Below are 72,089 nucleotides of genomic sequence, written 5' to 3' on the forward strand. Positions count from 1 at the left end.
GCTCCTTGTACAGAATTTCACCAGGCAAAAGCCATTATCGTCATGCATAGGAAATCATCGAAATGTGTGATTTTATTTACGTGAAAAATAATCTAGAACAGCGGCAGTTGGTGGCGTGAATCACACATTAGCGCAGAGCATACAAAATCATTACAGCGTAACAACAATCGGCCCACGGAAGCATAAATAGAACGCAAGACTGTGTTTTGGTGCGCCTGCTGCTTTGGGTGTTCTCGTTTCAATGCTCACTCGGTCGTACCGTGTATATCCAATTCCAATAAAACTTGGGCCACCGCCGCCGCTGCCGTACCAGCAGCTATTAGATGATCATTACTTTTCCGGCGAAATTATCCTTGCACCATTTCACAACCCTCACGGATAGGCCACTAAACACGCACGGCTGGTGGTGGGAGGCTGTGGAACCCGTTTTGCGCTGATGTAAAGGAGCGTATCCAAATGCGATTATTATTTATTATGTTAATTGTTTTTATCACTCGACATCGTCGTTAGGTATCAACATTTTCCCGTCACCACGTGCTTTTCACACTCGTTGAGTCCTGTTGCTGGGTTTTGTTGTGCTTTCCGCGCACCGGCAGGCAGTTGGCCGAAAAGTGGCGAGGGAAAATTGTAATATCCGCCGATATAAATTGCAAACTCAATGAATGGTTTTTTTTTTCGCTCTACTCTCGGGTTGTTGCAGTGCGCCTATTCCGGAAAGAGGAAAGTTAGCGAACTGACCGGAGCGGATAAATTGGCACACTGATAGCAGGTACCGGTACTATTAGCTCATCTATGTACCAACATATGATTTCTTTTTGCCCGGTAGGGATGTCACCCGGCAATATGAGTGATGCAATATCAACAAAAGATTTGCTATTGCTTAATTTAAATTCAAGAGTTTGAAGAACTTTCAAGTTCTAGAAAATGAAGTTTCATATCTCTAGGATTTTATTCAATAAATTTAATTGAAAATTCTGAATTTTCCTTTATTTTCAAAAATTCTTAAATAAAAATATTGTATGTTCATAGTTCTTTTTTTTTGTGGGAGCTTTCAACTTTTAAAGACAACCCTATCTTGGTTTGCCTTCATTTCGGCTAAGCTCTCTAGATATAGATACCACCGCGAGAACAAATTCGCGAATCGAAGGACCGTTCGCTTTCGATAAAAATCCATGTGCCTCGATGTAGCAGCACTCCGCCAGCAGTGAAAGAGAGAATATCCTCATATGCGCGACTCATCCTCGCCGCCCAACACCAAATTCGCGCACTCAAAACGATGTGGCGCTTTCCGACTCCGGGTTTTCCGATATTATTGAGTGCCCAACCATAGCGTCGGAGCCAAACCGACGACCGTGCGTGCGTTTGCAGTCATTAAAAGAATCTGCTACACACATTTATGGAGAAATGATTTGTCGTCAGCACAGTAATTTAATGTGGTGAACCCGTTCGGCTCATTTGGACGGGCAACGCACATGTCTTCTGCTGCGTACCTCTTCCACCTTGGCTAGAGATTCCGGTTGAGTAAGTTTTTTAGGATTGGGTCACACACGAACGAAATGCCGCTATAATTGCCTTTTAGTGAATATTTATGGTTTTCATTAGAGCACCATCCACGCGTGGCATCATTTAAATCAATGTTATTAGAGACAGGACACAATAACATGCGAAGTGTGTGCAATTGAAAATACATTGCTTGGCGTTACAATACATATTGAAACACATAAGAAACAGTTGTGTCTTACACCGTATCATTGAAATGATACAGAATTTTTCACAGATATTCCCCCTCCCCACTGGAAATCACCTCACTCAAAGCGATCTAATCACTCTCTGACAAGGCCTAGCCATGCAACTGACGATTTTCTCACGGCTCACATGCAAATCAACAGTCCCCATGGTCTCGTCCTTTTCACGATCGTGCTCATGAAGTGTCGTGATTTATGTCGTCGTTAGTAATGAATAGCTTTCTTAGCAATCCTCCCGTAATCATGCATACATTCCAGCACACCAGCCACCACTGGCTGTCAAGAAATTTATCATTCCCAATCCTTGTTCCAGAAAGGCAACCAAGGTTCGATTGAGAGTGGGATTCGAAGTTTGAAGGATGCGACAGGCAAACCGGGCGCCGCCACTGCCACCGCCGCCGATGGAAATCCACTTGCAACGTGATATTTTTATGCCAGCCGTTTGTCGGGTGAGAGAAAATGCCGAAAGTCGTAAAAAAAACTTTCTCTCTTTTCCATGACCGCTGCAGGCGCCCCCACTGGCGTTATTGTTCCGATAAGCTATATTTGATGTTGCTAAGCCGAGTTCAGTGTATGAATGACAACTTTGAGGAAAAGGACAAATCTTGGGTAGAAATTGTTTACTTTCTAGGTCGGGATGATTTATGGGAAATGTTCATGCATGTATATTATACTGAGCTTGAAGTTGGTCTGTGGTTGCTATCGGAATGGATGGACTGCGTTCCTAAATTTAGTACAGTAGTGAAGTTTGGTTCAAATACTTGCAAATCATTGCTTGACATTTCCCAACCCCGTTGATTTATTTCATTTTTCTGATTAGCTTTCACTCATACGAAAAAAAACAACAACTATCAAAGCCCATTCACACGGCCGTTAATCATTTCCCGTTTCCCTTGTTTCCCACCCGACCGAAGCGAAATTGATCACGTCGTCCGAAATGACGTGATAAAGAGATTTGCAATTCCCAAAATAGTTCAGCAATAGCCATAACTCAAACGAAATATATGTTCACTATCAAACAATATCATTGTCTACCAGGCCGAGTGCCTCGTACACTACACCCATTTCGGAGGGCACCCTTTTTCCTCCGGTTTCCTCCGCACGGCGAAAATCCCTTTCCGTTAATTTATGGCAATAATTCTTCCATTTTCGTCATTCCTGCCATGATTTAATGCTCTTTGTCAATGCATCTCGTGTTCGGTATGAGTATCGAGTTCAAATAATCTCCAATCAATATGTGCGTATAAAATTTTGAAATCACATCAACAGTCGAGACGGGACGGGACGGTGGGTAGCCGGAGCCAAGAGAAGTGTGAAGGAAAAAAACAACGAAAAAGCTGCTAAATAAATCTCTTGATGAAGCCCGCCGCCGGCCGCCCTACTCCCCGACTGCTAGACTAGCACCGGTTCCGTTCCGTGCAAAAACGAGAGAACTTTTAAATAGAATTAATCGAAAGATATAAATTATAACATTTTCATAATTTATGACGATTTTGGCAAACAGAAAAGGAGAAACCAGCGCGGCGTCGATAGACTTCGATCACTTTGCTCGTTACGTATGTAGTTGGGTGTATCGCTTCACAGCTACCGACGATACACACTTTAAAAGTGGTAGGCAACTTGGGGTCACGAGGGTGCGTTTCCTAGCGCAGGTCCTCCTCTGTTGGAAAGAAAGGAAATGATTCACTTCCAAGCCCATTTTGGCTTTGAAGTCACTACTAATCGGGGATTTTAAGGTCCCATACCTTGAACAATATGTGAATTAATTTGAAGACTTTTGAAATACTTCGTATATTTGCCACTTTTTTTAACTTTTGATACTGTTAAACCTGATGAATTGAATGTGTTCCAAAAGATTTCTCCATTTTCGCTTAAGAAACACTTATCACCCCGTGGTAATAAGAACCAATCTCGGTATATAACATTTTTACGAAAAATAATTACGAAATTTAAAACTATTTTCGTTCAAATGTTATTTCTCGATAAATATAAGTGATAAGTGTTTCTTACGAAAAATTTTCCGAGAAATACGATGAAAACATCAAGTTAAAAATAAAATTACCTGCATTTGCCAAAAAATGCAAATTTAATATTAAAATATAAAAATAATAAAAATAAACTTCCGGTCAAAAACAAAATTTTTTCTGGATTCCTTGGTTTATTTCTTAAAAATTCACCTAGGGTATCGAACGTCTTCGTCAGTGGTTTTCTTCGGCCCCCTTTTGCATAAGATTGCTGCAGAAAAATTGCCGAAGAAAACCACTGACGAAGACGCTCGATACCCTATTACTATTTTTCGGGTGTCTTACGTTATAGACATTGTAAATTGTAAACAAAATTAATTACGAAATTTACAACTTTTTTCGTAGAAATGTCATATCTTGAGATTGGCTGATATTAACACGGGATGATAATAGTTGTGTCATACGTGAAATTTTCCAAGAAATACGATGAAATTATCAAGTTTAAAATAAAAATGGCTGCATTTGCCGAAAATGTAAATTTAGTTACAAAAATAATCTATCTGGCAAAACATCCGGTCACATGTTATATTTTTTTTTTGGATTCCTTGGTTCATTTTCTTTAAAAATCATCTATCAGTATTTTTCGGACATCCCACGTCTCTGAATTGTAAGAAAAAGAAAAAAAAAGATTTTTAACAATAAATGCGTGACTTTGCAATAACGAGGGGGTCCTGCAGAGCGGGAGTATACCAATCAACACCAAATTCGGGATTTTTCCATAGTGACAGTAGATGAATATTTCTCCCAGTTTTGAGCAAAATCTGTGATGGTCGTGTCCAAGTGGCATGCACACTTCGTATGGAATGACCCATATGTTATATAAAATACCGTTCAGCACAGATAAATCTTTAAACAAACATCAAACAAAAAACCTAAACTATAGGCATTCGAGTCGAGTCATTTGGGTGCTTACAAAAATCCCCTGCAAAACAGATGCAAACTGCTTAGGGTGATCGAAATAGTGTCCTTTAATTAGGAACTTCAATTGTTTTATGTTAAAGTTTGCGAAATTAGATTTGAAAATCTGAAAACAAGTGCACAGGTTGATATAGGGTAACGGACCCATACATCGCCACTTTATTCATGACTAACCAGTTAAACGTTATACATTTTCATGTGTTACTTCGACGATGTGCAGTATTTACTGTATACAGTTATACCTCGAGTATACAAACCCTCGATTATACGCACCCTAGATTTTACTTACTTTGATTTTACGCACATTTTACCTCGATTTTACGCACACTTTTTTCAAACACATTTTAAATTCGTAAGTTTTCTTCATAATATTGTGCGTAATGAAGGGTTATTTATATTAGATATGATTCTCTAATAAGGGGCCGTCCATATAGACTGGGAAATCTGCCGAAAACCGGGAGACAGTAACAACAAGACCTCTTTTGCGAAACAGCGAACTTTTTCAAGGTTGTATACGTGTCTAACGCGTAAAATATTTGACGTCGTACGCACACAATCTCTTTTGGAGTAATTTACTAAAACTTTTATATAAAACGTGTACTGTTACAAGATAGAGGAGCTATTTTCAATGCCTCCTTAGCATTAGTAGGGTAACCGCTCCTATATTCATCTCAGTACCTATATTCATCTCATCACGCCTTTTTGATCAATTTATCGTCAAATTTCACGATATTTTCAACGTAAAACTTTCAGCCACTTGAGAATTGAGAAGCAAATAGATTCAAACATTTGTAGAAATTTGACGGTAATTTGGACAAATGAGAGAAATAAGATGAATATAGATGCACCAAGCTGTTGAGATGAATAATGGAGCGATTACCCTATGTGGGTAAAAATAAATGTGTGAGTCACACATATACTCTCTCTCACACACACGCACACCCTCAAACACACACACATACACACACAAATACACATATACACACACATATTCATACACATATACATACACATATACGCGCACACATATACACACACATATACGCGCACACTTATACGCACATACATACACACATCCACACACATATACGCACATCCACACACACATATACGCACATACACACACTTACGCACACTTACACACATACACACACATACACACGTACACACGCAAACACACATACAAATATATACTCACATACACACACGCCTATTTTATTGTTTTAAGTAATTCTTTTCAAGCATTTCGCATATGCTCTGGGAGAGTTTCTCACGGCACATAAGAGAACGTCTACTATTTACGTAACGCTTCTTCGACCCCGCTTCTATGTCACTCTCTTTTTTGGATCCTTAATATAGTTCCTATGAGTTGTCAAGCTTTCCAACCCCCTATCGAACGTTACATACTAATTGGATGACCCCTACATGTTTTCTTGCACTTTTCCGATCACGGAAGTTAATTTTTGGCTATAAAAAAAATTAAAAATTTTGATTCGATTTTATGCACAATTCGATTTTACGCACATTTTAAAAACGAGAATGTGCGTAAAATCGAGGTATACCTGTAGTGCACAATAAACATTGTGTTGCACATTCGGGTTGCTTTACAGCCAAAATAACTTTTCTAGTCGAGTTAAATAGAAATTTCCTGATGGGTTTCCGTACCCTTAAATTCGACCCCGAAAATCCTAATTTCGTTCACCTAAGGATCCATTTTTCGCCCTCCTCGGAAATATGACGAAAACAACTGTTAAATGAAACAATTCAACTTATAAAAAGAAAATCAACTTAATTATGTAATGCAATGGATTGGTTAACCGTGAAATGCATTTATTTTATAAATTACCAGCTGATTACCCAGCCTTACTCGGGATTCCATGTTAACTCTTGTTGTTATGGTGGCTTAGAAGTTATTACGGTCTGGTTTTTTGATATTCTATGTTACTATTGAACCTATCATTTCAAACTGGATTGTAAGAAGATCATGTTGTCAAAAATGAGTCGATCTTTGGTTTATTTTTCTATAACAATCAATTTTATATCGAAAAATACCTACGTCAAGTTTTGTCTAGCTGTTCCGCAATGAATTTGAATCATATATTCAAATAAACCGCTATTTTTATATTAAAAGATTTTATAAGCTCTTATTTGTTTTTAAAACGCACCATCTCCAGCAACTTTTCGAGACGTATTTTGAACTCTCCGCTATCAAATCATTATTATTATTGCTACATCAAGAAGCGGGAGGTGAAAACAAACAATCGATCAAAGCGAATTTTTGAAGTGCTTCTCTAAAAATGTTTTTATGAAAGTTCAAAAATCGCTGGATATGCAACATCAGCCACAGATATTCCTAAAACATCCAAAAAGTAATCGATAACGGTGGTTAATTCACTGTGCTACAGCGATTTAGAACTTTTGAAGTGACCTAGTGTAGGTTGTAGGTCTTGTTGAGTATAACATTCGCTCATACTAGAAATTTTCCAAACACCCCCAAAATCTGAAGTTATGGTCAAAATACGGTTTTTTGAACCTCAGCGCATATAATATTTTTTAACTCAGTCATTTATCAACCGATTTTCAATATTTAAGCAGTTTTAGAAAGAAGACAAGAAGAGCTTTCAAAATATATGCAGGTTTTACTAATTCCAATAAAACATGTTGAGTTATTTGAGTTTAAATTTAATTTTTTAGACTTTTTCACGAAATTTTCCAATTTAATTTTAAATTTGCCGTCTATTTTTGTGAGAAACATACCACAAATATATTACAATTTAGAAAGTATATTCAATTCCGAATGAAATGAAAGTAGTTTTGTGAAAATCGGTTGATATTTGGCTAAGTTATATATTTTATAAGAAAACCAGAATTTCTGGCTTCTATCGCACAATTATTTCACGCGGCTGCAAATGATGAAAAAATGCAAGAACTTTTGATGTGACCTAGTGTGTGTTGTAGGTTAAGTCAAATATTACTTGCGCGTTTACTTGAAGTTTTTCAAATACCCCAAAAAATATTAGTTATGGTAAAACCCTTTTTTTTACCTTAGCGCACAGTTTTGGCCGAGATATGACTTGATGTTTTCCAACATATCAGTTGAAAAATAACCGTATTAAACATAAAAATGTGAGCTAAGGTAAAAAACACACATTTAACATAACTTATAATTTTCGGGGTATTTGAAAAACTTCAAGTAAACGCGCAAGTAACACTTGACTAAAGTTACAACCCACACTAAGTCACATCAAAAGTTCTTGCATTTTTTCATCATTTGTAGCCCCGTGAAATAATTGTGCGATAGAAGCCAAAAATTCTGGTTTTCTTATAAAATATATAACTTAGCCAAATATCAACCGATTTTCACAAAACTATTTTCATTTGATTCGAAATTGAATATATTTTTAAAATTGTAGTATATTTGTGGTATGTTTCTCACAAAAATAGACGGCAAATTTAAAATTAAATTGAAAATTTTCTTGAAAAAGTCTAACATATTCGATTTGAACTCAAATAACTCAACATGTTTTATTGGAATTAGTAATAACCTGTACTCATTTTATAAGCTCTATTTGTCCTTTTTCTAAAACGGCTCAAATATTGAAAATTGGTTGATAAATGACTGAGTTACAAAATATTATATGCGCTGAGGTTCAAAAAACCGTATTTTGACCATAACTTCAGATTTTGGGGGTGTTTGGAAAATTTCTAGTATGAGCGAATGTTACACTCAACAAGCCCTACAACCTACACTTGGTCACTTTAGAAGTTCTTGAATTTTTTTTTCATTTGTAGCACAGTGTTATGTATGAAGTGTACCGGAAAACGTCGATTTACTTTTCGTAAACTGGAAATCGCCGTGTCGGGCTTCAAAATGGCATCGGACACCGATTCTAAGTTTCTGAGCATGATTTTTTTTCTAGATGGTTATCCCTTTCTTTCTTTTCAATGCTATGACCATCAGCTCTGTGAAAAACACACGTATGCCTAGTTTGATGGAAATCAATACAAGCATTCAAAAGTTATGTTGAAATATACATGCATACAAATCTTGATTTTTATATAAAAAGACCATATCAAGCTTGTGTCGGAAACGTTGTTATTCATACACAGGTCGAAAATTGGGCACACATCATATTCCCAAAACAGTGCATAGAGATTCGCCCAGGGCGAAATATGGAACCGAAGCAAGTAATGTGACCCATTTTTCGCCTCTTAATAATTATGAAAAATCTTCAGAAAAATCGATATTTTTGTTATAACTAACATGGAATCATTAAAATCACATTCAGAAAATTTCAAATGCCAATAAAAAATGCAATATGCTCATAGTTTGAAGTACAATTCTGCTTAGAAACATTTAACACTCGTTTCTGCAAACCAAAAGAAAATCAGTCTAACTAGCAGACGCTCTATTGATAGCTCGTTAAGCAGTAAAATATTATAACCATGAATCACGTACCAGCGTTAAAGATATCGTGAGATTTCAAGCTTGAGAGTAGCGAATATAAATTATTTGTCTTTGAACATTCAAAAGCATTAATATCGTGAGTATCCATAGGAGGGCGAAATATGATGCCCGGACGAAATATGGTTCCTCTACCCTACTTGTGTTTGTACTTCACTTTACACATTTCGAGTATTTATACTCAAAATGCAAGAGGCTGCATAAGCTGCTTGAAATAAGTTCCCTACTCTGTGAGCTGTTTTTGAAATTGCTTAATTGCATTTCTGGTCGGTCATCGTCTGCTTGCTGTTTATGTTTGGAATTTGATTAAATATTGTTTTGGAGTACTACATTCTCCCCCTTTAATAAGAATAGGGAGAAAAATGTAATAGAACGGAATTATTACGATGTATTGTCTTCATCCAGTCGCTTTTTTATATTTAATAACTATGAAATTTTCTGTTTTCGTACAGATATTTATTGTTAGTTCTAGTCATTTCTATACTGTGAAGCGGTAACTTCAGTAATAATTCCCCTTCAACTATTTTCTTTAAATGATTGCTAACCCTAAAGAGATGCGCTGTTCAGTTGGTTTGAAAAATTCGGAATAAATATCCTTGTATTGTTGCATTTGAGAATAGCTAAGTGCGGATATCGACACGAGAGGCATAACTTCCACAAGGTCGGTTTGGCCTCTAGGTTTCGTGGATGACTTTGACTACAAAGCACATAACTTTGCGAGGGATGAGGAGACCTACATCCGACTGAAAGGATAAATGTTTCGAAAACGAAATACATGCGAGCGAGAGGCTCTAAGAAGCTCAACATCAGCCCTTCAACTCCAGTCTTCGTAGATGACGATGAGCTTGAGGTGGTCGACGAGTTTGTGTCCACTGGTGATCGCCGACCACCAAGAGTTTCTGTTGTACAAAGCCCTGATAAGACTGGTAGTCCTCTATGGTATAGACCTGGGAAGGAGATACGAATACTACACTCAAAACAGAGAACACAGACATGCGTCGTTTTTTGATAGCGTGTAGCAATCTTCTTGCTATAACGCATGCATGACTCAAACGAAGTTTTTAGTAACATCAGAAATACTGAATGTGCAAATTTGTCTGTAAAACACAAATTTTTCGAGTCTGCGTTTTTTCAATTTGCCGTTGTATAAAAGTTTCTTCAGAGTTTTGGGTTTTGTTTTTTATATATATATTTGCGCAGACTTTCTGAAAATGTGTACGAGTGCGTAACAGGGCAGGGTTTTCAGGGTTTCATGCAGTTTCAAAAATTTTACAATCCTACATCTCACTATTTTGTGAAACGAGAATTAACATTCGGCCGTGATGAATTGTGTTCGAAATAGTAACCAAAGCCTTAAATCCAGAAAAAAAACGCAAGTTTAAGATTCGAGGTTCGCTAACATGATGATTACTTGAAGCTTATGAAATTTATTTCCTCACGTAAAAATAAACCAAAAATAACCACAACGCTTCTCAGGGAGGACTTGAACGCTCTTGGAGTTTTCGAATTGAAGATGCCGCGGACTATTTATAGTAGAGTACAGAGAGACGACGAAGAACCTCACTGCACATTCCATTTTTTTTTTATTTCAAGGAAATCTTTTCTGGCCTTTCGAGACACTTTTCATTTTCTTTATTTCCGTTTCTGTCTTTTGGAAAAGATGAATTTTGGCCTTTGCGCCATCCAAAAATTACCTGCGGATTTTTTTCACATATTTAATACATATTTTTTTCAGCTGGGCTAAATTCGCTGCTTGCCCAGGGTTCATCTGTTATAATCTTTTTTGAAATTTTTGAATCTAACGTATTCGCTGTATTAACTCATCACTGTGACCAGAAACTTTTAATCTTTTGTAATATCGCCCGGGTGTTTTCTGTATCCCGCACTTCTATATTTAGCAATACCACTATTTAAGCAAGTGACATGATTATTATAATTCGTGCTTGTGTGTTTGTTTTTTTCTTCATCCTTCTTTTTTACGCTTACTACTGGCCAGGTTTTGCAGAATTCAACGTAAAGGAAGGGTTAGTGGAGAGCTTGAGAACAAACCCATGCTCGAGTCCGTTGACATCGAATGGCCAGAATTCATCTGAGATTCGAACCCACGACTGACTACCCGCTTGTCAAAGCGGTCCTTGCAACCTTACGGCTACGGAGCCCCCGAATCTAACGTAAGTTTTTCTCGAATACTCCTCTCCCACTTCATTGGCTTTCGTAAAAATTTACATCCTTTCCCTTCCCCTAACCTCTGCAGTAATTGGTGAATGACCACTATTATAATTTAAAAATGCAAGAAGTCTGAACGAATGAAAGCTAGGGAATATGAACAAAAGCAAAGAAGAAAACAATGAGAGACAACGAAGAGCACAAAGATATCACAAAAGTGATATTGAAAAAAGACACAATTAACAAACATATAAATAGCCAAAACACCGACAATACAAATAGATGACAAGAAAACAGTAAAAAATGGAAAGTATGACAACATTTTTTTAGGAACACGAAAGTAACTTAGTTTAAATATATATTAAAATGTTAAATTTTCATTTCGAAACAAGTAAAAAAAAGGAGAGACAATAACGTTTGCGTTAAAAAAATGGGCAAAAATTGCCGATTTTTTATAGATTTACCCTTATACGCACTGACGCAACAACGCATGCAGCATTAGTCATATTAACCCATAAGTCAGCAAGAAAAATTGACAGCTCTCTTAGTCGAACTCTAACCGTGATGGCGAAAACACTGAAGCTTCTCCGTTCAGAAGTGTGCGCGTTTAAAGGATGGTACCCCGTCACGTCGGAAAAGGGCATCGTACGGCAGCTCGACAGGTCGGACTCAATTAACCGTAATATCAAAAAAAAAATTTCATTCCGGATAACCGAGTTTTCCGGATAATCGAATCAAAGAAAAATTATTCTAACTTGCAATTAACGAAAATAAAATAAATATTTCCTCTTGTTATTTTACTTGTATGAAGCAGGGGCGTAACCAGAAATTATTTCTGAGGCGAAAAGAGGTAAAATTTTGTGAAGCAAAAAAAATTAATTGGGCATTGATTATTTTCACTTATTTCGTACATGTTCCCAACATGCCGGAAGTTATATAAATGGTAACAAATATGACAAAAGAGATGGTACAGGTGAAATTTCGGAATGAAAACTGAAAACGAACACCAAAAAAGGAAATTCCAGATAATCGAGTCTAAAATTCCGGTTAATCGAGATTTCGGATAATCGACCTGTATTGGACAACAATCGAAGCTTTGAAAAAAAGCCCGGTTCCGGACGGTCAACGACCCTCAGCGACAAGAAGTGAGGAAGACCGAAGGTAGAGTGGCTACATCCCTGCGTGCGCTTGGCCGGGAGATCGATGTAACCGACCAAACAGTGAAAAAGTACATGGCGAACATGGACATACATGTCAGGAAGCAGCAGTCCCGTCCACTTGTCTCGGAGTTGCATGCAATGACGCAGCGGCAGCGGCTCACTCTGGATGGCAACGACTGGCAGGGTGCTTCGTATTTTATTTCCTTCACAAAAGGAGTGAGCTCCGAGGTTAAGTTCATTTCACACACCAAGTTTCCCAAAAAGGTGCTGATGTGACTGACAATCAGCGAGAAGGAGATGTCAAAGCCGCTCTTCTTTCGCTTCTAACTGGCCGTCAACGGGGAAATTTATAGTACGCAATGCCTGCCGAAAGATGCATCGTTCATCAAGAAACAATATACGAGCGAAGTTACGGTGTCCTGGCCGGATCTGGCGTCAGTCCACTACTCGAAGTGATCGTTTGAGGAAACGGAGCTCCCAGCGTTCCCCTGCTGCCTCCCATCGAGAATTTTTGGTCAAACCTGAAGTGGAGTAAGCTTATATTACCCTTCATGGAAAATTTATCTAACTCAATTATCTGTCTGAATAATTTATTTTGTCACTATCCTAAAAAATTCATTTTCATTAATGCAAATGTTATAGGAAACAAACAGATATTCGCATTTATACTTAAGGATGTGATAAAACAACCTTCACAAAACAGACAGAATCCAGGCAACAAAAGAAGTAAAAAAATAAAGAAGCGATAAAACGAGGAGGAAACATAATAGCGAGGAAACAACCAGGAAATAGAAAGTAAACGTGTCAAAAATAATAAATTAGTGATATATGGGGGAAAAAAGGAAGAACTAGCATAAACAAAACCAATAAAACAGAAAGGGAGACATCAATGAAGAAAGGAGTAAATTGATAACGGCGAAAGTTAAATGTGAGTAACAAAAAAAAAAAAAAACAAGAAAAATGAGTTAAAGGGAAGAAAACAGAATGACTGCGAGTAATCATCGTGAGAATAACGATGAACTAGTATCAATATAATAAAAGGGATGAAAATAAGGTACAACTATGAATAAATTGTGGAAAACATAAGAAAAACAGTTAGAAATTAGGTAAAACCATCAACAATGCAAGTTACTTGAGCAGAGAAAGAAGAACTAAACAAAAAATAAAATTTCAGTGTACAACAAAATTTAACAAAGATAAAACAGTGAAACAAAAGAAGAGACAGGCATAAGAATGAAACAGTGAACATAAAAAATAATCGTAACGCTGATGGTAAAAAGGGTGAAAAAAAAAAACAGAAATTGCACGACATAGGAAAATAGCACGAAACAGGTAGAAAACATGAGCAAAGAGTAAGAAATAAGATTACATCAAAGATTTTGCAATGAAATAAAAGGAGGTACAAAAATAACAAACACACCATGAATTTATAGCATACGGCGAAAGTGAAGAATAACCAAAACACCTATAACATCAAACGGTGACAGAAAAACAGTGAAAATTTCTTTTTTTAGCACACCAAAAGTTTCGGAACAAGAAATAACCTTAGTTTAAATAAATATCATAGAGCAAGACTAAAGCAACAGAATGAAAAGAGTAAATGAAAGAAACTAATGACAAACAAGGAGCAAATGTATACAGTCAGAAATGACAGAAAGTTTATAAAAATTACGTAAAGTCAGAGAGCCAGGATGAGGAAAAAACACATATGAATGGCATCAAAAATAAAAAAACAACCGAATGAAAATAGAAAAATAAAACGTAAGGAAACAAACTGAAAATTGATACAAACCAATAAAAATTTGAAGAAATGAATACGGAGATAAAACAAATGCACAACAAAAGTAAAAATAAACAACTAATTTTCAAATAATGGGAAACGAACAAAATTACGTAAAATTTGGAATAAAACATGAAAATATAAGAAAAACATATGAACGAAGAAAAAATCTTAGTTTAAACAAATGGGTCAGAATTCGTGAAACGGATCACTAAAAATCGCGATGTCTAATTTTTTCAAATAAGTATTAAAAACTTCAATAGTTTCACTCGGGAAGGTGATTTTCCAAATTTTATTGAATTTGAATAAGTTTTCAAGTTGTTATTGTCATCTGATATTAATGTCAAAATTGTTTTTAAATAGACATAACTTTAAAAATAATGCATCGAATTTGATGAGATTTTCACAGCAGATGAGAATGATGAGTAGGCATCGAATAAACGAAAATAAAAACAGACAAAAAACAGCACGAAAACGGAGGAAAACTGAAAAAAAAAAGGTTCAAACCTCGGAAAATCGAGAGGGAAAGAACAGAAAACAAAGACCGTGCAGAGCCATGTATGAAGAAAATGTTGTAATGCTAGAGAAATCATTGAAAAACAGAAAGAAATGATGATTATTATGATTTAAAATATTAGTAATTGATTCATTATGCATGCATATAGTAATATTTATCTTAGCTGCCAATGTTGTTTGTTTTAATGATACCTAAACTAGATTTAGCATTCTTCGTTCTTCAACTGATGATACCCTTGTGACTCTAGTTTTAAGCAATTTTATCATTTACAGTGCGTCCTTTTTGTAGAGTTTGAATTTCAAGCACGTTTGACGTGTTTTTTTTTAAATTCCTTATTAACATCAATTAGAGCTGTTTTATCTTTCAATACAGTGATAACAGTGGTGACCAACGGTTTGTCCCTAGAGCTTAAACTGGAAAAGAATGAATAATTATAGCTTTTTAACCATTCCTGTGAATTCTGGTGCTTCTAGAACAGATAACTTTTTCAAAAACTTAAATGAGTTTTCTCGTAAACATAACGTTGAAGTGGCGAACTCGACGAACAATTACTATGCGACACTCTTACGCACTTCTACATACACTAAAGGCTCCAATATTCACAGAAATTGGTGAAAAGCTATAATCCTCCTGGGGCAACTATTTTAAGTTTTAGGACCGCATTTTTTTCTTTTGTAGATCAGTGTAATTTATAAAACATTTTTCCCATTAAAAATCTGTTTATGATTCTTTTAATTTCTGAGTTCATGATACAATTTTTTTTCACGGTGTATTTTTTATGAAAAGACACAACTATTGTCTACGAACCGTTCTGGATTTAAAAATATTTGTAATATGCAATACCATTTTATGTGAAGCAGTACCAAAAGGTTAGTTGGGATCAAATAAAATAATAATAAAACACAAAAGCCCATAGAAACATCTTTGCAAGCTCAAAAATGGTCATATAACCCGGTTGCGCATTTTTTGAATATACAAAATTAGAACTGAAATTGTGACTGTTCTTGCAAAAATCGTGTGCTAGGGATACATTTCGAAGCACAGAAATAAAAATAGATTAAGCACGACACCAGAAAATATGGCAAATTTTAATCAATGTCAAACCATCTAAGTCCTGCACCCATGAAGCACACGGCAGTTGGGCATCCGTCAATCTGCAGCAATCCGGGCGTCAATGATTTATATGACAACATTAACATCCCGTAAAAGCGATTTGATAGATGACTGTCAATAAAATGCATACGATTCATCAGCGTGCTGCACATGTGCTGCTGTGTTTGCAACGTTCCTCAAACATAAAGCGCCGCATTTCTGCCCTAGCCTGTACCTACTAAGTTGTATACATAGCGTGGAACAATGCTTATGCTTCTCGCTGCAGCATCACCGGCTGGCCCTGGCTGGCAAATGCGCATTGACGAGAACGGAACGGCAACATACAATAGTAATAGCCGAAGCTAACACACACAATGTGCCATTTATTGCCGGTATTATTATTTATTGCAATTAGGACTGTCAGTGCAAACTTTCGGATGGTTTATTGTAACCGTAAGGCTAAACCTGGCAAGGAAGTAGGATTAAATGCATTATCGGCTGTGGCCTGTAGAAGTCACGAGCATTCGGTATGCTGAGTGAATGGTTGTTGAGGCGTCGTCCGCTGTATCAATCAAGCACATGCGATTCTATCGGAACATGTGGTTGTTCTTTCCTAGGTCAGGGTATCTCCATTGGGAGATTTTCAGCCATACAAACCGTAATTTTCAAAAGATTTTACAGTTGCCGGGAACACACAACTATATGAAATTCAGAATATAAGACCCACCCTAGCTACACGAGTTAACTTGATGAAGTTGCCGAATAGATGTGTGATTGATAAATGACGAGATTTTTCGTCTCGTCCACACAACGGAGGGTGAAAGCAACCGGAACCGTGTAATTTTATTATTCACCAATTTTTGACACGTTTTCGATAGATCAACTTTTGCAACGCTCTAGCCGACCTTCCGGCCTTCGCAGGCAAGCAAAGTGCAATTTTTCACCGTCACCAGGAACAAAGAGAGGATTGATTTCGTCGTCATTTTTCTTCAATTACCGTCGCACGTCAACCGGGGGCATAAGCCAGCTGAAGTCGAGTACCTATACACCTAAAATGCTGCTGCTGGAAGCTCGGGCACTCCTTTGGTAAAACTTTTCGATCATAAATAATGTCATGCTGAAACAACATCACCCAGAGAGTTGACTGTGGTTGCTGCTGCTGCTGTTGATTTCCCCGTTCCACCGTCATCGGTCTGATCGGAAGGCAAATCGGCTTTATTGAACGATGGCATATCGTGTAAATCAACGACCGTGGAAAGATTCGCGAAGAAGAAAAGCGGGAAATGCCAAGATTCGTGTAATGCGCCGCCCGTGAGGATTTGTTACAGAGTGCTTCGTCGTCATCCCAGGCCGTGAGTTGTACGTTCGTACGAATAATCGTCAGGAAATGGTATCAATACATGTTTTCGTGTTTATTCGCCATCAATATCGATGTAAATGGATTTTCCTGTGCATACATACATGTGTGCGGTGTAAAGCGAGGTTCGTACTTTCAGCGAATTTGACGGCACCGTATAATACCAGCAACAGTTGTCGTTCGTTGGCAACTGGCCTGCCAGCCCGACTTGACGACGATCATTAATCATGATTTTGTCACAAACGCATCAGATTTGATTGCCGCATTAGGCACACCAGTAAATCGTGAATATAATAGCGTATAAATTGCCATTAAAGGTGCCCCATTCGATCGGCAAACAGATGGTTTTATGGTCTTGATTTATGACATGCTTCGCCGTGGTGTGTCCTCGTGCGGAAACGGCACTCGGAAGGGACAAGCCGAGTGTGGGTGCAAGCGGGTGCTCGGGCCAGGTGTTCTTTGTTTACCTGGACTGCACTCTTACCAATTGCCGAAGTTACTTATTTCCATAGTTACCGTTTTGGGTTCTTCAACGGTAATTGGTAGCCTAAAATGCGTTTGCACAGTTTGGGAAATGAAAACAGTAAAAATACCCGCATGCATTTATATGTATTTTCTATTTATATTATTCGCTCATTTATTTTTAAGATAATTGAAATTCTGTTGGTCTAACCTCGGATACAGTAATTTTTGAAAAACAAACACGATAAACTCCATACCTACAAATTTACTCCTGAGGACAAAATATCCGAGCAGAGATGCCAGAGCTATTTCGTGTATTTCTACGGATTTAAGCAGAGGGGATTCACTGCTGTCAAATTTCATATATGTGTGCGTTATCGCAGATCAACTCTGGTCCATGACGTTTGTTGGTCCATGATGTTTGTAACTATGAACAATAATGGGGGAAAAATCACTACACAACACATTCATGAAAGTTTTTCGCGGTTTCTCGAGTTTTGATAAAAAAACGTTCCAATTCTAAAGTATTTCACATCGATCAATTTCATGACCAAAAAGAACAAAAACCAAAACAAACGCCATGTTGCCGAATATGTTGGTTACACGATGTTTGACAGATAGATCCCCCTGGATTTAACCGTTTACTGTCTGCAAGTCTGAGTCCGAGGGAAATATCGCTCTGATTACGTCGCGAGGAATTTATCGGGTGCCTAAATCAAGGAGTCTGCATCGCTGTTCAAAGTTTGGTAATTAAAAGGGTTCGTGCTACCCAAGAAGTAAAACAAACGCAACGACTAACTCGATGAATTGCAGGTGAAAGTTAGTGGACTTACCCTACCAGAGAATATTATTGCTTCGCATTCGTCGACATTGTGGGCGATTGTCCACACACTATGCTGCAAACATTAACAACTGCCCTTGTAGGACTGCGGCTTGTGACGGCACTACCAGATTTAACGTACATACATGAAACCGTCACCTCGTTCTCGCCAAATGATGCCAGCTAGATTCCCACTAAAAATGTCCTCAATTTTCGAAAAATCGACTTCGAGGCACTGCATTCGTACTTGTACAACTCTGTTTGGACCACAATATACTGATCTCAAATGATGTTGTGCCTATTTGTAGGTGCGCTTTCTCACCTGCATTAAGTACAGCTGAATTACGAAGGCGTAATACCTACTAACCCACAAATCAGCGGTGACTTCGGAGATATCGCACACCAGAATCGAAGAGTGCTTTTCGTTATTCTTGCGATGTTTACCAAAAATTCAACTTGTACAAATCGTACGTGTTGAGAGTTCAATCAAATTTGCGGCGTAATCCTACTTCCTTATGGAATTTTGTCAATTCAAAAAGTAAAAACTCAACCATTCCACCAATTACATTTCTTGACGAAGTTTTCAAAAGCGGTGATAAAAGTAATATCCGTGGAATCACAAACCTCTCGGTTGCATCGATATTGTTTGAAATTATTGTCAATCGAAGCCTTTTCGATGAAATGGAGTGTCATATTTCTACAGATCAATATGGTTTTATGCCTGGACGTTCGGTTACCACGAATTCGTTCACGCATACTTGATTCACTCGATTAGAAGCGAAATACCAATTGGATGTGGTTTATATGGTTTTGACGCATTCGACAAAATGGATCATCGTCTAATATTGCGCAGAATCAACCTACTTAGTGCCTCCAACAGCTTAGTTCATATCTGTGTGTCCGATCACTTCGTGTGAAGTAGGGAGCTTGTATATTAACTCCGTTTATCAACTTGAGCGGTGTACCTCAAGGAAGCAACATGGGGCCGTTGCTTCAATATTTTGCTCGGTGATGGATACAAACTCATCTACACCGATGATCTAAAATTATATTTCGTCGTGAAGTGCATAGAAGATTGTCACCGTTTACAGCAGTTACTGGATATATTTGTAGCAAACTGAATATCAGTATTCCCACATCTATGGAGTCGTGCTCAACAGGGTTGAAGCAATGAATGACTTGGTTGTGATGCTGGATAAAAACCTCCTTTGTCAGCTATCGATCCATCGTTATTACTAAAGCTAATCGTCAGTTGAGTCAGTCAGGTTCATATCCAAAATAGTAAAAGATTTCCATGACCCGTATTGTTTAAAACTTTATATTGCTCGTTACCAATCTTAGAGAATGTCTCACTAGTTTGGCTTTCACGAATCGAAAGAGTTAAAAAACGATTTGGCCGAATTACTTTATGAAACTTGCCATGGCGTGACCCACAGAACTTTACCTTCATACGGAGATCGATGCAAGCTCGTCAATCATGACATCCTAGCTCAACGACAGAAAACTTTGCAGGCAACATTTGACGAAAAGCTTCTGAAAAATGTCCGTTACAGTTGTAGTCTCAAGTAGAGTAACTAGATTTGTTGGATTTACTATACAAAGTTGACGTTAATAATTAGGATTTCGGCTTAGCAGTCATTCATCTCAGAATTTGGAACGAAGTTATTGTCATTCGTCTCAACGTTTCAGCACTTATTGGTGCCTTCATCAGGGGAAACTGTTCAAAGGAATAATTTATTAATAACTTTGCATTTTACAAAACTTTGTCCCTCGACTTACAATGATAATTATCGGACTACGTCAGGTGGTTGCATCTAAAGGTCACTAGTCACTAATTTTAAGTCTTTTATCATCATTAGACAATCTAAACAAATTGAAACAACATGAAAAAACTAGCCTAAACATCGAAATACACATTAATGCTTACGTTTATAAGTTTGGTGGTGGGAGGAATTTACAACGTTAATGATGTAATAATGTATTTTTATTAAGACTTTATGTTAGATGGATAAAATAAAGTAAGTGTTTTTGTACTTGTCTGAACTGGAATTACATATACAAAGAGCACCCGCACATTGTGAACATATGACTAGGTGACTTCACGTATTCAAACTTGTGCAGGTATTCCCTGAAGCATTGTGACCTAACAGAATCTGTGTCAGGTGTAAGATAACTTCCCCATAACGCCTCTCGATTCATCCAGCTATCACCGGAATAAGCCGATATGTCCATCTACCTTCGGTTAAATTGTTCCATTCCCGCTGCCACCTGGCTCTTCATACCTGAGTATGGACGTTGGCACACTACCAAGTAGCTTACGTTTGCTGCCATATACCGCCAAACTATTTGACATCATGCGTGATTCCCAAACGTGACATTGTCATCAACCATCACCCCAAGAGCACTAAGCGATACCTCCTGTCTCGATTTAAGGTTGTTAACTACGATAACCGCTGTATTATGGTTCGTTAACTCCAATTTTCTGGAGTGCATCCAATCCTCAGCTATACGTGTGGGTAACGCGGCTTTCAACTCGACCGCGTTGATTGACTCGCCGTAGACTTCTAAAGTTAAATCGTCTGCAAAGCCCACAATCACCGCTTCCAGGGGGACCCAGGGTGGAACTTTGCGGTACACCTGCGGTGATTGGGATGCATTTCTAATCCTCATGTGTGTTTTGAACTAGCACTCGTTTCTGGATGTAATTTTCTAGAACATATACCGTGGCATCGACACTTCAATACTCCGAAACGCATGGGCTATAGAGTCCTAACTGACGCTGTTGATCGCTTTTCTTACGTCTAGACGATTGCGTGACGATTGCGCAATTGCGGAAGTCCCTCCTTTTACGCTGTAGTTGCGGAGAGAATGCATCTACCGTGGATATACCTTTACAAAAGCTGGATTGGTTGTTTGACGGACCGGTTTCACTCTCGAAGAATCATGCATGTCTGTTGAGGGCTACCCTCTCAAGCACCGTGCCCGCTGTGTTTAGCAGTTGGTTTTTATGACGATGGGTCACCTGTTGATTTCCCGGCCTTCGGCAGCAATGCCAGTCTCTGTCGTTTCCACTTCTTCGGAAGAGGCAGTCGTCTAGGCATTTTTGCATGACCACCCTAAATGATCCGGGGGCTACCTTTTTGGCCGTTTTAATGACCAGGGTCGGGATTCCGTTTGGTCCCGGTGCCTTGCTTACCTTCAGGGAGTTTACTGTCTCAATGAGTTCATCATCCGTTACAGCCTCCCCTACCTCTGCGCAGCTGCCGTCACTCACAGTTTATAGTAGTTCTCAATGGTCGAAGGCCGTAGGCGTGGGTAAAGTCCCTCAATGATCCGATCCAGTGGTTGCTCTGCCGGAACTGACGAAATTCTAGTATTGGCCATTACAATCATTCCATTTCTAGGCAGACAAGACCTAGGCGTCTTGGCGTTGCGCTTTCGCGATAGTGTAGCAATAGTGTAGGTTGTCTAAACCGGCGGCTGCGTTGTTCTTTCGCTTCCCGACGTCACAAAAACCTTTTGCTCACTGTATCGTCATTATGATGTCAATCGAAGTACTTTTTCCAACTTTCGACCACAATGCTGGCATTCGTTAGTAGGTTTCCATCCACGCCGTTGCAAAGGTCGGCTTGCGGCGCTGGTTAACCATCTCAAAGAGTTTTCACGTGACTGCTGATCGAGCACCTCATGTTCACGATCTTCTTGATGGCTTGATCTTTCGTCTGAGAATCGTGATCATGTTATTCCGTACCCGTTTGTACTTGGCTTTGTTCTCCCGCGTTGACTCGCTCAGGTCATCTAATTCACCGTCATATCAGTCGTTACTGCTGATTGGTGCCTGCAATGCTTGTGTCGCCGTTGCGGTGTCCTTGATACCTATGCGAATCCCATTTCAGCGGTCCTCGAGCGAGATGCGATGCTCCAAGCTCTCCGCCGCACAGTGGGACGAAATCAAAAATAATAGGACATTGATGTTTGTGACGAAACGCATGATTTTAGCGTTTCGATGTCTTCTAGAAAGTTTCTCTGTTTTATGAGTACTTTATTTGGATGGTAAAATTTTTCGTTTAAGGGGGGTGTCATTAAAATTAACAAAATTAACTTTTTTATTTCTTGTTGAACTTGGTAACTTTCTTCCAACACATTGTAGAACTAGCTATTTCGAGCAAGTTTGTAGAGGATTGGAAAATTCTATCTATTAACCTAAAAAATTTATAAGGTATAAAAGTTAAGCACTCCCTTAAAATGTGCTTTTGCGTGATAACGCTTTTATCTTAATTTTGTCATGTTATGTTATAAAATATGTACAGCCCTTTTTGTTGCAGGTTGTATCATTACTTCACATGTCACAAGCATACCAAGATAAACGAAGTCGTCAATTACTTCAAATCGTTCCCCATCTATCTCCACCTCAGCACCAACACCACGGGGACTTCCTCGCTCTCTGCCAGCTACCATGTACTTCGTTTTGCAGAGTCAATGACAAGTCCCGATCCCGCTGCTTCCCCCTTAAAAGGTACGAGGCCTCCTCCACGGCCTTACGGTTGATACTGATGATATTGATGTCGTCCGCAAAACCAAGAAAGCAGGTGAGATTTCGTGATGATCGTCGTTTGTTCTTCGTACTGCACCTTCAAGGGCGATGTTGAATAGTAAGCCAGAGAATGCATTCCCCTGCTTCAGTTCATCCAACGTTACGAACGTGGCTGATGTCTCGCCAGCTATCCGCACGTATGATTTCGATGCCTCCAGCGTCATACGACTTAGATTAATTAGTTTCGTAGGGAAACCGTGTTCCAGCATGATCTGCCACAGCTCGTTTTTTTTACTGAGTCATATGCTGCCTCGAAATCCACAAACAGATGGTGAGTCGGTAAGTTGTACTCCCGGAACTTATCGAAAATCTGTCGCAGGGTGAAGATTTGATCCGTCGTGGAACGCCCCTGTCGAAAACCAACCGGGTATTCGCCATCAAAGGATTCCGTTAACGTTCTCAATCTTAAGAACAGCATACGGGAGAGCACTTTACAAGCGGAGTTGAGCAACGTTATGCCTCGATAGTTGCCACAATCCAATCTATGGCCCTTCTTATAGATAGGGCATATGAGGCCTTCCAACCAGTCGTTCGGCATTTATTCATCCACCCAGATCGTTAGTATTATCTGGTGGATCGCATACTACAGCCGCTTGTTACCCGCTTTTAGAAGTTCGGCCGGGATACCGTCCTTCCAGCGGCCTTGCCATTTTACACTAATCGCCTTTTTCACCTCCTTTTGTGTTGGTGGCTTGGGACGCTTGTGACATGTGACAACGATATGAACCGTGAAGTGAAACGACGAGTTGCAGCTGCGAACAGGGCCGTCTACGGACTACGTAACCAGATATGGTCCCGTAGTTTGCAAACTCACACAAAACTAGCGCTGATACTCCCGGTGGCCCTTTACGGACATGAAGCATAGACGCTTAAGGAAGCTGATCGACGAGTGCTCGGAGTTTTTGAGCGTAAAGTTCTGCGATCGATACTTGGTGGTAAACTGGAAGATGGAGTGTGGCGCAGACGCATGAATCACAAGTTGTACCAGGTATACAAACATGCTGATACAGTGAAGGTAGTACAGCGGGGCGGGCTTCAGTGGGTTGGACATGTAACCAGAATGCCTGACGAGAGAGTCGCTTGAACTATCTTCAGTAGAGAACCAGGAAGAAGCCGTCGACTCCGTGGTAGGCCTCGCACGCGGTGGAAGAAGATGCACGATTCGCTGGTGTACGAGGAGACTGGAGAATGGCTGTCCAAGAAAGAAGAAACTGGACATCTCTAATTAGTTCGGCCCTAGACCGGTGAACGGTCCGTTAGCCAATAACGTGAAGTGAGTGTACCATTACTTCCTAGGCCTACAACTTCCAGCAATCAAATGCAAGGCATTACTGATCACCCGCCACGTTCGAGAAATTGACGTCATGCCTTTCTATAAATCCCTCTTGTTTCCAGAATATGCTGGTCCTATGAATTCTCCCTTCAATTTTCCCTGCCTTAAATTAGTCTATCAAGAGTTTTCTCAACTACCCCTTCAAATTCGTCAATCATTGACATCGAAATATCTCAACCAACCCTATGTGGACAAAACGGAGATTCCAAGGGTAGAAAGAAACAATACTGGTGTTGAATGGAAACTATGCTGGCGCAACATAAACATGAAGGCGCTCGGCAACTTCCACCGAAGCAGTCTCTATATGATCATCAACGAAAAAACGGACCACCGCAACCTGATGAGAAGGATTGGACGCACTGACGACCCTAGGTGCTTACATTGTACCGTGACAACCGAAACGCTGGAACATAAGTTCAGTGAATGTATTCGTGTCGCAGCAGCATGGAGAACACTGCAAAGCGAAATTGCGGTCATTTTACAAGGCTGGAGACGAATTGGGTTCGAAGCCCTGTTGAGACCCGAACTGCGAAGAATTGAAAAATCAAAAAAAGTTAAAATATTAAAAATGTTTAGTATCTATATCAATTACATTAACGAGATTAATGGAGCGATAGATATAAATGAGTTGAAATTTCACATGACGAATGAAGTGTAGCTAATTATGGATTGTAAATAATTTTAACAACTTCACAAGAATAAACCGAACTATTATAAAAAACAAAAAAATTACTTCACGATAGCCTGTTTTTGCTTCGAATCCAATTTTTCTCCACCTGTTGAACTATGTACATATTTCACAACTTTTCTATTTCACACTAGCGAATCTGACTTAAGCGAGACGTCAAAAAACTCTGATTTTTTCAAAGTTACACATATCAACACTTCGCTTGAATTTCCGAGCACCTGTCAAATCACCAAACGTTATGGCTTTCTCATTTACGGGCATCGATTGTCCGATTCAAAAAAAAAAGAATAACAAATAATCAAATTCCAAAAAATGAATTTCCGAAAAATTACTTCGATTGCAGTACGATATATACACACAGTTGGAGGGAATAAGTATCCGAATAAAATGAACCTGAAAGAAGCTGCCAGCATTTGTCTTTTTCTCTCTTGAAAATTGTGTCATAAAATTGCAAAAACAGAGATAACTCCTCCAAATTAAGAGATAACGATACATTTTCTTCTAAAAAAATGTGACAATTAATCTTTGTTTGAAGTTTGTAGAACATTTGAACAATGGCAAAATTAAGATAAGAGCGTTATCACACAAAAACATATTTTAAGGGGGTGCTTTACTTTTAAACCTTATAATTTTGTCAGGTTGAGAGATAGAATTTTTACAATCCTCTACAAACTTGATCGAAATAGCTAGTTCTAGAATGTGTTGGAAAAAAGATACCAAGTTAATCAAGAAATAAAAGTTATTTTTTTTATTTTGGTGTACACCCCCCTTAAACAAATACTACAAGGTATGCAGCCCTTGGGTTTGTATGAAATGGTGACGTAGGACTAAATTTATATACTATATGGTGCGTTAAACTGTTCATAGGCAACACTACCGTTTATATTTGATGGTCGTTATTGTAAAACTAACGATGCATGAATACACGAAAATTTTACTCTAGTAGTAGTTGCGAAAATTCTCATAACTCTTATCTTCAAGCATCTATAGTTCTGAAAAGAACCGATTCCATAATCTTAAGTTAGAAATTCGTGCTACTGAACGCTGATGATTGCACCATCGGTAGCTTCGAATATTTTGCTTGACCGCGCATAATAAAGTTTGCTCTCCGCTGTGCCCTCCAGTAGCTGTGCCAGCAAAATATCCTGCAGCGTTCGATGGTAACTGTTGCTGCCGTATGCAAAATAATGGTAACATGTTCCGCAGTGTCTGGAAGTTGACTCGTATGCAGCTCTCGTTTCCTAATGTCGCGTACCACTAACAGCTATACTCCACTCGCTATTGTGTGACTAACTAGACTGAAGCTGAATTTTCTACACGCAGTCTTTTGTATCGAGTTCAGCGTAGATTTTTGAATTAGGGCGTGGCCACGCAGCTTAGAGAAAGAGAAACAAAACAAAACACCTTCGATACTACTGAGTGATTTTCATAAGCACCAGAAGAAAGTTTTTGCTTTCCCGATGCGAAAATTACTCTGGTTCTTAGGTTAACTAAGTTTCGTTACTAATATTTGACTGATAACGGTGTTCGAGTGGGCACAAAGAATCAATTAAACCGGAAAATCACTCAATTTAGCAGTTAAATTTCTTGAAAAGAGGGTTATGTCGTGTTGTGATAAACTATTCATAGGCAACACTACCGTTTATCTTTGGTGCGCCCTTGTCGTTATTGTAAAAATGATTATTGAGAAATAGATGAACATTTCACACTAGTAGTAGTTGTGAAAATTCTAATAATTCTTATTTGTAAGTATTTATCGTTCTGAAAAGAACTGATTCCAAAATTTTTAGCTCGAAATGTGTGCTACAGAACGCTGATGATCGCACCACCACCGGTAGCATTGAATATTTTGTTGGTCGCGCATAAAATTTGCTCTCCGCTGTTCCCCGCAAAATATCATGCAGCGTACGATGGTGCCTGTTGCTGCCGTATGCAAAATAAAGGTAACATGCTCCGCAGTGTCTGGAAGTTGACTCGTATGCAGCTCTCGTTTCTCAATGTCGCGTACCTCTAACAGCTATACTCCACTCGCTATTGTGTGACAAACTAGACTGAAGCTGAATTTTCTACACGCAGTCTTTTGTGTCGAGTTCAGCGTTGGTTTTTGCCATGAGGGCGTGGCCACGCAGTTTCGAGAAAGACAAACGGAACAAAACACTTGGTTGAGTCAAAATATGTAGGCAGTGGAATTTAGCCAAGCGGGAAGCAAGCCAATAGCGATGGAAATGTTTCACTTTTTTTCACCATTAAGCAGTAAAGAAACAATGTTAAACATTATACCAAACAATTTTAACAAATATTATCTATCGACCGACATATAAATGACTAAAATGCATCAAGTCGTTCGCTTGCTATAATCGTTTGAAATCTGACGCAACATTTGCCAGTTTCATTTTCAATTTCACAAAATGTAATCTAGTATAGAAAACAACGACGTAGTCCTACGTCAAAAAAAAAAAATAAAACTGAGAAACTGAGAAACTGAGCCGCAAGGATCAGCTATTTCGTGCGTGATACACGACCGACTGTTTCGGGCGCAAGCATACCGCAACTACGTAGTGGTCCGAGTCGACATCCGAGGAAACTTCCTCGGCGGCCACAAATCCTCTGCAGCTTCTTTCCTTTCCGGCAAAGCTCTTGAAGCATAACGATGTCGAAGTGGCAGGGTTCTAGCTGATCCAACAGGATTCGGTCGCCACTTGGGATGTTCAGTTAATATCAGTTCCATGTACCGAGCTCCGAATCGTTGTCTTTATTTCGTCGCCTAGGTCGTTACCGATTATTCTATTATTGTACTGCTTAAATTTTTGGCATGCTTTCTTACTAGGACTTCGGATCAGACACTGTTTGAGTCACCTCTGACATGGGGAACAGACGCTCAGTCAAGCTGTCCGATTCACCGATTCACCGAACTTATCTTGGTTACTCGTATCCCAGTCGGAATCACGTGAAGGTGGGAATAGGATTTAATGGATCTTATGCTCTGAATCACACTGGGGTCTCTTTTATGCCAACTAATGTGGGATGTACAGCTAGTACGCACTGCCCAGCCAATTACTAATATGCTGGCAATATGACGGCAGTCAGCAAATCAATCAAGTTGAAGCTGTGAGTGGATTGTCGGTGGGCTGAAAATGAGGAACGCATCAGCAGTTTAATGATTGTAAATAGATTCATACACACCGTAGATAGCAGTCGGGACTTCAATTGAATAATTTGTTACTAACTAATTTTGGACCTTGATCATTTTGACCGATTAGTTAAGAGTGATCATAGTATAGTACTCATTTCTCATGACCAAATTGTCTCTACAAACACCCTACCCCTACCTTTTGTACATCTCTGTAACACTTTTCCACGCATAAAATTTCTTGAGACGTGGAACCATATACCACTAGCTTGGTTGATCCATAAACTCTTCTCAAACCGACTGCAAACGGGAAACCGTGTTAACATGAGGTAATTAAAAGCGAACACTTGTGTAATTCCGTTTGAGCTCAGAGCTGTGCACATGCACATACGAAAGCTGCTGCTGCTGCTGCCGCCGAAAATATGCTCATCCCGGTAACAATAGTGACTTCATCCATCTTCCAAACAAGCGGCTCACAGGATTTTCTTCATTTGCGAGCTTCTTGTCGTTTCGATTCACTTTTCCCGGTGCCGGTGCGAAAGAAAGTTGCCACTCGTTTTGTAACGAGTCATTTCCACTCGACGGCACAACATTTGAAACAATAGGCTGACATAATTTACAGAAGGATAACAGCCACAGACGGGAACAAAAAGAAGCCAAGCCGACAAGAAAGTTAAAATTATTACAAACTTCCCGTCGAAAAAAGGACATTCATCAAACGCAGCTACCTCAGTCCTGTCAGGCGAGCTTCTCGGGCCGTTTCATCTTCTTACTCGCAACTCCCTGGTGAGTGAGTGTGTGTGTGCGGCAGCCTGAGCCGCTTCCTGCCGCTTTTCGCCGGGGTAAACTGTCAGCTCTTGCATTTGCAGTCTATTCAAAAATAATTTTTAATTTACCAACCGTATCAAAAGCAGTTAAATTTGAATTATTACCAGCGGCGAAAAAGAAAAGGACTCTGCGAAGACTACGCGCGTTCGCCTGGTGCTCACTTCTGTAACTATGCGTAGCGACATAAATTTTAATGTGTCGTTTATGTTTATTTGTGAAATTTTTCTATCTCCGATGGCAGTGCCCGTACCCACCGACCACTCTTGTTGTACGTGCCAATCGTTGTTGAAAGTAATTTGTGCGACGGTGAGTTTCAATGTTCCATTAAATGAGTGTCGATTACAATAAAGTACGCGCTGATTTTATGTGTGTGTGTACCTATATCAAATGGCAACTTAATTTAGACGTAAATATTATTGGTCGAAAACGTAATCAATTGATCGATGCAATGCGAAACGGGGATTCTGAAATTCGCGTAGCCAGTGTCAACTCACCTGAAGAGCTGAAAGCACCATCTCTGTTTCCAATCAAAGACCATGGAATGATGAATTTTGATTTTTTTTTTCAATTAAGCTGTAAATCTAGATCGACGTTCCAAAAGAGGTAGTTTTTTTTCTTTCTTTCAAAGGTTTTTTAATTGTAAAACTATAAAACCAAGAATCTTCTAGTCTCCTAAGAATCCAATCGTGAAAACATTCCTGATCAATGGATGCTAACCGTGAATTTGTTGGCCAACGAGCCTATAAAGCGATTTTAGTATATTATTCATCCTGTAGCAAACAAAGCAATTAATTTGTACAGAATGAACAGAGATTCAAAATCACAATACAAAGATGAACAGCTTGCCAACCGCAATCATTCCTGTGGAAGATTTTTCATCCCTGATGCCGTGGCCGAACTTGTAGAAAAACCTCGACTAATTCAGCGCCTCCAAGTGCACCGGTGAAGCTTCCTGTTCGCTGGTTCATAATTTATACTGTCAGCTTTGCGCTGCTACAAAATTTAGAAAAAGACCATTAGTTTGTGAGTCGCTGGAACAGTATTCCTTGATTTACCACGAACATAAAAATGATTTATTTCTGACATTAAAATAATGTACACACACATATATACACACGGAGTACGCTTGTAACACACAGTGAAATGGTACACATTTTGTGAGCGGCCAGTACCATGCCAACTTTGCTTGTATCCTTCCTTCAGTGCATCCCTGGGTGCGGCGGTGCTGCAAGAGTGCCGCAACCTTCCCGCGTTGTTCACACATCAAGGCAGAAAAGGACTTGTTTCAACGTTGCGACAGGCAGGGTTCAATTTAGCAGTGCTCCGTTGTTCCTTGTTTCTTTGAACTTCTTAGCACTACCAGAAATTCATCCCTTCTGGCTAAGTAAATTCAGATGGTGACTCACGGTGAGTGGTGCAGTTCTCGATCGTCAACCCGAGCAGCATCTCCCCCCAAATGTTCACAGCCGGCTAAAAGAAAACCGCGACGGCTGAACCAAGAAGGGCTGGAAAATTATTATTTCATAAAAATCATAAAACATATAAAAACATTTTACAATAAATTTCCTTTCTTTCCCTTTCGGCAATCCAAGCTCCAGCACGAAACCCACCCCGTGTCTGAATATCAGGACAATCCTACGGTGGAAATTAGTTCCCCCTTGATGCACAAGGAGAGACAAATAAATAAAGCACATTACGGCGTCAAAAGGAACATTATCTGCCAGAAAAGGGGTGACACACGCACCATCACAAGTCAGCTTGCCACAACAAAGCACTGGCACACTGGTTAATGCGGTACCTACGGACGGAGCGAGAAAGAGAGCTATCCCTTTTTGTCAATCATTCAAATTTATCTCCTCGGAGCCACGCACACCGCGAACGATTAAACCTGCCAGAGTTATGCATTATTAATCTGAAATTATGTTTATTGCCGTCAGTTGTGGTTGAACATGCGAAGGGCTTCAACCCGGTAAAATGTCGTTCGACTGAAGAGGCTCACAATGCTGGCGGATATTTGGAGAGCGTTTGGTCAGTCTAAAATTCTTCAACAAGAACAATTCTTTCCCTGTACTGAAGCATTTGTGATTCAAGTGGCAGATTCTCCGTCATAATTTATTGCACTCCATCGTAACCTTTCTTAACAACTTTTCCAAGTTCTTCCAAATGATTCGATCAATCGTTCGCAGTTAAACATAAAATGCTAATTACACTTATTTTTTACATGTTTGTCAATATATTCTATGGTGTCTGAACAGAATTTATCTTTTTATGTAAACCGGTGAAATAAAACTAGAAAATTTGCAGTAAATTTATATTCTCGAAGACCTAATATTCCACATTCGACCGGCTGACATTTCGCAGTTGCCCCTCCCTGATGGACCTGAGCTAGTAAAGTTGCACAAAAAATCACGTATAGAATGGCTATTTGGGTTTAATTTATCATCATCAGTGTACAAGAATTCAGTAGCTTACGGTCGGTTAGGTAGAGGATGAAAAAAAAATGTGACAATCGTTGTTATTGGAGCACGAGTTGACTTCTGCATCTCCAACGACTGTGACGGTTAGGAAGGCACTTTGTCACCGTGGTAGTGACGGATTCTTTATTCTTTTACCCTTCCTTCTATGCTTACTACTGGTCTTCTTTAACGAGCCTTGTTGGTTACTCCTGAAAAGTATCGGCAATTATAATCCTCTGGAAAGATATTTATTGAACGCTTTGACTTTTTTAGAATTCTGTAAAAGGTTTAAAATGCGGATAGGGGATGGGGTACCCTGAAAATAAAAGTATGCCTCAAAATCTCTTTGACATTGACCGGTCTTTTTTTCTGTGTGGATTCATCACTGCAACCATAGATTAGATCTATTGTGATATTGCCCAGGTGTTTTCTGTACTCCGCACTTCATATTATTGGCAGTATCACTATTGAAGTAAGTGATACGCTTATCATATATACGTGCTTGTGTGTAAGTTTACCTTTCCGTTCTAAGCTTATTGCTCTGTCTATCCTAACAATATCGCCTAGTTACAATTCCCTGAACTTTCATACGTTACTCACACCAGTTGTATTATAATAGGGACTTATTTTTGTTAGAAGTAGAGTCAACAGGAGAACTGTAGAATTCAGATTGCAGGAAGGGTACGTGGTGGGGAGCCTGAGAATAAACCCATGCTTAAGTCCTTTGACAATCGATTGACCTGATTCTACTAAGATTCGAACCCACGACCACCCGCTTACCAAAGCGGACTCTGTAACCTTATAGCGACATCAGCGGTATTACTGCCTACGAAACAAAATTTCAAAATAATCGTTATTTTTCTGGACGAAGGAATCTTAACCAGTGGCACGTCTGTTTGTCAATGATTTTATCGTTGAATAATTTCCTAAAAAAATATCACAGGCTTCGTATCTTTGTTGAATAACTGCCAAAAGTGCTTTTATTCGTCCACTTTTAAGCACAAAATTTTCAGGAAAATGGTAATCAAACAGGTAAAGAACCACATTTGGTGAGAATAGTTGCAACGAATAATTAATCAGGATGATGAAATTTTGGCAATTTTGATACCATATTGGTGATTGTGATATTTCATAAAAACTCTAGGCGCGTGTTTTGTTGTCAACTGGAACAGTGAAGAACGAAGTCGACACTACATTTTCTGTGATATTAGGTACAACTTTTCTGAGGTTTTTGCTCATTTTTATGTCACACGCAACCAACAAAAAGAACCATCGACAAATTTTAGGTGCTAAGAACGCCAACAAACTAATTATCCAAGGGAGCCTCCTCATCAGTGCAGGTGGTTTTGAATTAAAAAAAAAGCAAAGCCTTGGTGCTACATTCCGATTCGGAACCTGACCTTCTGTTTACTAAACACAGACTTCGCAGCCAACCGTTAAGTGTACAGGACAATTGCGGGGCTAGCGCTACGATCCTATTAACACTAACAGTCTCTCCCGAGTCAAGACTCGAACATACGACGACTGCAGCTGGGGAGGTTTTGAATTAAACAATGAAAAAATCATATTCGTAATGTCGTATGTAATCATGCACTTTCATTAACATCTGTCTAAAATAATTACTAAAAAAACTTATTTTTGTTACTTTTCGCAGCGAAAGCATTAGAAAAAGCAAAAATATTAAAAATTTTCAATGACTGTGAAGAGTTGTATTTCTGTGTCACCTCCTGAAGCGCTAATTCCCGTTGACGTTTTGCGTCTACCAATCCTAGCACATCTGCATTGTACGGCTCTCATATGCTTCAGTGAACCTCTTAATAATCAACTTCTCGATTTCGCAAGCGCCAACTTTGAAGGCCTTGCATAAGCTCCTTTGTATTTCGATACATCACTGTGCCTCCATACCACAAGTAACAAATTGATACAGTAAGTCAGTTGTTCATCTGTCTATCTGTCAAACTGGGTTCGTAGAGTCAGGAGAATTCATTAACCGGTCAGGTGTTCCGCATGGCAGCAATTTGAGGCCACTACTATTCACTTTTTTTTCAACGATGCGTCGTCTGTTTAGCACTGTCAAAAGATTGCAAATTATTGTATGCCAACGACTTAAGAATGCATTGTCTTATCAAAACTTCTACAAAGTGTAATTGACAGATTTTACAACATGATGGTTATCAGTGTATTGCAAAAAACATCCTATTTAATGGGACTACAGTAACTGTTCGCTAACTGGGTGCTGTTCAACTGGACTGCTTTTTAACTGGGCGTTCGCTAACTGGGCTATAGCCCAGTTAAGAAGCAGCTGAACGTCACAAATCAGCGTTTGACATAACGCTGTCAAAACGAAATAGGGGCACATGAATAATGAAATGAGATTGATTTTTTCAGTTCAATGGATTTTGGTTGTCATCACACATGCGATCCACCAGATATCCATCTACTCGTTTCCAGGTCCAATAAATATTTTGTGGAAAGAAAATGTTTTCAAGCAACGGTTAGTGCAAATAAAGCACACGTAAAACTAAAGACAATTTATTATTCCTCATTTTCTGTTCATCAATCATAATTTTTAGTATATTTGTTATGAAACATTTTCTAATTTTCGCTGAGGGAGTTTTGCCTAGCGCCATTATATCAAAATCCCCCTCGGTATTTGACGACAATTGAAATGTCAGCCCAGTTAGCGAGCGACATTCGATAACTGGGCTGGGCCATCAAGAAGGTTTATTTGGACGTTTTAAAGCGAAAACTACTTGCGTCTGCATAAAAGCTACAGTTGTGGCGCAGATATACTTTCCAACAAGATGGAGATGCGAAGCCCATCTCAAAGCTGGTTCAATGAAAAACATATCGAGGTTATGGAGTGGCCAGCAGAGTCTCCCAAACTTCCTCCCGTCGAACATGTTTGGTCAATTTTGAAAATTAAGGACAGGTCGTTCAGAGGATCAAACATTGATTCAAATTACGGTTGTCCAACGTATTAAAATCAAAAACAACAAGAAAGATACGTCTAAACATCCAACGGTTGTCAACTGAAAGAGTGGCTGCTTGCATAGAGTTGATACATATCCAAAGTACGATCAGCACCACAGCGGGAGATGTGTTGAGTATAATTGCGGCAACCACGCCTAATGAGTGGTTTGACGATGAGTGGCAGCAAGTGACGGATGAGATGAACAGCGTCAGAGGTCATACGTTGGCTACGCATGTGACACATCAGAGCAGAGGGAAATATCGAGCAGTTAGAGCCGCTGAAAAGAAACTCCAACGCCGAGAGAAACGTCAGTATTGGAAGCGAGCCGAGCTTTTCAAAGTCGCGAGTGAACAGCTGTATCGTGCCATTAGTCGGATCGTACTAAAAGTGTGGGCTGATGAAGAAGTGTCCTCGGACTGGTTGGCTCGATTTACAAAAAAGGCCACCGCCTAGACTGCAATAACTATCGAGGCATAACTCTTGTCGAAACCGTGATCAAATTTCTCTTTCGCATCTTGTTCCACCCACTGTGGCCGGTGCAGGAAACCTTCGTTGGTGAATACCATTGTAGTTTTCGAGGGGGACGCTCCAGTACGGAGCAAATGTTTAGCTCTTGACAAACCATCGATAAATTCTGAGAATTCAACTTGTAGGCTGTTCATCGACTTCAGGGCAGCGTACGTCTCAGTTACGAGAAATATAATTTGTATGCCTGAAGGGCATTGGGTAAACGTGCCACTGCGACAGGAATGTTTGTCTTTTGTGGCCGACCCCGATTGCTTTACATAGATTACATTTTGTATTTTGCTCGAATTCATTGATGGAGTTGAGCTAGTTGGTCGTAAGTCTGTGTTTCAATTCAGAACCACATGTTTGGTAAAACCTGTGACTGTTTTAAAAATTGGTTTTCCATACTTTGTATAGAGTTGAAAGGTAACTTCCGAAGAAGTTGAACCTCGACGAAGCAAGAGCCCCGCAAAAGCCAAGCAAATGCGCTGAGCTCTCAGGTTCAGCGTCGCAAAAGCGGTAGGGGAAGGGGTGATAAAATGGACACAAAAAGCCATTTCCCGATTTCCTCCACAGTTCAACACTACAACTATGGCATTTTAACTGAGCCACTAACGGTTGATACAAAAAATAAGAAGAAGTACTCAAATATAGTATATTTTGTAGTTTTCATGAGCATTTTCGAAAGCAGTTTTTTGGGGGTAAAATGGACACGTGTGGATAAAATAAACATAGGGAGGTGGTAATATGAACACCTTGGGCGTGAACCTTTACAGATAGTAAAGTGTTGTTTCATAGCACGTGACACACTTATGCATTCACCAACAGTTCAATTTTCACCGTTTGCGGTAGAATTAATAACAATATATGACCTTATCCGCAACAAACTGGGAAATGCCGGAAGCTTTTTTTACGGACAGTCCGCATTCAACGGTACGTTTAGCCGTGGTCATCTGTTTATCGGTCCGAGTTTACCTTTGCGTTTTACTGATATAGACACGAAGCATCTAGATTTTTCAATGGAAATTATTACAATTTTTTCCCCATCACCATGGGCTATCCATTTTACCCGCACATACATATTATTGAAAATGCCTAAAAATATCGAGAAAATCATTTAAACAATTACTAACCTTTGATGTTTTTTCTGGTTAGTAGTCTGAGCACAGACATTTGCAGAAAAATCGTTATAAAATACTGTTTTACACTAGAAAAACCTAAATTAATCCACCTAGCGGTGAGACTCAGCCTTTCTCCTTTGAACTTATAATTTGTTAAAATAGATTTACTCCAACACTTAAAAAACACACCTTGATTATTTCTGCTGGATTTGTTATTCATTCTAAACAAAAAATTTTTGGTAGCCAACAGCACAGCCATACCGAACATTTAAAATTTAACATATCATCGGCTTCGTGCAACACTGGCATAACTCAAAATTTTGAATTTTTGAGTTTGTGATGGCAAACGATGCCAAATACTGTTAAGTTTCATCACACGAAATCCCATTTCGAAAATCACAAAAATTCCAGAGTTATGAGTAAAAGTGCTTGCTGCACAAATCGAAATTTCTCCATAAAGTTATTAAAATAAGGTTTTAACTTGGACAACGTGAGCACGTAATCTGTGCATAACAGACCCAAAGGAGTTAAATAAGGATTGGTAATCTTACACTTCAAAGTTTTCTTGAAAACCCAAAAATAAATTTTTGACGCAAATTTTCAAACGCGTTTTTGTCGAAACTATGTTTTTTGAGTTTTATTTATTTATTTATTTACAAAAATTACCAACAGGCAGATATTACCCTAATGGTCACTAATACATTAATACATTGTACTACGAAGCAATGGAACAAATTTAGATCGAAGGACACGAGCAGTTAGGTGAAAATCGAACACTTCTGAAACACGGTTAAAAGCTCTTTGAAGACCAATAGTGGCACTGTTTGCGCTGTAGTTGGTGCGGCGAAACGGAATATGCAGTAATGATGACCTACGTAATGCTCTTGTGGGTGCGCTTATATTGATCTGACGAAGGATATTCGGACAGTCAATTCTACCTGTTAGAGTATCGGATACTACCATGGCGCGTGCTGTTTCTCGGCGTAGTTGAAGCGTGTCGATATGAAGAAGCTGACAGCGATCCTCGTATCGAGTATTCCGTAAAGGCTGCCTCCATGGAAGCAATCGGAGCGCAAAGCGAGTGAATCGACGCTGGATGCTTTCGATTCGGTGAATAGAGTTGTTATAGTAAGGAACCCAGACTGGACAGTAGTATTCCAGACAGGACCGAACCAATGAATTGTACAGGGATACCAGGCAGTGGATGTTTCTGAAGTTGCGTGTCAATCGAATAATCAGTCCCAACTGCCTGGAGGCTTTCGCGATGATAAATGAGAATAATTCCGAGATCTTTCACATGGTCGACACGCTGTAATTGAACACCATTCAGATTGTACTCGAAGTGCAGAGGATTATTCTTCCTAATAAAAGAAATCAATAGGCATTTGCTAGGATTAAGTACCATGCGATTTAGTTCACACCAGTGTGAAAATTCATTCAACTGTTGTTGCAGGAATAGAGCGTCGCTGTTGCTTTTAATTTTGAAGAACATTTTCAGATCATCCGCAAATGCTAGACAGGGACATTTTAATGTCTGAATTATATCGTTGAAGTAGAGTAGGAACATCAGCGGGCCCAAATGGCTGCCTTGTGCAATCCCTGAAGTTGCAGAGAAAGATTCAGATATCTCATCACCAATTTTTACGCTTATCGTCCGTCCCGAAAGATATGACTCCAGCCAACTCAATAGATTGCAAGAGAGCCCATACCGATCCAGTTTCGCAATGGCGATATGATGATTAATTTTGTCAAACGCAGCGGATAAATCGGTGTATATCGCGTCGGTTTGAGCTCGCTCAACGAAGCTATCGATGACATATCCCGTAAAACAGATTAAGTTCGTCGCACAGGAACGTTTGGGAAGGAATCCATGTTGCTCCTCCGCGATGACGTTCTGGCAATGAGAGTATATTGGTCCCATGACCACTAACTCGAACAATTTGGATGTAGCACACAATGCAGATATACCTCTGTAGTTGTCTATGTTGCTCCGATCGCCTTTCTTATGAACCGGAAACAAAAACGCCTGTTTCCAAGCACAGGGGAATCTTCCTAAGGCTATAGATAGGCGAAAGAGATGCGTAAGAGGAGTTAACAGTCCGGAAATGCATTTCTTTAGTAATGTGGCGGGAATCCCGTCAGGGCCAGGTGAGTTTGAATGCTTCAACTTAGTGACAGCGGCAGAAATGGCGCGATCGTCAATATTGATCGAGGCGATGGAGCTAGAAACAGCGACTTTGTTGGCGGCTGCGAATATCTGACTAGTGGTAAGAGATTCATCGCAAAAAACACTCGAGAATTTGCAGCAAACAGTCTGCAAATATCAGCCGGATTATCTGCTTTTTCGGTAGCCAATTCCATCACTGACGGCAGTCCCACTTCTTTCCGCTGTACGTTAACGAAGTTCCAGAATTGTTTTGGATCGATTTTCAATTTATTTTCGATTTTCCGTCTGTAATCGGCGTAGCATCGTCTCCTAAAGATCTTGTAATAAACCATATTTTATAACAAAAAAAAAAATCATGGTTAACTGACTGGTAATGATTCCGCAGAGAAAGCGACCCATTTGCAGAATATTTTTTTAAGGTGGCATTTTTTTTTTTTTAAATAGGGGGGTGGGGGGTTTGTAATGATTTATTTATGTACTAAAATATCTATTCAGAATTAGTATTGTGTGTTCTGCCACAAATGGTGACATTTCAACACTATTATATATATATATATATATATATATATATATATATATATATATATATATATATATATATATATATATATATATATATATATATATATATATATATATATATATATATATATATATATATATATATATATATTTGTATGCTTTTTAGTATTATTTAATGTTATTAGCTTTCGCAGTTAAGATAATGTAATTGTAGGAAAATTATTAAACCTACTTGTCATGAAAAAAAAGGAATAAAACGAGACTTAAAATAAACTTAAAACTATCTTACCGACTATAAAGTGAGCTAATCGTTGCAATTGAGGATTGCAACGATTTTTGTCGGAATTTGTTGATAATTTGGCTTGACATATTTTCTAATGTTTCTACATTAGTGAGCCTATGTAGCTCGTTCGTGCTAAACCAGGGAGGACGCTTCAAAATCATTTTCAAAAGTTTATTCTGAATCCTTTGAAGTGTCTTCTTCCTGGTTGCACAACAACTTGTCCAGATGGGAACTGCATATAACATTGCTGGCCTAAATATTTGTTTGTTAATTAACAGTTTATTCTTGAGACAAAGTCTAGAATTCCTGTTGATAAGAGGATATAAACATTTGATATACTTATTGCACTTTGACTGGATATTTTCAATGCGCTCCTTGAAAGTAAGATTCTTATCATAAATTAGCCCTAAGTATTTAACTTGATCAGACCAGTTTAAGACCACACCGTTCATCTTAATAACGTGGTTATGGGTGGGTTTGAGAAATGAAACTCTTGGCTTATGAGGAAAAATAATTAACTGTGTTTTAGAAGCATTAGGGGAAATCTTCCATTTTGTAAGTATGAAGAAAATATATCTAAACTTTTTTGTAGCCGACTGCATATAACACGAAGGCTTTTTCCTTTTGCGAAAATGCTTGTATCGTCACAAAACAGAGATTTCTCACAACCTGGTGGTAATTCAGGAAGATCAGAAGTAAAAACGTTATATAAGATTAGGCCCAAGATACTCCCCTGAGGCACACCAGCTCTAACAGGCAATCTATTAGATTTACCATTTAGATAGTTAACCTGGAGAGTGCGGTCAGTTAAATAACTTTGTATCATTTTTGTGAGGTAAAGCGGAAAACTGAAATTTGACATTTAAGCTATTAAACCTTTATGCCAAACACTGTCGAATGCCTTTTCTATATCTAGAAGAGCAGCTCCAGTCGAATAGCCTTCAGATTCATTAGTTCGAATCATATTTGTTACTCTAAGTAACTGATGATTAGTGGAATGCCCATGGCGAAAACCAAACTGCTCATTTGCAAAAATTGAGTTTTCATTAATATGTGTTATCATTCTATTAAGAATTATTCTTTCAAAAAGTTTGCTAATAGAGGAAAGTAAACTAATTGGTCGATAACTTGATGCTTCAGCTGGATTCTTTTCGGGTTTTAAAATTGGAGTGACTTTGGCATTTTTCCATTTCGTAGGAAAATGTGCTAGTGCAAAACATCTGTTAAAAATTTTTACCAAGAAATTTAAAGAGTTTTCGGTAAGTCTTTTGATGAGGATATAGAAAATCCCATCATCTCCTGGTGCTTTCATGTTTTTGAATTTTTTGAGAAGAGTTCGCACCTCATTCAAGTTTGTTTCCAATACCTCTTCAGAAAGAAATTCTTGGGTGGTGATCTGATCATACTTTTGGTTTACTTCATTTTCAATAGGACTTACTACGTTCAAATTGGAGTTATGAACACTCTCAAACTGCTGAGCAAGTTTTTGAGATTGTTGTTCATTCGTTAGAAAAATGCAATCACCATCTTTAAGGACTGGAATGGGCTTCGAAGGTTTCTTAAGAACCTTCGTAAGCTTCCAGAAAGGTTTTGAATAAGGTTTTAGTTGTTCAACTTCTCTCATGAAATTCTCATTTCGCAAGAGAGTGAATCTATGTTTAATTTCCTTTTGTAATTCTTGAAAAATAATTTTCAAAGCAGGATCACGAGATCTTTGGTATTGACGTCTCCGTATGTTCTTCAAACGTATAAGAAGTTGAAGTTCACTGTCAATAATTGGTGCATTAAATTTCACTCGAGCCTTAGGAACTGATAAATTCCGGGCATTGAGTATTAAGCTGCTAAAATTTTCTAATGCTCTGTCAATGTCAGCACTATTTTGTAAAATAATATCATCATTCAAATTCTCCTCGATCGTAGAACAATATCTATCCCAATTAGTCTTGTGATAATTTAACACAGATCTAGTGGGATTTAAAATAGTTTCATGAGAAATAGAAAATGTTATGGGAAGATGATCAGAATCAAAGTCAGCATGAGTTAATAAATCACTGCTTGAATGACTTTGATTTGTTAGTACCAAATCAATTGTAGATGGATTCCTAATAGAAGAATAACATGTAGGACCATTTGGAAATAAAACTGAGTAAAATCTAGCCGAGCAATCATTAAACAATATTTTTCCATTGGCATTGCTTTGAGCATTATTCCAAGATCGATGTTTCGCATTGAAATCACCGATGATTAAAAATTTAGATTCATTTCTTGTGAGTTTTTGCAAATCTCCCTTGAAATAATTTTTTCGCTCACCAGTGCATTGATAAGGCAAATACACTGCGGCTATAAATAAAATGCCAATACTTGTATAAATTTCAATTCCCAAACTCTCGATAACTTTGGTTTCAAGATGGGGTAAAACACGATGTTTTATTCGACGATGGATAACTATTGCAACTCCACCTCCGGCAACATCAATTCTATCAAACCTATGAACTATATAATTTGGGTTCTTTTTTAGTTTAATATTTGGCTTTAAAAGCGTTTCAGTCACAACTGCAATATGCACATCGTGGACTGTTAAAAAATTGAAAAATTCATCTTCTTTCGCTTTTAAAGAGCGAGCATTCCAATTTAGAAAATTTACAGCATTATTTAAAATCATTGCTGAATTTCAATTTCATAACAATATTAGTTGTAAATTTTATACCTTCTTGAACAGCCTCGTACATCGAGTTACAGTTCAACAAAACGGACATTAGCTGCAGCATGGATTGTTGTAGGTATTCAATCTTTTCTGGAGTTGGACTACCTAAATCAATACTGGCTGACTTTTCAGCACCAAACACGAATGGTTTGTTACTGTTTGAATTTGAAATATTACCTGAAAGGACATTGGCACATGAACAGCCTGGTGTTGCCTGAACAGGATTATTTTTCTGAAATTTGTTATCTGAATTTAAATTATTACCTACAGACACACCTGCTAATGGAAGTGCTGGTGATGCCTGAACAGTACTGAAAGTCTTTTGATTACCCACATTGACAATAGGTTTGTTTAGTATTCCTACGTTGTCTGGAAGCAATAATTTTTGACTTTACAGGACAATTAAGGAAATTTACACATTTGAAACTATTAGTGATCTCTTTCACGGGGCAGATATCTTTCGTGTGACAAGTGTCACCACAAATCATACATTTTGTAGCCATATGGCAGTTTCGAGTTCCATGACCATAGGCTTGACAATTCCGACATTGCGTAAGATTATGGATTCCTCCATGTCTCTTGAAATTTTCCCACTTTATTCGCACGTTGAATAAAACACGTGCCTTTTCTAAACATTTTAAATTATGTACTTTGGTACGATCAAAATGTACTAAGCAATTTTCCTGGTGTATTCCAGTTTGAAAAATTTGGCATTTGCCTTTCGTTTCATCAAAATTACTTGGTTGGGGGCAAAACCAAGTGATTCTGACAAACAATCTTTGATTTCATCAATAGTTTGATCATTTGAGAGACCTTTCAACACAGCCTTAAACGGTCTCTCGTTTTTGGCATCGAAAGAATAAAATTTATACATCTTTTCAGTCATTTCAGTGTAAAAGATGTTTATGGCCATCAAGAGATTCGGCCAAAATACGAATTTCGCCTTGGCGGCCAATTTGAAAATGAACTTTCACATTCGATAGAAATGATGAAAGTTCTGATCGAATTGCTTTAAAGTTTGCTACAAATACCACAATAGGTGGAACTTTAACCTTCTTCATAACGGCTTTATGCTCAGTATGAGAAGTTTGGAATTCTAGATCCCCAACAAAAGAAAGAATATCATACCTGTTAGTCGAAATTTCAGTGTCACTTGGAGGAGATGCCTCACGTTTCCTTGATGCCGCATCAAAGCGAGCTTTTTTATTTTTTCCAGGCATAACTGGACAATTTCACTACACTTTCACTTCACTATAGAATTTAAGTAGAAATATCTCAAACCAAATTTATTCACTAAACACTCGTTAACGTTAAAAACAAATTTATTACTTTGCCTTTCAACATGTAGTCTTTTAAAAAGATTGCCTGTTGAAAGCGAAAAACAAAATTTTAATATCTCTCGGTAGTCTAAGACTTTGCCTCGAGCTGTTGGTAAAATGCGACCGTACTGTAGGACAGTTCAAGTCGATCTCGATGATAAACGATTTTAAGGTGGCATTTTTAAACCGTTTTAAGCGTCGCAATTCCGAAGACTGCCAGCAAGTATCAGCCAAATATTCCTAAAATTCGTTTGATATGCATTGGTGGCATGGCAGTCTGAGTTATTGATCATCAAAAAATAAGATTAGTTGTAGTTGCACGGTGGACAAATTTATTTGCCACCTCCTAGCATAATTTTGACAGTTTTTTGTGCAGTTTTAGCCGATTATGATGAATCGCAGCCAACACATGAGCGATCAATGAAAGCAAAGATTGCTTTAATCTGATTTTATGTCAGTAATTAAGTCTGATAACACATCTAGGCAATCCATTGCAAATTGATCCTGTCAAATCATTTTCAACTTCATTCCTACAGTTGGAAAGTTTCTCAATTTGTTTAGTTTCCCTCCATTTGATTATATCAATATTAGACAGTTTTATTAAACCCGTACTTAGGCGTCATCCATCATCGCGCGCTCCATAAGCTCTTGCTAAACTGGCGGCTCCAAACATGCCCCTGTTTTTCCACGAGTCGAAGTGTCGAGAAGTGTTCTCCTCCTGGCCATTGTTTTGATGGCGTGGCTAATTTTGTTTACTGGCACCACATCGTGATGCATCTCCCAAGACGCCAGTCCTTCGTTTCGAAAAGCAATGTTTAGTGTAAACAATTGGTTTCACGACGACGACGACGACGACGCTGCGTGATGGCTAACAATTGCTGCTGGACGCGATTGCAATCCGAATGAGTTATGGGATTATTCGGTGGGTGGATGATTTCGAACAGCTGGATTTGTTTACACTGCGCTGAAGTATTGTTGAAAGGTGGGTTGAGGATGCTGTGGGACCCGGTTGCACGGCGTATGAATTTTGTAGCTAGCAACAATTCCGAGTAAACACGACCAATATAATTTTAATAAAATCAGCAACACCTTATCAAAAATCCGGACTTCAAACACAGAAGCTGCTTAGCATCAGTAGCATCCAGTTCCACACGCTTATCATCACCCGTCGGGAATATCAAAGCAGAAAAGTGGAATACAATTTTTCATGTATGCATTTTCCTTCACTCCGCAGGAACCGTTTGATGTTTATTCAGCCTTGTGTACATGTTGATCTAGCTTCAATTCCATAGCTCTCGTTACTTATTAATTATTGCTCGCACCTCTGGTATCACAGTCGATTGTTTAATTGTTGGTTTAGGTTGAAATTATTTTATAACCCACAACAGTTTTCTGACAAACTTTTCCACCGCTCAAAACAAACAGAACAGCGGCCGATCTTATCTTCAATACACACACACGCACGCGGGCGGGGATGGAGTCGAACTGAAGCGGAGTGGATTCGTTCCAATTTGCACCTAGTTTAATCAAAATTGTGTAATCGCTCCTGCTGCTGCCGCGCTTGATGTGGATGAAGATTACACATATGTAGATAGCGGGAAAAAACCCCGTATCGATATACCTATCAGTGCACGTGATTTGGCGTAAAGAATAGTTTTAGCCCGATTCAGCTCATTCGAATGAGCGCAATACCTCCCTTCCGGTTGGGGTTAGAGCCAAACAATCCGATCGCCTTCCTTCTGATGCCGAAAATTCAACAAAAGAAGCTGCTAACTACTTGAACATTTCACTCGGAGCTTTTATATCATTTCAAATATTTATCCGACAAGCGCTCTGCCGGTTTTTCGCGGTGGCGGGGCTCTGGCGCTAATTAAAACTTTTGTGCTGTTTTCCGAATAAAATATCAAAGAGTAGCGGATGTGCTTTGATCAAATCCGGCAGGGTTTTTTTCAGCTCGATCGAACACGCGAGGTATGTTTATTCGTCGTCGTCGACGACGTTGTCGTAAAAGACGGGGCCCTTCATAGCTGGAGAGCTGAGCTAAGTAGATACGTACGTAAAATGGTACGCAATTCTGGGGAAAAATAAACACCGTGGCTGCTTCACTCTAGGCTACCGCGCCAAGGAGACTGCACCTCACGTGGTCCGAAGTTCTATTTACTGTTTACTCAGCGTCTGTCGGCGGGTATAGTTTTCCATTTTGAGCTATGGGCCCCGATTGTGATAGCAGAGAAAACAAAAACGCACCACGAATGGTGAGAAATGTTTCGAGAAAATCCCCGCAAGTAGGACAGAGCGAATGGGAAATTGTCCAGACGGTTTGGTGGGAACTCGCTGCAACCAGGGACCAAGCGCCAAGGTTCAGCAGATGCGCTTTTCCTACTGGCTTTTACTTGTTGCAAAACTTTCAAATGCGTTTGAGTGGCGAGAGAAAATTACTTACTTTGTTAAGTAGTGCGAAACACAACAAGGATGATTAAGTAATAAGTATTCTCAATCTTCACCCCTGGCCACTGGGAATATATCTTCCATAATTTACTATGTAAATAAATAATAAAACACGTGTTTCTGATGATTTTCAGATCATTTGTTAACGCCACCAGCGGTCGATGGGAAGAGCTGGCGCCAAGGATGTAGGTACCTATTTCTTATTTTCAATTATTTTCTCCGATTCCTCTACCTCCTCGGCATGCGTATTGCGTATGCAACGGAAATGCAACGAGTGTGGGGCGGCAGAAGAAGAAAACGAGGAACCAATTAGTAAGCGAGTGAGCAAACTAGGAGCTCACTTCAACCTGTTTATTATTACTTTAACTCCGCGCACCGGTGCATCGTCACGCACCGAGAAGGGATCGGAACTCTATTTCATTCAACGTCATAATTTTCCAGTCTAATTTATGTTCCGATCTACCGGAGCAGTGCGCACCGATGATGATGATGATGATGATGCTGATGATACGTCCGGATGCAAGGTGTTACTGATTAAGTGCTATTGACGGGCAGTCATAACCACCGCCATCTTCTGGCGTTCGAATTGGGAGCAATTTATGACTCCGCAGCGTGTAGGCCGACCGTAAACAAATCACAGCACGCATTCGAGGGCGCTTCGAAGATCAAAATGTTACATTTTATTCTTGTGTTAGTTTGTATGTACTCTATGTAGATTTAATATTAGATTGAAGTGTGAAGCACTGGCGGCCGCGTTCTTTAAGGATCACATTTAGGTATTATTTATTGTTCCGTAGCTACGCTACTTAATAAGATTGGCGCTTGGCGATGAAGGGTTCTGGCATTTGTCATATTAGATTATTGATCCAAGTGTGAGCAACTCGTTATATAATTTGACTAAGTGCAGGCGCACAGACGGTTAAGTTGTTTAATATAAATATTCTAAAAATATTTTCTATCCATGACAAAAAATTACCTTTAACATATTCTCCCAAAGCAGGTTCTATGATAAATTGGAATTCGGACAGGATATTGATGAGGAAAACAGTTCATGCTAACTTTAATTATTTTTTATTAGATATATCAGCATGATTAAATTTTGAAGATATTCCTTATATTTTGTCTAAAAACTTTGACATTGTTTTTATCAACTCTGCAATGTTTCAACTGAAATCTGAACTGAAATCTAGCCTGAAATTAGAAATTATAATTGTTGAAAAAGTAGATAAATAGCATTCTGCCGACTATAAGTAGATACGTTTTTGGAATTGTAGAAGACTCAGATTGTTACGCGTCATAGGTTTTCAACGGAAGGCTAAAATATTTTGGAAAAACTCTGCAATTTTATGCGTGTAGGTGTTCCAATAATTCTTAACTATGTTAATGAGCAATAAGAGTGCCCATAACTTTTTCAATTAAAAATTGTCAACACTTGATGCTTGCCAGGTACCGCTTTTTGGTGTCGGAACTCTAGGAACTGTTGACCAAATAAGTAATTTATTCATGAATGTGGGAAAAAGAAGCCGTTTCGTTTTCTGATACGTAATAACCCAGTGATGAATATGCAATTCAAAAAAAATGTTGCAAATTACTCGGAAATCCTTGAATTAACTACTCCGGTTTACTCGAACGTTAGCTGCTTCACACAAAATCACACACGATAAAAACAGTTTATGTTCGAAAATTTAACCTCTGAAATTTGTGTTCAAAGAACTCGCTCTCTGTTATTTTTTTAACTTTTGACGTAGAATTACGTCTTATGGCAACACATTATTGTATAATCGATGACTGTAGTAAAAGAATGGTTGACTCTCATTGGAAACTGACTTGACTCGCAGCAAAAATAATGATTTGTGTTTTTGATACATTAGGAGAAATCTCCCATTTCAGCAAAAATGCATATGACACGAAGGCTTTTCCTTCCACGGAAATGCTTGTAACAGAGATTTCTCACATCCTGGTGGTAAATCAGGAAAATCAGAAGTAAAAATATTATTAAAATTGGGCCTAAGATACTTTCTTAGAGTACACCCGCTCTAACAGGCCATCTTTCGAATTTACAATTCAAATATTTAACCTGAAGAGTGCGTTCAATCAAGCAACTTTGTATCGTTTTTGTGATGTAAAGAGAAAAAACGGAAATTGGACATATTAGCTTTTAAACGTTTATGCCAAACACTGTCGAATGCCTTTTCTGTGTCTTGAAGGGCAGCTCTAATGGAAAATCCTTCAGATTCATTAGTTCGAATCATATCGGTTACTCTAAGTAACTGATGAGTAATTGAATACCCATGGTCAAAAACCGAACTGCTCATTTGCAATATATGAATTCTCAATTCTATATTCAATTCAATTCTAATGTGTTATCATTCTTTTAAGAATTATTCTTCTAAAATAGTTTACTATTAGAAGATAGTAAACTAATTGGCTGATAACTGCTGCATGCTTCAGCAGGATTTCGTCAGGTTTTGAAATTTGAGTTACTTTGGCATTCTTCGATTTTGTGGGAATATATGAAACTCAAAGCATGTGTTTGAAATACTCGCCAAGAAACTTAAAGAGCTTTTGGGAAGTATTTTGAGGAGAATATATAAAATCCCATCATCTCCTGGTGCTTTCACCTTTTGGAAGTTTTTGATAATAGTGCGTATATTAATCAAGTTTGTTTCGAGTTCTTCTTCAGAAAGAAATTCTTGAGTCGTGATTTGATCATACTTTTGCGATACTTCATTTTCAATATTACTCTTTACATTCAACCTTAAATCATAAACACTCTCGATCTGCTGGGCAAGTTCATGAGCTTTGAGTTCATTCGTAAGAAAAATGCGGTCACCATCTTTGAGGACTGGAATGAGCTTTGAAAGTTTTTTAAGAACCTTCGAAAGTTTTCAGAAAGGTTTGGAATAAAATTTTAGTTGTTCAACTTCTCTGATAAAATTTTCATTTCGCAAGAGAGTGAATCTACGTCTGATTTCCTTTTGTAAATCTTTAAAAATAAATTTCAAAGTAGGATCACGAGATCTTTGATATTGACATCTCCGTATGCTATTCAACCATATAAGAGGTTGGTGTTCATTGTCAATGATTGGTGTATTAAATTTCATTCTTACCTTGATAAATTCCGGGCATTGAAAATTAAACTGCACAAATCATCTAACCCCGATCGGAAGAGCATAACTAAAAAATTACATAATTCTATCAACGTGAGATACAAATAACATATCTTGATACCATTTTGTATTTTTTTCATATAATTTTGATAACAAAATTAAATCTGACTGAGTTATAATAAAAAAACGTGAAATGAAGTAGTTCTAAAACAAGCCTAACTAATTTTTCGTTTTAATCAAAACTTATGTCCTAACAATGTTTGGAAGCTGCGGACGCGAATGGACGTAACTTTTCCGCGTGTGATTTTTCGCTTATATTTTTTCCAGCACTGAAGTTGATATTTTCTTACGCGTTTTTTACGAAAATTGATTGAATTCTGAAAGACAAACTGACTGCGAACAAGTGTTGGATGCAGTATTTAGAGTTTTGCTCAACCATTATAGTGAATTATGGAGTTTAAATCGACGTAATCAGGGCAATTGAAATTGCATTTGAGTTGGTCAGGGTGTGATAGTAAAGTGAGTGTGTTGCTTGAAGATTAGAAAGTGACAATTTCGGAATACAACTTTGGACTCGGCCTGTGGACGAGTTGTGTTGACGGAGGCGTTCGGGAGACCAGCGTGTGTGATAGACGTGCTTGCTAGGAAAGGTTCCCACCATCAGAAGGTTAAACGGATTGAAGTTGATACTGTGCGGGCCGTGCGGGCCTGTGAAAAACGGTAATGAGTGTGTTGGGAAGAGCGTCTTTATGAGCGTTGCTATGTGACAAGACAGCAACGACAAGTGATAGACAAGTGTATGTGTGGAGGGTGGTTACCGATACCAAGTGGCCTGACATAAAACCACCTTTGCAAGGAGGATACTGATACGGGATCCAGAAGAAAATGGATTAGGATAAGTATTTTGTCTCAATCTGTTAGATTTGAATGTCGGGCGCACATTGTATTACGACGACGGAGAGGTATTCGAATTAGTGGTTTAGATGCTTTGATGTTTCGAGCCGTAAAACGGCAGAACTGTGTATGCGTGAGTCAACATGAAGTGCGCATATAAAGTATGTTTATGCGTGTGTTGAAGAAACATAGCTAACATTGGCTAAGCTCGTTATGAAAATTTTCGCCTTTTTCATGGAATTCGGAACATTTTCGAGAATTTCTCGTTTTATAGAGTTTTATAGAGTTTTATGTTTGATATTTTTGATTGAAGAGTGAATCTTCAGTTGAAACACACTAGAAATTGATATTATTTGAGATTTAGTGTGAAAAAATTGCGACAATATGTCGAAATAAAATTTATAAAAATGATATGTTTCGAATAGTTGGAGCATAATCTTAGTCATTGTCATAGCTTATGACTTCTGTTACTGCATGAAAAATAAGTGGCTCTATTTAGAAGCGCTATCAGAGTACAAGTAAAAAAAAAATGAAAAGTGCAAAAAGGTTTCCGGCAAAATGATGAAAACAGCATATTTTACCTAAACCCCAGCATGTTTGTGTGTTTCTCACAAATAAAACAAGTTTCAACATCATTTCTATAACTTTTCAGGAAAGTATGTTTTGTGAGTTTGGTTTAAAATGCATAATTATTTTGAATATCATGCAAAATTGGAAAAAGTTCATAACGCTCACTAATACTAATGCATCGACGTGAATTACATACCTTCTGGAACTGTCATACCTGGGGCTTACCCGGTCTACCTTTTGTACCCCTGCAGAAAAAATTGTATACTTACACGCTTACCTATTTACACGTTAAAACAAGATACGTCTACTCTAACTAGTTTAATACTTTTGAATTAATTAAGCATGATATTAAAAGGTTTTCATAATCGATTTTGATACGATATAGTTTTTGAACAAAGATCATTCATATACCGCCATACAAACATGAAAACTTTTAATGAACCATCAGACAAAGGAGTAGCATTATTATATTATCAACATGTTGACCATTTCAGATCCAGCTATGAACAAGGCGGTTCTACGATTTTTACATCGTACTTTCACTTTTGGATGCTGATTCAATTTTGTTTAGATCTAAATTCAGATTATAATATTTACAGCTCGTCGAGAAAATATTATTAAGATGTCTTTTGTTGTTAAATATAAATATTAATAATAATACTTTATTCCATTTCATTCCAATTCCAATTTGTTGTATTTCAACACAATTTAATGACCTTTTTTATTCGTAATTTTCTTATTTAACATACATGTTCTCTAAAAAGGTAATAACATCCAGCAATGGCAGAGTATCAACTTTCTTCTTCATATGAGCTAATATTTTATATCACATTTTATAACTTATTTTTTTAGAGCGAAACGTCTGTGCAAGCGCTGCAGTGTTATTGTAATAACTCATTCCAATTCATGTTTTCAGTCGCAGTAAGGAGCACAACAACAACTATTGATAGGTCATAAATATATCTCAAAAAGTTCATAGAGAGCAGTCATCGAGATCTTCTTTGCATCCCCTAGCATTTCTTGTTGTATTTTTTAATTCATTTTTATTTATCTCACATTTTATGTACATGATCATATCCATATTGTTTGGATGACTTTATACGGTGAATGGTTGCGCTGCCATGTTGTACTTAATTGAAATAATAACTTATTTCAATTCATGTTTTTTTTTTCAGCCACAGAAAGCAGCTCAATAACAACTATTGATATATCGTGAATCATTCTAATATAAGTTCATCTATTTTATTTTAGCACAACATAGCGAACATTTCCCATTTGTTTTTCCTCGTTAAAAATTTGAATATTTCAGCTATGGGAGGCAATCAATTGAGATCTTCTTTACATACCCCAATACTTCTTAGTGTATTCAATAATTCATCTTTACTATTCTCACATTATATATACATGATCATATCTATATTGTTACATTAATCATTTGAATCATGGTCATATCACTTATCAAAGTGAATCCTGATCAAAAACCCACCCCACTAACAAAAACACCCTTCCGTGGTCTTTGTAGGGATGCAGAGGTATACTCGGTCTCTAATAAAGCAAATACTACATACTAACATTCCTTCCTTATTGTTGGTTTCGTGCGGCACTGGCACGACTAGAAATTCATAGTTCCAAGAAAAGCGGGATTGGAAAATTAGCGTTTAAAATTACCTTTATAACGTCCAACAAAACTATAAGCAAGTTAAAAACTCTTTTTTACAATCTCTGAAGCAAGTTTTCGATTTGAATTCCAAAGACATATCACTCACATTTTTTTTGTGAACTTCGGAACAAGTTCTTGTTGAATAAAACTTAACCGTATTTGGCATCGTTTGACATTATTATTTCAAAATTAAAAAAAAATTGAGTTGTGCTCGTGTTGCACGAAACCGACGATATCCCCATCTGACTGTAAGGACGTGGCCGGCGCCGTTATTGGTCTATAAAAAAATCGGGTCATTGAATGATGCACAGTGAGAAGGAATTACCGCTCCCAGTTTTTCTTTCAGTTGATTCATTGTGCATCTTGAGTGGCTCGGACCCATCACGGAGTAGCAACCATTGATATGTACAGTCAGAACTAAGCTAAGCTAAGCTTAACTTATGTCCTAACAATGTTTGTTATTATATTGTTCTATATGGGTCATTCCATGTCAAGTATCCGAGGAAATGCATCGATTTTTTTTTTTTTTTTTTTTTTTTTTTTTTGTAAGAATTTGTTTATTTCTAAGTTAAAAGCTTTAACAGATACTATTTACATTTCAACAATCTAATTCAAACTCTAGTGAAGTTAGGTCAATATTATTAGTATTACAATGTATGAGAAAGCTTGAATATTTTGCAAACAATGTCAAAGTTTTAGTTTTTATTGTTTTTCGCAGGTTTCTCAACTGTGGTCTCAAGAGTTCTCCTATCTGAAGTCTGCGCCATCCGTTCAGCAGCATGTTCACCTTCCGTTGTAGTAAACTCCAGGCTGGTTCCACACGCCTGCATTCTCTCAGTTTGTGCTCCAATGTCTCAACAGCGTTATTGCAATATAAGCAATTTTCACCGTCGGCTCTGTTCATCCGAAACATCAGCTTTCGGTGTTCAAGTTTTCTATTGATCAATAGAAACAAGACACTCCTTTCGCTTGAATTAATGCCTCGTATATTTCTCCAAATCAGCCGCCAATCTGCTGTGGGGTAGTCATTGGACACCGTGGGTGAATCAGTCTGTTCAACGTAGTAATTATGAAGCGTTTCTACGGATATATTTTGTTGGACATGTGGAGGTAGTGTTCGAAAATTTAAAATTATTTTTAAACAAGGACAATCTATGGGTGGGGTAGGATTTGCTTGGGAAAGAAAGGACATATAGAAAGGGAGAGAGTTCATGTCATTCATATGCCGATTGATTAGAAGCGCTTTGCACTTGAGTGCCGGTAAATGTAGTTTCAAACCACCTGCCTCCTTGCTTCGCGCCAGCTGTTGCATTGGTACACATGCCGTAATACCACGCCACAGAAACATTCTCATAGTCGAAGTCAGTTTTGCCGTATGGGCGGCAGTTGGAGTGAGAATCGATGCGAGATACCAGATCTTTGACGTTATGAACGTGTTGAGGAGTATAACTTTCTGGTATAAGTTGAGTGTACGGAGTGAGTGTAGATAAATCTGCCTGGAGAAACTCAATACGATCGCATCCCAGTTCAGTTTATTCATCTGCCGAATGGAGTTAGCGAAGGTCACTCCCAACACACGGACGGTGTTTTCGTTTCGTAGCCATGGCACGGTGAGTGGCATGACATCGGTATACCCCACTGATAACGAAGTAGATTTCTCCAGGCTCAGTTTTGCTCCCGAGACGCGTTCAAAGCGTTGCAGTGTTTCTCGTATCTGATCCATTCTTGTCAGGCAAGTGCATATCACCGTCACATCGTCGGCATATGCGACAACGAGATCAGACTCACAGATCTCTTCCAGTCGTTTGAGCAGTGGGTGTAAATAGATCACGAATAGGTGCATTGAGAGCGGATCCCCTTGGCGAACCGATCTCTGGATGGGGAAGGCTGCTGAGAGATGTCCATTTATCAACAAGCGAGAAGACGAGAGCTCTCCGATCTTTTGAAGAAGGCGCACGAGATTCGGGTTAAACCCGAGCGAGCACATGTTACGAAAAAGGAAAGATCGGTCCACAACGTCGAAAGCATGACGAAGATCGAAGGATGCCAGCAAGCCACGTTGTTTACGTTTAATCAGTTGTGCGACACGATCCTTCATAGCGAGAGTAGCCTGGAAAATATTTCGGCCAGTGTTAGCGCATTTCTGGCTCTCGGTAAGCACGTGGTGGGTGCTCATGACACTCTCCAGACGCTGTTTGAGAATGCGTGATAAAATCTTGTAGTCGAAATTTAGTAGCGAGATCGGCCTGTAAGCGCTCGCTGTTTGACCATTGCCCTTCTTTTTGACGAGCACGATCACACCATCAACGAAATCGGCCGGAAAGTTTCCCGACAAAGCCTCGTTTATGACGAGGGTGAGCTCTCTCCATATCACATCGAAAGTTTTAAGATAGAACTCTCGAGGCAGGGAATCTCCACCGGGGGATTTATTTTGTCTGCTAGATTTGATGGCTGTGTAAATTTCAGCCGCTGTTATGTCGTGCATGCAGGACTCACTTACCGGATCGTTTTCTGGAATCATTCTCTCGCATTCGAATGTGTTCTCCGTATCTTCTTCCGTCTCACCCACAGCATACAGAGATTGGTAGAAGTGAAGCATGTGCCGTTCGATTTCGGTAGCGTCGTCGATGAGTTGGTTTTCTTCGTCGCGTAGCTGTGAAATATTTGTTTTTCTTCTGCGTCTGTCGCCCAGCTGGAACATTGATATTGGTTCTCCCGCTATAAATGATTCATTTAAGCGCATAAACGCCTGCGTGAAATTGCGCTGCAGAGTTAGCATTTTCGCTTTCACCCGGTTTATTGTACATAGCATTTCTGGGTTTTGGAAATAGCCATCGTACGCTTGCCGTAATTCTCTATATAAACGTTGATGTTTTTGATGAAAGTCATCAAAGGCCAGCTTCGATTTCCAACGGAAGAAAGATTTTATTCTCGGTTTAGCGTACGATAGCCACCACTGCATCCATGAGGGATAGTTTCGTTTCTGACGAGTCCAGTATTGCCATTTAAACTGCAATTCGTTTATGTTTTCTGTTGTCAACAAATGGGGACGTAGGGACCAAAAACCGCGTCCTGGCTCATGGCCTGATTGAGGAAGGCAAATGCGTGCTGTTAACGCCTTATGATCCGTAAAACAACACACATGCGCATCGGTTGACCTTAACATACCTCGTAGTCCTGGGCTAACATAGATGCGGTCTAACCGAGATGATGAGTTGTGTGAAATGTAGGTGTAGCCAGGGGTAGTTGGGTGAAGTTGTTCCCAAACATCGATAAGGTTTAGCTGCTGCACAGTTGCAGAAAGAGCGGGACTGTGGTTGCTTCCAGTAGCATCACATCGCCGCACAACACAGTTGAAATCACCTCCTATCAATGTGTGTTCTGTAGGATGACGAATATAGTAAGCGAGAGTACTATTGAAGAGACGCTCTCTCTCCGCTCGTAGGGCCGTACCAGATGGAGCGTAAACGTTGCAGATGGTTGTGTTTTGAAGCCGTATTGCGATTATTCGTCCGTCGAGACTCTTCTCAACGTTCGAGAAACGCAGGTGATCTTTCAGTGCTATTGCTGTTCCTCTACGGGAGTAATCTATATTACCCACAACGTTGTACCCAGGCAGACTGATTTGATCATTTTCTACTTCCTGCAAAAGTGCAATGTCTATGCTCATTGTTTGTAGAAACGTCCTAAGCGCGTTTAGTTTTGTTGAGTTTGTGATGGTGTTTATATTTATCGATGCGATGTTATAGCTAACGAGATCCATGAAATATTATATAGTCTAAAGAGATCTATATATTATCAACTTCAATCTCCTCAACTTCTTCGTCGTCAGCGTTGTTTTGTCGCGATTTCTTGCCTGGCGGCCGACCAATTCGGCGCTTGCTGCTTCCTGAAGCTGATGAACAGTCTGTGTCATTTCCATCGGTTGAGGTAGTTTGTCGGGTAGTCATTCTGTTGGTAGTAGCTACCATTGCCGGAGGAGCCATGAGCGTCACGAGTTGATCGGAAATGTTCGTTTTCGCGAACTTCAGATCGATAGTGTTCGGTACAGAGAGCTTCGTGTGAGCTAAGGGCAGCTTCGGAGCTACCGGTGCAGGTTTAGCTATGCCTGGTCTTTGAAATAGCGGATTCGGTTTTGGTTTTTCATTTTTTCCTCCCTCTCCGGGCTTGGGACCGAAAGGTTTGGCGGCTGTGTTCTTCTGTGTAGTAACAGAGGGTTTCATGGCGGATTTTTGTCCCGTTTGTTTTGCAACATTCGCGTATGTCTTCTGCACCAGCAGCTTTTTATTCTGAACACACGAGATGCCGTTGTGAATAAATTCGCTGCAGTGGCGACATGTTTGCAACTGGCCGAAGTACGTCACACTTGTCGTTTGTCCATCAATCGTGATGTAGCTTTCAATATTGCGCTTTACCATCATGCGCACTATTTTGCTTCCCGTCGAAAGACCACCGAAGCGATATTTACTGTCCCATACGTGATCGGTTACCGACAGAACCTCACCGTAGTCACTTAGAAATTCGGCAATTTGCTTGTTCGTTATGTCTTCGGACAAGTCCGATAACTTTACTTCTACCGCTCCGTCCTCCAGTGTAATCCGAAGCGTGTAGATTTTGCCATCTACTTCGGTTTCGTGCTTCTTGTCGTGTTCTGCTACGATCTTCTGCGCCAGCTCCAGGTCAACGACCTTCACAAAAGCACATCCAAGTGTCTTACTTGGTTGAAGACGAAGCACCTGTTCGTACTGTAGACCCAACACGGTACCGACAAACTCGTGAAGCTCTTCAAAGGACGGCTTTTTCGGTACGTTCGCGTAGTCGATGCGAAACGTGTTTTCGCGTCGAACACTCATCGCGCAGATAAACGCGGCGAAAAATCACTCAAAACGGTACTTAAACGAAATGGCGTTGAAAAATAGCTTGCGTATGACTTCCAGAGAAAAAACACGTCTGCTTTCTTCGAAAGTTGAGCGCTAACTGACGATCATCTCCGATTTCGACCAAAATTTGTGAGTCGATGTATTTTGGGCCGGAACTTATAAGTACAAAGTGTTGTACCGATTGGTGGACCCCTCGGCCAATGGGACTATTTCCACTTTTTGCGAATTTAACAAAACACCTTTTTTATTTTGTAAATATCTCGGGACCCTGAAGAGCTACAGATGATATTGACATATCATTTTGAAGGGTTTTAGATGTAGAATCGAACTACGTGATCAATTTTTTCTGCAGTGTTGCCAAACATTGCATTTTTTTCGATTCAAAACTTAATTTGCAATTTCCTCAAAATACCCCCCCTTTGTTTAGCAGACGATTTTACATAGGAATCACTTATCAACAAAAAACAAAATGTAGCGTTCCAGAGATACAGAATTTTCAAAATTGCAAGATTTTGGGTTTTTGTCTACGCACGAGAGCGCTCCCACATAAATTGCTGCAATCTTAATGGTATCCTAGCAGGCGTTTGTGTAATCGAAGAGATGTACCTTAGAGGAGAATCCGTTCATGATGTAACGCAGAAAATCCCGCTATAGAATAATTTTCACGAAAGGTTACAGGAAAATTTTGGCTACACTTTTCATATTTAAATTCAAACTGTTTTTTGTTAAATGTACTGATGAAATGATGCTAATTTCAGATTTCATTTAATAATTTCAAGACCACATGTTCGAACAAATCTCCGAACGCATCCAAAATATTTTATCATAACCGAATATCTTAATTTGCTCATATCATAGCACGTCATAGAGCAAGTAAGCCTATCATAACATTCATCTGCCTATATTCTTCTTCTTTTTCTTCATACTCAGGATTAGAGCGGAGGTGACTTTTTCTGTTCTGTTTATTTGACACAGGCTACGCAGCCACTGATTCCTACTGATAATAACAGTCTTCTCTCGAGCCGGGACTCGAACATGCAACGACTAGCAGTTTTGTGACGAAATTTGACGAGGGGAAGGCTAGGGGGTCAAGCCAAGCTACGTAGCAAATATGAAATTAAAAAAATTTGGATTTATTCTAATTGTTTTTTTTTCACGGCTTTGTTTTTTTATGGTCATTTTTAATTCTTTGTCTTGTCTTATTCATTTATGATACAATGTATGTTTTTAGTAATAAAATTTGCAAAAAAAAAAAAATGGTGGGGGTGGGTGGAGGGCAGTGTGTGGAGTTTGTTATAATGCTACGTAATTATCTATAGAGGTCTGACTTTGTGACGAAATGCTACGGTGGGAGAGGGGGAAGGGGGTAAAAAACTAATAAAAGCTTCGTCATTTATTCATGCTCCCTTAGTAGGTAGTAGGTAAATCTCATCGCGTCAGCTGCTGTGATACCGGTACCGTTTTCCAGCGACACAAATTTGTTTTAAATACAATCCAATTAAACACACCATCTACAAGAATGAAATGACTGTACCCGTGATGGGACACATTGTTTACAATTTTGAAATCATAGCAAACCTTAAATCAGGAAAAAACATGACCATTCTCCTGTTAGGAAACGGTTTTAAATTGAGAGAGGATGATTTCTACAATGTGATAAACCAATAAAATGAAGATTCATGAGGAAAGTGTAACCAAAACTCTCCTGTAACTTTTCGGGAAAATGATTCTAGAACGGGATTTTTTGCGTTACATCATTAACGGATGCTCCACTAAAGCAACAACTCTTCGATTACACAAACGCCTGCTAGGATACCATTAAGAAAGCAGCATTTTATGTGGAAGCGCTTTCGTGCGTAGACAAAATCCAAAATCTTGCAATTTTGAAAATGCTGTATCTCTGGAACGCTACATTTTGTTTTTTTGTTGATAAGTGATTCCTATGTAAAATCGTCTGCTAAACACATTGACGTGGTCAAAATCAAAATCGAAGGGGGGGTATTTCGAGGAAATTGCAAATTAAGTTTTGAATCGAAAAAAATGCAATGTTGGCAACACTGCAGAAAAAAATTGATCACGTAGTTCGATTCTACATCTAAAACCCTTCAAAATGATATGTCAATATCACCTGTAGCTCTTGAGGGTCCCGAGATATTCACAAAATAAAAAAGGTGTTTTGCTAAATTCGCAAAAAGTGGAGGCAGTCCCATTGGCCGAGGGGTCCACCAATCGGTATAACACTTTGTACTTATAAGTTCCGGCCCAAAATACATCGACTCACAAATTTTGGTCGAAATCGGAGATGGTCGATGCATTTCCTCGGGCACTTGACATGGAATGACCCATATACCATCTTAGTTTGTTAGAAAGCTGATATATTAGTAACAAATTTTTATATTTGTTTGATACTAGTAGAATCAATTCTGTTATAATTTTTGTTATTTCAACACCTAACGGGACCAAATTGAAAACACAGCCTGTAAGGTTCTTTCCGTAACAAACTAACTTGTGTTACATTTTTGTTTTTTTCTTTATGATCGGTACGCTCTGCACTAATTGTAAAACAATATCACAATTCAATCTTTCTTCGATCGTGGTAAAATGTCGATTCCAATGGGCTTTGTGATAATTAAACACAGATCAAGTGAAATTTGAAACAGTTTCACGGGATATGGAAAAAGTTACAACATGGGTTAAAAATCACTGCATGAATAATTTTGATTGGTCAACACTGAATCAATTGTGAACCGAGGTGTCCCAAAGAAAATCGATGTTGAAAAAGTCAAGGTGCTCATCCCTAATTTGTGAGATAACGTTATTTATAGCAATTCTGTAGAACATTTTGACTTTCTAAAAAATTGTTTCCAGGTTGCCCAAACGTGATTTATGAAAATAATGACAAATTAAATAATTTTTCCCATATTTTTCAGATAAAACCCTTCAAAACACGAATAAAAAATTTTTTTTGATCAACAACTGAAATTTTCATTAGCATTTTTTCATGTGATGGAAAATTATGCATTTTAACAAATATGTTGAATAACTTTTTTATTTTGGAGATAAAAAATAACAACGCTCAGAAAATAAATGCATTTTTGGATTGTTGATAACTGAGTAGAAGGTTTAAAAATTGAAAACAGCATATCTTGACTAATAATCGTTTTTCTACATTGTACCTTACGTCGCAAGCAGCGCGTCTGATATGCATTACTCGCTATGATTAGTGTAATGAACGGTAAACGGTAAAATTATTGTTGTTAGTCGAGAAATTCAGTTTCCAACTCCAACGAAATTATTTCAGTAATTCAACTAACCGGTTAAATTGATTTCAAGAGTCGCGGGGGGACGATCCAAGAAAAATTGTTAAGCAATGTTTGAATGGTTGAGAGATTTTGGTTTAATTTATTGATGTTGATTGTGAATTGTTACTGAATTACCGCTTAAAAAGATTTCTTGAATGCGGTCCTGTTCCAACTTGATTTTGATAGACTTGTTGAATTCTCAAACTATTGGAGCGAAACTGTTTGAACGATGCACTGTTAAATCAATGTAGGATAGAACAGCGAATCAAATGGATCACACTAACTCATAAATGAACGTAGTCGCAAACCGTCGTAGTAGGTTACCTAGGTATCCGCTGTAGTTGTTCACGTGCAAAATTGGGAACCTAGGTACCACTGCAGTGCAGTCGATTTATGTCAATTATGTCGGAATAATTCAACATTTTCAGTATGATTTTTTCGTATTAAAAGAAACTGATTTGGCAACTTTTGATCATCTGCAACACAGTGAAAACAGAATGAAAATATTAAAATACATACAGTTGAAATTTAGGATTTGTAAAAATTTATCTCATATACTGCCGTTCCAATCATAGTAGTTCCATGTTCTACACGAACCTTATGTACGCTGGGACAACTATGCTTGGAAGGGCAGTATACTTCTGCTTATTGAAGCTTGTTGTTGGAAATTTGAGATGAACATTTTTAGGATTAAAGTATTGTTAGTGTAGTGAGCGATTTTGTTTGATGATTAAAATATAAAAAGTGGTCCGCTAATGATGAAAAAAAAAAACATTGGTTGCCTGCTAAATGAGTCCCGTTGTAGCCGTATGGCGTAATGCGTGGATTTTTGTTTTCTGGTGGTTGAAATAAATGAATTTTCGAGTGCAGATGCCTGACTGTCATATTAAATTTAGAGCTTATAATTTAGTTTTTGAGGATTCTACTTTATAAGAAATCGAAAGTAAATTAAGAACAATCCATCCTGTGGATTAGTAGATTGGTTAATTCAGAAAATATGCGTTTTTCCAGTTTTCAATTGTGCTTTCATGTTGTAGAAGTTGAATATATGGGCTGGGAAGAATGATGGAACAGTTCTTCTACCATCTTGAACAGCCTCGTACATCGAGTTAGAGTTCAATAAAGCGGGCATTAACTGCAGCATGCAGCATTGTTGTTGGTAGTCCATCTTCTTAGGAGGTAGACTACCTAAATCAATACTGGCTGACTTTCCTGCATCAAACACGGAAGGCTTGGCACTGTTTGAGTTTGAATTATTGCTTTTTACTCTAGCTACCGGAAATGCTGGTGATGCTCACATGAATATTATTGACAACAGGGTTGTTTTGAATATTTACGCTGTTTGGTTGATGTTATTTTTGACCTAACAAAGACTTGCAAATGGGTCTTCTTTGTATAATGATTTTTCGTGGGTTTTGAACAGTTAGCAAACGGCAATATTGATGTTTTGTAATATTTATTTTTATTTATTGGAATGACAGTTTCGATAATAACTATCACAGGCCGCAATTTCGCAAAATGGTGTGAGGGTTGTGAAATCTAAGAATAACAAATAAAACTATTAGGAAAACGAAAAAAGAGACGCCAACTTTCAAGAATTATTGAAAGGGCGAAATGATACATTGCCCCTCGGAAATAATATTAGGGAGGCAAAAAGTTTTTACCCCCTCCCCCAAAGTTGGCACCTATATATGCAGCACGTTTATTCTGCTTTGTAGTATCTGAATGTATCGAAGTAACAACTTAATCATCATTCTAAAATAAAAAAAAAATCAGTTATGAAATGCGCTATATACTTCAGCTTTTTTTTTTGTAAAAAGGCCATGAGTAATGAAGAGTGCAACATATTAAAAAAAATTCAAAGTTTCATTCGAATCTGAGAAAATGAGGCTGTAAATCTTCCTCTAAGTGACTAAATGTGTTGCTTCCTGAAATTTGTGAATAATTTATGAAGCATCAAGCATTGTTGTTTCGCATTTTTGCTTCGCGTTTAGCATTCGTTCGAAAATTCAACTATCAGATTTATATAAGAAAGTAATTGAGCCGTCGAAAGCCAAAGTGGTACGTGTGCCATTAAGTTAATCTTTCAGGAGACGCGATAAACGAAAACACTCGAAAAGTGAATTATTTTCAACAAATTTTTCCAACAGAACTGCACTACATCATTGCTGGAAAGGTTTCGAAAGACGGTACATATAACGAGTTCTGGTTGAGAAACTTCCAAGCAAAACATGTACCACTTTTGTTCTTAACGGCTCAAATGAAAATATCAAATAAATGCTTTGTCTGATTTGTCTCTATCACTAGTGAAAGTATTGCAGTTCTTTAAGTAAAAAGTTAAATGCCTTTAGGTCTACTTCAATACCCTGGGAAAATTTTTTAGAAAGGTGGTCATTTTTCATATGCGAATTCCGGAGCTTTTTGCATGTATTTGAAAGTTTATTCCGAGCGTTGAAAATAGAACGAATTGTGCTAATCTGGAACATCAAAAATCAAATTGACGCTCATACTGTAGCCGATCTCTGTTCACCAGATCTTTATATTTGAGGTGAACCATTCTGTTCTCAGATGGGATCTACGCATTGCTTACAATAATTAGCTTCGGGGTCATCTGATTCCCCCTGTATCCTCCCTTCCCCCTGTAAGGTACGTTACATTAAGCTAGAGGAATCAAAAATTTATGATAATTTGGCTCAGCAACGACAAAAAAAGAAAGAAATCGGTCCAATCATGGCAGGTCCTTTCGTGTGATGCCTAACCAAGCAGCCCCGTAGCTGTCCAAAGAAAACTCACTCAACTTTCAGAATCTCTGTGACGAGGGCAACCGAAGGAAAACGATGAAAAAATGCCCTAGCTGGGACATGTAAACAAGCACATTTATAACCCTTCCCTGTGGGCCAACCAAACCCTGTCAGGAACCGGGTCTGTGACCAGGCCAGCAGCAGTAGTGGAAACGGTTGCTTATCTTGGGTGTATTCAGCAAGGGACTTATTGCTGAAAATGACATTTTCATGCTGTTTCGCTCCTCTCCCGAAAACCTCCGTGCCCCGTGATAAAGTTTTATCGGACGCGACGAATCTGGGCGCATCTACCGGGTGGACCAGGGACTAATTTATAATTAACGATCCAATCCGAAGTGCCTCTCTCAAATCAGTTACTTATGAAGGTAAGATATGAAATTGGGAGCATGAAAGTGTTGTGAAATTTATCGCAATTCTTCTGGAGCAAAAACAGTGTAATAATTAATTTTTCAAGTCGAAGCAACTAGAACTGTTTTAACTCGCGGTCTAATTTCAAATAGTAATGTAACGTAGAGTGAGATAGAAATCTGACACGGATATAGGTCGTGCACCAAACGACGGTAAGGCATATGTTTGATTAGTAAATATTAAGATTAAAAAGAAACATCAAGAGATAATTTCGACGTATGAAAAAAGATAAAGGCGCACAAGATGAAAGGTAAGATGATGTGCAAACAGAATTCTATTTATGCCACCGACAGACTGCGTAGCAAGCAAATTTAAACAGCAGATTAAGCACTAAATAAATTATAACTTGGTGAATTGTTATCATCCGAGAGAAATAATTTGCTTAGACGTTATTCCCGGCTGGCAGAGCCATAAAACGATTGCGCTTGTTTCAAAGTCGAACGAAACGCCGTCCACACACACATACACACACGCATCCAAAGTGTATCCAAGAGAGATTTTCCACAATTCTCGACCTTAATCGAGAGCCGGCAATCACTGAGCTGTACTGATGCAGTTTTCAGAACGATTTGTGCACCCGCTTTCTTCGCCGCAGCCTGGCCTGGAGAAGGAAAACGGTTTTCCACCGAAACACAACTTCTTCCTCTGGATCGGATCGAATGGCGAATGCCAATTTTATGGTGGGTGCAACTCAGACTTGATATATGGGTGCATCCACCCACACCAATCGCCATCGCTTTCGTTCAGTACATGTCAAGTAGAGTTGAGCGAAAGGGGGTTTGCATCCTTCCCTCCCCCAGGCGACTCCGACTTGAGTGGGAAAAAGGTTTGGTTGCGCCCAAGGAAATGCTTGGCGGCAGCAACTGCAGCTTTCCTACCCAATCTCTTTCAAATAATCGTAAATTTATAAATTTTCTATATAAAAATGGAATCTTGAGGAGGAAACTCGAAATTTATTACCACAGAGTTGGAGGCAACAAGAACGGTCCTTTGTAGAGTCTAGCTGTGTGCGCACTTGAAATCACATCTTTTGATTGCTTCGCTGCATTTAACCTTCTTCTTCGCCAAACCTGAAAGCTGGCTGAGTGGTGTTTTCCAGAAATCAAAATGGAAGGAAACGGTACCTTTCACGGAATTCCGGAGATCTATGCAAGAGGGTCATATTTTGCTACAATTGCATGTAATAGACAAACGGATGACAGGTTTTCGTTTGGAAAAGAGAGGTTTGGATGTCTTTGGACATCTATCGTAGTGAAGTTGGGGAATTTTCTCAAAGCTTTTAAATGAAATATTAGTAAATTCATTTATATTGTTGTAGAATACCTAACTGAACTGAACTGTATTTTGAATAAATTTAGTGAAAAAAAAAATCTTTTTCTATTTTTTTATATAAAAGTCAAGATTTGCATGTATGTTTGTTTATATGTGCGTGCTATAATTACTGTGTTTCTCATCTCAAGAAAGTGGTCATAGACGTACTGGAAAGGGAAAGAAACAATGTAACAAAAAAGAAGGCGACCTAATTCATTGGGAAGTCAAAGAGTTTTTTTTTCGGAAGGATGTATGAACTGTGAAATTCGGAGTCACAATAAAAAATGACAGTATATGTTAAAAACGTTAAGCAACAAAGAGCTAATGGTTTGAATGGGCTTCGCTATAAACATTACTTGCAACTCATCCAGATATTACGGATGTTGAATGTTGGCGAAGAAAAGAGAATATTTTTCGATTTGTTCAAACGTCATCTAATTTAATAAATAACACTTGATAAACCGTGGAAAGTTAGTATACAAATTTGCTATCAAATTAGCAAACTTTCAGTGTCAGTCTTAATCAATATAAACAGTCGATCGTTACCTTTTTTTTTCAGCACAGCCGACACTAAAATAAACAAACAATTTGTTGTTATTGTTCTACTCGCTCGAGTGCACAACGACACGCCCACCGAGAGTATAACTCTCAGTAGTTATGTATAAAAGCAAGCAAGCAGAAATTTAGTCTTCATTCACTGCAGCAAGAGGATGGTTTACTGGAAACTGGCTTGAACCGCAGCAAGCAGAACAGCCGCTGATCTCAGCGCAGTAGGGTTAAATCGCAGCTTTCCACAGCAGACGGACAAACCGCGAAAAAAGGTGAACCGCACTGCATAGCATTGCTGAGCATGTTCGGACGAGTTAAACCGAGGACGAATTAAATTGAAGTTTAGTCAGTATTAGGAAAGAACTACTTTGGATGTATCACTTTCTTTCGTGGACCACCGAGTAAAACGCGTTTAAAAATTATCGTTAAAAATTGAGGTAAATCAACCTATTGGACCTCTTTCTTTTATTGACCTGTCACCACCTGTCAGATTATTTCAATTTCTCTTAACAGCAATTGGTACTTTTGAATGTTTGTGATGCAGATTAGCGGGATAAAATGTTTCCTGATGGAAGGTTTCTGAAAATTCTTCAAGTTTTCGTATAAATTGAATTGATCTGATTATCAACACGGCGTGTAAAAAGAACAACTTTATTTTTAAAAAATGGGCATCGTCAAAATTTTTACCATTTGAAAATATAGCTTTTTACCTTTCATTTGAGACCCTCCGGAAAATCATCCATCGCGGGCTTTCGAACAACTTTTTTTTCATTAAAAATAATTCTGACAGCATAGCGTTTAACTAGCGAAAGGATAGTACTGTGCCACAAATAAAAATAAAAATGCTAGAACTTTTGAAGTGACACAGTGAAGGTTGTAAGTTAGGTCGTGTGCAACTTTCGCTCATACTAGAATTTTTTCAAACACCCCTAAAATTTGAAATTATGGTCAAAATGCCGTTTTTTTCATCTCAGCGCACGAAAATTATTTTTAACTCATCTGGTTTTCAACCGATTTTGAATGTTTAGCTCGTTTTGGAAAGGAGAAAAACACAGTTTTCAAAGTAAATACAGGGGTGACATTGCGCATTTCGTTTCGAGCAACTCGAACAAAACTAAATGATCGCTGGGGGGCGCTATGTTTCGTTTTTCGTATTTTTTTCGACTTTGCGGGTTAGATGAGCCGCATGACAAATGACAATGACAGCTCCTTTTAAGCTTAAAGCATAACTGGCAGTATGTGATCTACTCGAAAATAGCGAGAATCGTTCGAATCGAGCTGCGCAATGCCACCCCAGGTTTGTACTAACTTCATTAAAATATGTGAGTTATTCGAACGTAAATCTAATTTTTTGAACTTCTCCAAGCAAATGAGTTATGTTGCTTAAGAAAATCAGAATTTTTCATTCTTATCGAAAAATAATCTTTGGACTGTTTATTTTACGGTGCTATAAATGGAAAAAAGCAAGTAATTCTGATGTCACCAAGTGTAGGTTGTAGCTCTAGTCGTGTGTTACTTACGCCCAATCTTGAAGTTTTTCAAATACCCTTAAATTTGAAGTTATTGTCAAAACTCCGCCTTTGGACCGTGGTTCACATGTTTATTTTCAACTCTGTCATTTTTCCATCAATTCTTTATGTATAGATCGTTTTAGAAAGGGAACATCCATAAATGACGTAGCTTTTTTTACCTCTCCCCATCGTAGCAGTTTTCTTAGATTCATATTTGCTACGTAGTTCGGGTTGACCCCCCCCCCCCTTTCTTCCCCCCGACAAATTTCGTCACAAAACTGCAAACCCCTTTCCCCCCTCGAATGCTACGACATTTATAAATGTTTCCAAAGGCGAAAAATAGGGCTTTCAAAATGTATAAATAAATCTATACTTGGGTGTACGTGTAATGAGTGGTTTAAAAAATTAAAATATTTTGTTTTTTTTTTTAATCTGAGAACAAATTTTCACACATCTTTAAAAAAATGTAATTTAAATGCTCTATAATTTGTTACAGTCCACACTAGGTCAAAAATTCAAAAAAAATTCAAAATTCAAGTCAAAAATTCTGATTTCCTTAAAAAACATGTTATTCAGCGAATTATCAGCCGATTCACAAACAAAAGCTTCTATTTTATATCGTTTTTGAATACAGTTTCAAACTAGTGTACTTGGAGTTCTTTTCTTACAGAAATAACTGACATAATTCAAGTGAAGTTGAAAATTTGCGTGGAGAAGTTTATAAAATTAGATTTTCGTTAGAATAACTCAACATATTTTAATGAAGTTAGTACAAACCTGTATATGTTTTGAAAACTCCACTTTTTCCCTTTTCAAAACGGCTAAAACATTCAAAATCGGTTGAAAAAAAAAATGAAATAAAAATAATTTTCATGCGCTTAGGTCAAAATACCGGCATTTTGACCATAACTTCAAATTTTAGGGGTGTTTGAAAAAATTCTTGTATGAGCGAGAGTTGCACTCGGCTCAACTTACAACCTTCACTGTGTCACTTCAAAAGTTCTAGCATTTTCATTTTTATTTGTGGCACCGTACTATCCTTTCGGTAGTTAAACGCTTTGCTGTCAGAATTCTTTTTAATGAAAAAAAAAGTTGTTCGAAAGCCCGCGATGGATGATTTTCCGGAGGGTCTCAAATGAAAGGTAAAAAGCTATATTTACGAATGGTGAAGATTTCACGCCGTGATCAACTTTAAGTTTCAGCATTTTACTTTCTCATTGAACTTTTTAGGTATATCATGCACCTTTATGAGCACGTTGTAACAAGTTAAAACCTTATTTTTACTGGAAACGGAACACGAGGCATATGAATGTTAGTCATAGTATGCTAGGCATACAGACGTGAGGCATACTCCCACAAGACATAACGGACACGAAGCTGAAATTGGAAAATATGTCGCACATTCGATGATTAACAAGAAGCGTCAATAAACGAATTATTTATTATTTTCAGATACTCTTCGTACGTAGTAAATATGTACCTAGAGAGTTTAAGTTGGTCGAGGCCGCCGTGGTTTCCGCAGTCCAAACCGGTCACCGACCTACCATCGAAAGCGGTAGCCTCTCGCACACAAACGACTGATATACTGATTTGCTAGGTTTTCTCAAACATATTCTTTTTACCTTAGCAATCACTCAGGAGGCGAGGAAAGGGGAGCTTGTAGCTTTAAGGTTACACATGAGGTTACACATGAGTTCGACTCCTAATAGAATTAGACGCGCTTCATTCTCAGGCTCCCTCCCATCTCCCTACTTTAACCTTTCTTTAACGATAAATTCCAGCTCAAAGTCAAACAATTGAATGAATACCTCTCCAGGCATATATAATAGCCAAAACCTTCGCCTTCGCTTGACGCTTATCCGGCATTCTCGCTACATGCCCAGCCCACTGAAGCCTGCCGTGTTTTATCCACTTGACTATATACGCCGATTTGTATGCCTGGTACACTTCATGGTTCATGCGTCTGCGCCAAAACACCATTTTCTAGTTTGCCGTCAAGGATTGAACGTAAAATCCTACGCTCAAAAACACCAAGAGCTCGCCGATCAGCCTTTTTCAGCGTCCATGATTCATGGCCGTAGAGAGCCACCGGAAGAATCAGTGTTTTATAGAGTGCAAGTTTAGTTCGGATTTGCAGACTGCGGGACCTTAGATGGTTACGTAATCCGTAGAAGGCCCTGTTTGCGGCTGCTATCCGCCGCTTTATCTCACGGCTAACCTCGTTGTCACATGTCACTAATGCTCCTAGGTAAAAAAATTCGTCGACTACTTCAAATGTTTCCCCATCTAGCACCACCGCAGCATCAACCTCCGACGGACTACCACGCACTCTGCCAGCCACCATGTATTTCGTTTTGGCAGAGTTTATGACGAGCCCTAATCTCGCAGCTTCCCTCCTGAGAGGTCCGAAGGCCTCTTCCACAGCTCTACGGTTGATACCAATGATGTCGATATCGTCCGCAAAACCGAGAAGCATGTGGGACTTCGTAATGATGGTGCCGCTTCTCTGCACACCAGCCCTCCGTATAGCACCTTTCAATGCGATGTTGAACAATAAGTTCGACAGTCCGGCACCCTGCTTCAAACCATCTAACATCACGAACGAGTCCAATATCTCGCCGGTTATCCTGACACTTGCTGTAGAACCTTCAAGGGTGGCACGTATCAGCCTAATCAGCTTTGTTGGGAAGCCATGTTCGATCATAATCTACCATAACTCATTTCTCTTAACTGAATCGTACGCTGCCCTGAAGGCTATGAACAGATGGTGCGTCTGCAAGTTGAATTCTCGAAATTTATCGAGGATTTGTCGCAAGGTGAACATTTGGTCCGTCGTGGAGCGTCCCCCTCGAAATTGGTACTCGCCAACAAAGGTCTCCTGCAACGGCCACAGTCTGTGGAACAGGATGCGAGAGAGAATTTTGTACACGGTATTGAGAAGAGTTATGCCCCGATATTTGCTACAGTCCAGGCGATGACCTTTTTTGTAGTTCGGGCATATGAGACCCTCCAACCAGTCCGAGGGCAATTCTTCATCAGACCACACTCTCAGCATGATCCGATGGATGGCACGATACAGCTGTTCGCTCCCGACTTGAAGAGTTCGGCGGGAATGCCGTCCTTTCCGGCTGCCTTTCAGTTTCTCAGCTCTTTCACTGCTTTCTTCACCTCGTCCATGGATGGTGGATCCACAGCTTGACCATCATTGTCAATAGTCATCCCGCTCCTTTCGACTCCACTGTTTCCCTCACCGTTCAACAGCACACTGAAGTGTTCCTTCCAACGCCTGGCCACCTCTGTTTTATCGGTTATCAGGTTCCTCTCCCTATCGTTGCACATGACAGGTGCTGACACGTTTCGATTCCTGATTCCGTTGACCTTCTTGTAGAAGCTCCTCGCATCGTGCCTTGAGAAGCAACCTTCCGCCTCCGCAAGAATACGCTCCCAATGCTGTCGTTTCTTCCGGCGATGGAGTCTCTTTCCAGCGACTCTAGCATCTCGATATTTACCCATGCTCTGACGAGTCACAGCCGTGGCCAACATGTGACCCCTGGCGCGGTTCTTCTCCTCCGTTACTCGCTGGCACTCAGCGTCAAACCACTCATTGGACGCAGCTGCCGCAGTTGTACCCAACACTTCTCGCGCTGTAGTGCTGATCGAACTGTGGATGTGCCTCCACTGTTCATTCAGGTTCCCTTCAACTCTTTCCTCAATCCGTTCATCAACTTTCTGCGAGTGCTCTGCATCCACTCCTTCAGTTGATAGCCGCTGGATGTTCAACTGCATCCTCCTCGTTGCCTTGGATTTCAACACGTTGGACAGCCGGGCGCGGATTTTGGCTACTACGAGATAGTGATCCGAGTCAACGTTCGGTCCTCTGAACGACCTCACGTCTGTAACATCTTAAAAGTGCTGTCCATCAATCAGAACGTGGTCAATTTGAGAGCAAAGCTCTCCATTCGGGTGCATCCAGGTGTGCTTACGTATGTTCCGGCGTTCAAAATAAGTGCTACAGATAGCCATTCCCCTAGCTGCAGCAAAATTAACAAGCCTTAGGCCATTGTCGTTCGTAGTAGAGTGGAAGCTTTACCAACCAGTTACGGGGCGGAAGAAGTCTTCCTGCCCGACCTGTGCGTTTGCATCTCCGATGACAATCTTTATATCTTGTCCTGGGCACTCATTGTATGTCTTTTCTAGGAGCTCATAGAAATCCTCCGTTTCGTCATCGGGTTTCTCGTTGGTCGGTGCGTACACATTTATTAGGCTGTAGTTGAAGAATTTGTCCTTAATTCTCAACACGCATATACGGTCACTGATCGGCCTCCATCTAATGACACTCTTCATCTGTTTTCCAATTAGCACGAAACCGACTCCTCTTTCTGCTTTCACGCCGCCGCTATAGTAGATGTGGTACTTAAATGAAGTGTCCGCAATAGGATCTATCTGCTCGGAATTCGCGTTCTCCCGATTTAGCCACCGCACCTCTTGTATAGCTGCAACCTCCACATTCACCTTCCGCAGCTCTTTAGCCAGGATACTTGCGCGTGCCGGTTCGAGTAGAGTCCGTACATTTAAAGTACCGAGTTTCCAATAATCGTTGTCCTTTTTCGTTCGTCTTGGTCCATTCCGATTATTCCGTTCCATATTTATTTCTGGATTGTTCGTAGTATTTAATATTCAGTATGCTGCCTTACCAGGGCTGCGATACCTAGTCTCGCGACGGGGCTGCCGTCTTTGATATAGCTGGCGAGACACCGCGTTTCATGATTCAGCCGCCCGCTCAGGATCAAACGCTGTTGTACGCCGCCCCTAACATGGGGAAACAGCCGCGTACGTTCCCCCTTCCCAGTCAGCATACGACCAAAGTTTCCATCGGGGCTGGTTACCCGATCTCCGCTGAGGTTACGCGTATCCCGGTCGGCACCACGTGGAGGTTGGGATAGGAGTTGCTGGGCAGAGGTGAATGACCACAATAGGATCTCAAGTGACACGTGTCCAACCATTCGCCAACCGTCGTACACAAATTACGTAACCCTAAAAACCTAGATTTCAGACCCCCTCTCCCCCCTATGTAACGATAAGTAACGATCGATATGACCCCCCCCCCACTAAAATCACGTAACGCTGGACATCTTGCCCCCCCTTCCAAATTCGCAATTTTGAGCGAACATCACAGTTACGTAACGGTCTCAACTAAACTCCCCCCCTCCCCCTCTCCCCTATGTAACAATAAGTAACGCGGACTCAACCCCCCTCCCCTACCTTCATGCGTTGCGTAATTTGTGTACGACGCCTAAGGATGTGGCCAGCGCAGTGATCGATTTTTACAAAACGGAAACTACTGAGTTGTTGTACATTGCAGATGGTAAATTAATACTTAATAGCCATCTTGCAGCTTTACTAGCCGAGATCCATCATGGAGGCTCATTGTGCCGCAAACCCGTGAAAAATGGTTTTAAGCAAAATGTATGGGAAGGGAGAGCTTCTAAAGAGCTCAAAATGACTGAAACCAA

The sequence above is a fragment of the Wyeomyia smithii genome, chromosome 3 (genome assembly GCF_029784165.1).
Source record: "Wyeomyia smithii strain HCP4-BCI-WySm-NY-G18 chromosome 3, ASM2978416v1, whole genome shotgun sequence".
NCBI classification, from domain to species: domain Eukaryota; kingdom Metazoa; phylum Arthropoda; class Insecta; order Diptera; family Culicidae; genus Wyeomyia; species Wyeomyia smithii.